This window comes from Pseudophryne corroboree, chromosome 8 (assembly GCF_028390025.1).
Source record: "Pseudophryne corroboree isolate aPseCor3 chromosome 8, aPseCor3.hap2, whole genome shotgun sequence".
Lineage (NCBI taxonomy): Eukaryota > Metazoa > Chordata > Amphibia > Anura > Myobatrachidae > Pseudophryne > Pseudophryne corroboree.
In genome coordinates this window covers 177,089,272-177,146,953 of record NC_086451.1, presented here as the reverse complement: position 1 = coordinate 177,146,953, position 57,682 = coordinate 177,089,272, and the positions used below count along the sequence as shown (strand labels likewise).

Genomic DNA, 57,682 nt, shown 5'->3' with positions numbered 1-57,682 from the left:
ATCTAAAACGTTTCCTAGAAAAACTTTAAAAAGTCAATAATCTGGAGAGTTTTTGTAAAATGTTTCTTCCATCAACCAACGAAGAAACACATTGGTACTTTCCCATGATGAGTGAGTGCTTCAGGATCTCTTGCACTTACATGTGCAGCAGAGTACAGCAATAGAAGCATGCTGGGCCCATAACCCAGCGGTAGGCAGATTGAAACTATCCTCTGCTATATTCATTTTTTTTTGTTAATTAAAGTAATCCAAAACTGGGATTGATATTTTGGCTCTTTTATTTTTACTTAAAGTACAATAACTTTTACCATTTTAATTTGTTTTAATAGTATATTGACAGTATTGTTTTCTTTCAAAAATCCACTTAATTTTCTTTACCCTATTATTAAAATGGTAATTGACAAAAACAAACTACATTGTCACCAGAAGAGCAATACAAAATGTACAAGTGATATATTAAAATCATCTTTCCAGCTTGAATTTCAATGATGCATTGGGGCAACGATTTTGTGAGAAACATCTTCACCCTTAAATAAAGATTTTCTTAATTCCTTACCTGTGTGCTAATTAGATATCACCTTGTTTTCACATTAAACAGACTTCCACATGAGAAAGCAGCAAGGATACAGTGGCGTTAATGTTTCCTGGTGTCAACCTGTATTATTTCAGTAGACATTGAATTGAGGATGCATCTTGCTGCCTTTCTAATGAAGCAAGTTTAATTTAGTAATAGGTGAAAAACCATCCCTACAAAGGTGTTAATCAGAGACTTGGCTTTGTGGACACTTTTCAAAGAACAAATTTGTTAGCATAAAAATAAAGCCAGAAAATGAAGAGCTGTTTAATCACTCAAATGGATTTTTTTTGCCAGCATATTTCTTTTTCTCTGCAACCCACTGCTAAATTGTGCTTCCTAGCTGTTTTTATAAAATCACTGAATTAAATCTAACTACATCAGAGAAGGCCAGGTACCCTACACCATAACAGGGGGTTTGAAATTTTGACTTGTCTACTTAAAGATCACCAAAATCTGATAACAAGGTCAATTACGTTCCTGGTTGGGATTGAACCACCAACCTTTTGGTTAGTAGCCAGACACACTAACCGATTGCGCCACAGAGACACTTTGCAAAAAGTACATACTGACAAAGTCTAATAAGCATACATCTAGAACGTTTCCTAGAAAAACTTTAAAAAGTCAATAATCTGGAGAGTTTTTGTAAGATGTTTCTTCCATCAACCAATGAAGAAACACATTGGTACTTTCCCATGATGAGTGAGTGCTTCAGGATCTCTTGCACTTACATGTGCAGCAGAGTACTGCAATGGAAGCATGCTGGGCCCATAACCCAGAGGTAGGCAGATTGAAACTATCCTTTGCTATATGCATTTTTTTTTTGTTAATTTAAGTAATCAAAACTGGGATTGATATTTTTGCTCTTTTATTTTTACTTAAAGTACAATAACTTTTACCATTTTAATTTGTTTTAATAGTATATTGACAGTATAGTTTTCTTTAAAAAATCCACTTAATTTTCTTTACCCTATTATTAAAAGGGTAATTGACAAAAACAAACTACATTGTCACCAGAAGAGCAATACAAAATGTACAAGTGATATATTAAAATCATCTTTCCAGCTTGAATTTCAATGATGCATTGGGGCAACGATTTTGTGAGAAACATCTTCACCCTTAAATAAAGATTTTCTTAATTCCTTACCTGTGTGCTAATTAGATATCACCTTGTTTTCACATTAAACAAACTTCCACATGAGAAAGCAGCAAGGATGCAGTGGCGTTAATGTTTCCTGGTGTCAACCTGTATTATTTCAGTAGAAATTGAAATGAGGATGCATCTTGCTGCCTTTCCAATGAAGCAAGTTTAATTTAGTAATAGGTGAAAAACCATCCCTACAAAGGTGTTAATCAGAGACTTGGCTTTGTGGACACTTTTCAGAGAACAAATTTGTTAGCATAAAAATAAAGTCAGAAAATGAAGAGCTGTTTAATCACTCAATTGGATTTTTTTTGCCAGCATATTTCTTTTTCTCTGCAACCCACTGCTAAATTGTGCTTCCTATCTGTTTTTATAAAATCACTGAATCAAATCTAACTCTGATTACATCAGAGAAGGCCAGGTACCCTACACCATAACAGGGAGTTTGAAATTTTGACTTGTCTACTTAAAGATCACCAAAATCTGATAACAAGGTCAATTACGTGCCTGGGTGGGATTGAACCACCAACCTTTTGGTTAATAGCTGTGCACACTAACTGATTGCGCCACAAAGACACTTTGCAAAAGGACATACTGACAAAGGCTAATAAGCATTCATCTAAAACGTTTCCTAGAAAAACTTTAAAAAGTCAATAATCTGGAGAGTTTTTGTAAAATGTTTCTTCCATCAACCAACGAAGAAACACATTGGTACTTTCCCATGATGAGTGAGTGCTTCAGGATCTCTTGCACTTACATGTGCAGCAGAGTACAGCAATGGAAGCATGTTGGGCCCAAAACCCAGCGGTAGGCAGATTGAAACTATCCTTTGCTATATGCATTTTTTTTTGTTCATTTAAGTAATCAAAACTGGGATTGATATTTTTGCTCTTTTATTTTTACTTAAAGTACAATAACTTTTACCATTTTAATTTGTTTTAATAGTATATTGACAGTATTGTTTTCTTTCAAAAATCCACTTAATTTTCTTTACCCTATTATTAAAATGGTAATTGACAAAAACAAACTACATTGTCACCAGAAGAGCAATACAAAATGTACAAGTGATATATTAAAATCATCTTTCCAGCTTGAATTTCAATGATGCATTGGGGCAACGATTTTGTGAGCAACATCTTCACCCTTAAATAAAGATTTTCTTAATTCCTTACCTGTGTGCTAATTAGATATCACCTTGTTTTCACATTAAACAGACTTCCACATGAGAAAGCAGCAAGGATACAGTGGCGTTAATGTTTCCTGGTGTCAACCTGTATTATTTCAGTAGACATTGAATTGAGGATGCATCTTGCTGCCTTTCCAATGAAGCAAGTTTAATTTAGTAATAGGTGAAAAACCATCCCTACAAAGGTGTTAATCAGAGACTTGGCTTTGTGGACACTTTTCAAAGAACAAATTTGTTAGCATAAAAATAAAGCCAGAAAATGAAGAGCTGTTTAATCACTCAATTGGATTTTTTTTGCCAGCATATTTCTTTTTCTCTGCAACCCACTGCTAAATTGTGCTTCCTAGCTGTTTTTATAAAATCACTGAGTCAAATCTAACTACATCAGAGAAGGCCAGGTACCCTACAGCATAACAGGGGGTTTGAAATTTTGACTTGTCTACTTAAAGATCACCAAAATCTGATAACAAGGTCAATTACGTCCCTGGTTGGGATTGAACCACCAACCTTTTGGTTAGTAGCCGGACACACTAACCGATTGCGCCACAGAGACACTTTGCAAAAAGTACATACTGACAAAGTCTAATAAGCATACATCTAGAACGTTTCCTAGAAAAACTTTAAAAAGTCAATAATCTGGAGAGTTTTTGTAAGATGTTTCTTCCATCAACCAATGAAGAAACACATTGGTACTTTCCCATGATGAGTGAGTGCTTCAGGATCTCTTGCACTTACATGTGCAGCAGAGTACTGCAATGGAAGCATGCTGGGCCCATAACCCAGAGGTAGGCAGATTGAAACTATCCTTTGCTATATGCATTTTTTTTGTTAATTTAAGTAATCAAAACTGGGATTGATATTTTTGCTCTTTTATTTTTACTTGAAGTACAATAACTTTTACCATTTTAATTTGTTTGAATAGTATATTGACAGTATAGTTTTCTTTAAAAAATCCACTTAATTTTCTTTACCCTATTATTAAAAGGGTAATTGACAAAAACAAACTACATTGTCACCAGAAGAGCAATACAAAATGTACAAGTGATATATTAAAATCATCTTTCCAGCTTGAATTTCAATGATGCATTGGGGCAACGATTTTGTGAGAAACATCTTTACCCTTAAATAAAGGTTTTCTTAATTCCTTACCTGTGTGCTAATTAGATATCACCTTGTTTTCACATTAAACAAACTTCCACATGTGAAAGCAGCAAGGATGCAGTGGCGTTAATGTTTCCTAGTGTCAACCTGTATTATTTCAGTAGAAATTGAAATGAGGATGCATCTTGCTGCCTTTCCAATGAAGCAAGTTTAATTTAGTAATAGGTGAAAAACCATCCCTACAAAGGTGTTAATCAGAGACTTGGCTTTGTGGACACTTTTCAGAGAACAAATTTGTTAGCATAAAAATAAAGCCAGAAAATGAAGAGCTGTTTAATCACTCAATTGGATTTTTTTTTCCAGCATATTTCTTTTTCTCTGCAACCCACTGCTAAATAGTGCTTCCTAGCTGTTTTTATAAAATCACTGAATCAAATCTAACTCTGATTACATCAGAGAAGGCCAGGTACCCTACACCATAACAAGGGGTTTGAAATTTTGACTTGTCTACTTAAAGATCACCAAAATCTGATAACAAGGTCAATTACGTCCCTGGGTGGGATTGAACCACCAACTTTTTGGTTAGTAGCCAAACACACTAACCGATTGCGCCACAGAGACACTTTGTAAAAAGTACATACTGACAAAGGCTAATAAGCATACATCTAGAACGTTTCCTAGAAAAACTTTAAAAAGTCAATAATCTGGAGAGTTTTTGTAAGATGTTTCTTCCATCAACCAACGAAGAAACACATTGGTACTTTCCCATGATGACTGAGTGCTTCAGGATCTCTTGCACTTACATGTGCAGCAGAGTACTGCAATGGAAGCATGCTGGGCCCATAACCCAGAGGTAGGCAGATTGAAACTATCCTTTGCTATATGCATTTTTTTTTGTTAATTTAAGTAATCAAAACTGGGATTGATATTTTTGCTCTTTTATTTTTACTTAAAGTACAATAACTTTTACCATTTTAATTTGTTTTAATAGTATATTGACAGTATAGTTTTCTTTAAAAAATCCACTTAATTTTCTTTACCCTATTATTAAAAGGGTAATTGACAAAAACAAACTACATTGTCACCAGAAGAGCAATACAAAATGTTCAAGTGATATATTAAAATCATCTTTCCAGCTTGAATTTCAATGATGCATTGGGGCAACGATTTTGTGAGAAACATCTTCACCCTTAAATAAAGATTTTCTTAATTCCTTACCTGTGTGCTAATTAGATATCACCTTGTTTTCACATTAAACAGACTTCTACATGAGAAAGCAGCAAGGATGCAGTGGCGTTAATGTTTCCTGGTGTCAACCTGTATTATTTCAGTAGACATTGAAATGAGGATGCATCTTGCTGCCTTTCCAATGAAGCAAGTTTAATTTAGTAATAGGTGAAAAACCATCCCTACAAAGGTGTTAATCAGAGACTTGGCTTTGTGGACACTTTTCAAAGAACAAATTTGTTAGCATAAAAATAAAGCCAGAAAATGAAGAGCTGTTTAATCACTCAAATGGATTTTTTTTGCCAGCATATTTCTTTTTCTCTGCAACCCACTGCTAAATTGTGCTTCCTAGCTGTTTTTATAAAATCACTGAATCAAATCTAACTACATCAGAGAAGGCCAGGTACCCTACACCATAACAGGGGGTTTGAAATTTTGACTTGTCTACTTAAAGATCACCAAAATCTGATAACAAGGTCAATTACGTTCCTGGTTGGGATTGAACCACCAACCTTTTGGTTAGTAGCCAGACACACTAACCGATTGCGCCACAGAGACACTTTGCAAAAAGTACATACTGACAAAGTCTAATAAGCATACATCTAGAACGTTTCCTAGAAAAACTTTAAAAAGTCAATAATCTGGAGAGTTTTTGTAAGATGTTTCTTCCATCAACCAATGAAGAAACACATTGGTACTTTCCCATGATGAGTGAGTGCTTCAGGATCTCTTGCACTTACATGTGCAGCAGAGTACTGCAATGGAAGCATGCTGGGCCCATAACCCAGAGGTAGGCAGATTGAAACTATCCTTTGCTATATGCATTTTTTTTTTGTTAATTTAAGTAATCAAAACTGGGATTGATAATTTTGCTCTTTTATTTTTACTTAAAGTACAATAACTTTTACCATTTTAATTTGTTTTAATAGTATATTGACAGTATAGTTTTCTTTAAAAAATCCACTTAATTTTCTTTACCCTATTATTAAAAGGGTAATTGACAAAAACAAACTACATTGTCACCAGAAGAGCAATACAAAATGTACAAGTGATATATTAAAATCATCTTTCCAGCTTGAATTTCAATGATGCATTGGGGCAACGATTTTGTGAGAAACATCTTCACCCTTAAATAAAGATTTTCTTAATTCCTTACATGTGTGCTAATTAGATATCACCTTGTTTTCACATTAAACAGACTTCTACATGAGAAAGCAGCAAGGATGCAGTGGCGTTAATGTTTCCTGGTGTCAACCTGTATTATTTCAGTAGACATTGAAATGAGGATGCATCTTGCTGCCTTTCCAATGAAGCAAGTTTAATTTAGTAATAGGTGAAAAACCATCCCTACAAAGGTGTTAATCAGAGACTTGGCTTTGTGGACACTTTTCAAAGAACAAATTTGTTAGCATAAAAATAAAGCCAGAAAATGAAGAGCTGTTTAATCACTCAATTGGATTTTTTTTGCCAGCATATTTCTTTTTCTCTGCAACCCACTGCTAAATTGTGCTTCCTAGCTGTTTTTATAAAATCACTGAGTCAAATCTAACTACATCAGAGAAGGCCAGGTACCCTACAGCATAACAGGGGGTTTGAAATTTTGACTTGTCTACTTAAAGATCACCAAAATCTGATAACAAGGTCAATTACGTCCCTGGTTGGGATTGAACCACCAACCTTTTGGTTAGTAGCCGGACACACTAACCGATTGCGCCACAGAGACACTTTGCAAAAAGTACATACTGACAAAGTCTAATAAGCATACATCTAGAACGTTTCCTAGAAAAACTTTAAAAAGTCAATAATCTGGAGAATTTTTGTAAGATGTTTCTTCCATCAACCAATGAAGAAACACATTGGTACTTTCCCATGATGAGTGAGTGCTTCAGGATCTCTTGCACTTACATGTGCAGCAGAGTACTGCAATGGAAGCATGCTGGGCCCATAACCCAGAGGTAGGCAGATTGAAACTATCCTTTGCTATATGCATTTTTTTTGTTAATTTAAGTAATCAAAACTGGGATTGATATTTTTGCTCTTTTATTTTTACTTGAAGTACAATAACTTTTACCATTTTAATTTGTTTGAATAGTATATTGACAGTATAGTTTTCTTTAAAAAATCCACTTAATTTTCTTTACCCTATTATTAAAAGGGTAATTGACAAAAACAAACTACATTGTCACCAGAAGAGCAATACAAAATGTACAAGTGATATATTAAAATCATCTTTCCAGCTTGAATTTCAATGATGCATTGGGGCAACGATTTTGTGAGAAACATCTTTACCCTTAAATAAAGGTTTTCTTAATTCCTTACCTGTGTGCTAATTAGATATCACCTTGTTTTCACATTAAACAAACTTCCACATGTGAAAGCAGCAAGGATGCAGTGGCGTTAATGTTTCCTGGTGTCAACCTGTATTATTTCAGTAGAAATTGAAATGAGGATGCATCTTGCTGCCTTTCCAATGAAGCAAGTTTAATTTAGTAATAGGTGAAAAACCATCCCTACAAAGGTGTTAATCAGAGACTTGGCTTTGTGGACACTTTTCAGAGAACAAATTTGTTAGCATAAAAATAAAGCCAGAAAATGAAGAGCTGTTTAATCACTCAATTGGATTTTTTTTGCCAGCATATTTCTTTTTCTCTGCAACCCACTGCTAAATAGTGCTTCCTAGCTGTTTTTATAAAATCACTGAATCAAATCTAACTCTGATTACATCAGAGAAGGCCAGGTACCCTACACCATAACAGGGGGTTTGAAATTTTGACTTGTCTACTTAAAGATCACCAAAATCTGATAACAAGGTCAATTACGTCCCTGGGTGGGATTGAACCACCAACTTTTTGGTTAGTAGCCAAACACACTAACCGATTGCGCCACAGAGACACTTTGTAAAAAGTACATACTGACAAAGGCTAATAAGCATACATCTAGAACGTTTCCTAGAAAAACTTTAAAAAGTCAATAATCTGGAGAGTTTTTGTAAGATGTTTCTTCCATCAACCAACGAAGAAACACATTGGTACTTTCCCATGATGACTGAGTGCTTCAGGATCTCTTGCACTTACATGTGCAGCAGAGTACTGCAATGGAAGCATGCTGGGCCCATAACCCAGAGGTAGGCAGATTGAAACTATCCTTTGCTATATGCATTTTTTTTTGTTAATTTAAGTAATCAAAACTGGGATTGATATTTTTGCTCTTTTATTTTTACTTAAAGTACAATAACTTTTACCATTTTAATTTGTTTTAATAGTATATTGACAGTATAGTTTTCTTTAAAAAATCCACTTAATTTTCTTTACCCTATTATTAAAAGGGTAATTGACAAAAACAAACTACATTGTCACCAGAAGAGCAATACAAAATGTACAAGTGATATATTAAAATCATCTTTCCAGCTTGAATTTCAATGATGCATTGGGGCAACGATTTTGTGAGAAACATCTTCACCCTTAAATAAAGATTTTCTTAATTCCTTACATGTGTGCTAATTAGATATCACCTTGTTTTCACATTAAACAGACTTCTACATGAGAAAGCAGCAAGGATGCAGTGGCGTTAATGTTTCCTGGTGTCAACCTGTATTATTTCAGTAGACATTGAAATGAGGATGCATCTTGCTGCCTTTCCAATGAAGCAAGTTTAATTTAGTAATAGGTGAAAAACCATCCCTACAAAGGTGTTAATCAGAGACTTGGCTTTGTGGACACTTTTCAAAGAACAAATTTGTTAGCATAAAAATAAAGCCAGAAAATGAAGAGCTGTTTAATCACTCAATTGGATTTTTTTTGCCAGCATATTTCTTTTTCTCTGCAACCCACTGCTAAATTGTGCTTCCTAGCTGTTTTTATAAAATCACTGAGTCAAATCTAACTACATCAGAGAAGGCCAGGTACCCTACAGCATAACAGGGGGTTTGAAATTTTGACTTGTCTACTTAAAGATCACCAAAATCTGATAACAAGGTCAATTACGTCCCTGGTTGGGATTGAACCACCAACCTTTTGGTTAGTAGCCGGACACACTAACCGATTGCGCCACAGAGACACTTTGCCAAAAGTACATACTGACAAAGTCTAATAAGCATACATCTAGAACGTTTCCTAGAAAAACTTTAAAAAGTCAATAATCTGGAGAGTTTTTGTAAGATGTTTCTTCCATCAACCAATGAAGAAACACATTGGTACTTTCCCATGATGAGTGAGTGCTTCAGGATCTCTTGCACTTACATGTGCAGCAGAGTACTGCAATGGAAGCATGCTGGGCCCATAACCCAGAGGTAGGCAGATTGAAACTATCCTTTGCTATATGCATTTTTTTTGTTAATTTAAGTAATCAAAACTGGGATTGATATTTTTGCTCTTTTATTTTTACTTGAAGTACAATAACTTTTACCATTTTAATTTGTTTGAATAGTATATTGACAGTATAGTTTTCTTTAAAAAATCCACTTAATTTTCTTTACCCTATTATTAAAAGGGTAATTGACAAAAACAAACTACATTGTCACCAGAAGAGCAATACAAAATGTACAAGTGATATATTAAAATCATCTTTCCAGCTTGAATTTCAATGATGCATTGGGGCAACGATTTTGTGAGAAACATCTTCACCCTTAAATAAAGATTTTCTTAATTCCTTACCTGTGTGCTAATTAGATATCACCTTGTTTTCACATTAAACAGACTTCTACATGAGAAAGCAGCAAGGATGCAGTGGCGTTAATGTTTCCTGGTGTCAACCTGTATTATTTCAGTAGACATTGAAATGAGGATGCATCTTGCTGCCTTTCCAATGAAGCAAGTTTAATTTAGTAATAGGTGAAAAACCATCCCTACAAAGGTGTTAATCAGAGACTTGGCTTTGTGGACACTTTTCAGAGAACAAATTTGTTAGCATAAAAATAAAGCCAGAAAATGAAGAGCTGTTTAATCACTCAATTGGATTTTTTTTGCCAGCATATTTCTTTTTCTCTGCAACCCACTGCTAAATTGTGCTTCCTAGCTGTTTTTATAAAATCACTGAATCAAATCTAACTCTTATTACATCAGAGAAGGCAAGGTACCCTACACCATAACAGGGGGTTTGAAATTTTGACTTGTCTACTTAAAGATCACCAAAATCTGATAACAAGGTCAATTACGTCCCTGGTTGGGATTAAACCACCAACCTTTTGGTTAGTAGCCGGACACACTAACCGATTGCGCCACAGAGACACTTCCCAAAAAGTACATACTGACAAAGGCTAATAAGCATACATCTAGAACGTTTCCTAGAAAAACTTTAAAAAGTCAATAATCTGGAGAGTTTTTGTAAAATGTTTCTTCCATCAACCAACGAAGAAACACATTGGTACTTTCCCATGATGAGTGAGTGCTTCAGGATCTCTTGCACTTACATGTGCAGCAGAGTACTGCAATGGAAGCATGCTGGGCCCATAACCCAGAGGTAGGCAGATTGAAACTATCCTTTGCTATATGCATTTTTTTTTGTTAATTTAAGTAATCAAAACTGGGATTGATATTTTTGCTCTTTTATTTTTACTTGAAGTACAATAACTTTTACCATTTTAATTTGTTTGAATAGTATATTGACAGTATAGTTTTCTTTAAAAAATCCACTTAATTTTCTTTACCCTATTATTAAAAGGGTAATTGACAAAAACAAACTACATTGTCACCAGAAGAGCAATACAAAATGTACAAGTGATATATTAAAATCATCTTTCCAGCTTGAATTTCAATGATGCATTGGGGCAACGATTTTGTGAGAAACATCTTTACCCTTAAATAAAGGTTTTCTTAATTCCTTACCTGTGTGCTAATTAGATATCACCTTGTTTTCACATTAAACAAACTTCCACATGTGAAAGCAGCAAGGATGCAGTGGCGTTAATGTTTCCTGGTGTCAACCTGTATTATTTCAGTAGAAATTGAAATGAGGATGCATCTTGCTGCCTTTCCAATGAAGCAAGTTTAATTTAGTAATAGGTGAAAAACCATCCCTACAAAGGTGTTAATCAGAGACTTGGCTTTGTGGACACTTTTCAGAGAACAAATTTGTTAGCATAAAAATAAAGCCAGAAAATGAAGAGCTGTTTAATCACTCAATTGGATTTTTTTTGCCAGCATATTTCTTTTTCTCTGCAACCCACTGCTAAATAGTGCTTCCTAGCTGTTTTTATAAAATCACTGAATCAAATCTAACTCTGATTACATCAGAGAAGGCCAGGTACCCTACACCATAACAGGGGGTTTGAAATTTTGACTTGTCTACTTAAAGATCACCAAAATCTGATAACAAGGTCAATTACGTCCCTGGGTGGGATTGAACCACCAACTTTTTGGTTAGTAGCCAAACACACTAACCGATTGCGCCACAGAGTCACTTTGTAAAAAGTACATACTGACAAAGGCTAATAAGCATACATCTAGAACGTTTCCTAGAAAAACTTTAAAAAGTCAATAATCTGGAGAGTTTTTGTAAGATGTTTCTTCCATCAACCAACGAAGAAACACATTGGTACTTTCCCATGATGACTGAGTGCTTCAGGATCTCTTGCACTTACATGTGCAGCAGAGTACTGCAATGGAAGCATGCTGGGCCCATAACCCAGAGGTAGGCAGATTGAAACTATCCTTTGCTATATGCATTTTTTTTTGTTAATTTAAGTAATCAAAACTGGGATTGATATTTTTGCTCTTTTATTTTTACTTAAAGTACAATAACTTTTACCATTTTAATTTGTTTTAATAGTATATTGACAGTATAGTTTTCTTTAAAAAATCCACTTAATTTTCTTTACCCTATTATTAAAAGGGTAATTGACAAAAACAAACTACATTGTCACCAGAAGAGCAATACAAAATGTTCAAGTGATATATTAAAATCATCTTTCCAGCTTGAATTTCAATGATGCATTGGGGCAACGATTTTGTGAGAAACATCTTCACCCTTAAATAAAGATTTTCTTAATTCCTTACCTGTGTGCTAATTAGATATCACCTTGTTTTCACATTAAACAGACTTCTACATGAGAAAGCAGCAAGGATGCAGTGGCGTTAATGTTTCCTGGTGTCAACCTGTATTATTTCAGTAGACATTGAAATGAGGATGCATCTTGCTGCCTTTCCAATGAAGCAAGTTTAATTTAGTAATAGGTGAAAAACCATCCCTACAAAGGTGTTAATCAGAGACTTGGCTTTGTGGACACTTTTCAGAGAACAAATTTGTTAGCATAAAAATAAAGCCAGAAAATGAAGAGCTGTTTAATCACTCAATTGGATTTTTTTGCCAGCATATTTCTTTTTCTCTGCAACCCACTGCTAAATTGTGCTTTCTAGCTGTTTTTATAAAATCAATGAATCAAATCTAATTACATCAGAGAAGGCCAGGTACCCTACACCATAACAGGGGGTTTGAAATTTTGACTTGTCTACTTAAAGATCACCAAAATCTGATAACAAGGTCAATTACGTCCCTGGTTGGGATTGAACTACCAACCTTTTGGTTAGTAGCCGGACACACTAGCTGATTGCGCTACAGAGACACTTTGCAAAAAGTCCATACTGACAAAGGCTAATAAGCATACATCTAGAACGTTTCCTAGAAAAACTTTAAAAAGTCAATAATCTGGAGAGTTTTTGTAAGATGTTTCTTCCATCAACCAACGAAGAAACACATTGGTACTTTCCCATGATGAGTGAGTGCTTCAGGATCTCTTGCACTTACATGTGCAGCAGAGTACTGCAATGGAAGCATGCTGGGCCCATAACCCAGAGGTAGGCAGATTGAAACTATCCTTTGCTATATGCATTTTTTTTTGTTAATTTAAGTAATCAAAACTGGGATTGATATTTTTGCTCTTTTATTTTTACTTAAAGTACAATAACTTTTACCATTTTAATTTGTTTTAATAGTATATTGACAGTATTGTTTTCTTTCAAAAATCCACTTAATTTTCTTTACCCTATTATTAAAATGGTAATTGACAAAAACAAACTACATTGCCACCAGAAGAGCAATACAAAATGTACAAGTGATATATTAAAATCATCTTTCCAGCTTGAATTTCAATGATGCATTGGGGCAACGATTTTGTGAGAAACATCTTCACCCTTAAATAAAGATTTTCTTAATTCCTTACCTGTGTGCTAATTAGATATCACCTTGTTTTCACATTAAACAGACTTCCACATGAGAAAGCAGCAAGGATACAGTGGCGTTAATGTTTCCTGGTGTCAACCTGTATTATTTCAGTAGACATTGAATTAAGGATGCATCTTGCTGCCTTTCCAATGAAGCAAGTTTAATTTAGTAATAGGTGAAAAACCATCCCTACAAAGGTGTTAATCAGAGACTTGGCTTTGTGGACACTTTTCAAAGAACAAATTTGTTAGCATAAAAATAAAGCCAGAAAATGAAGAGCTGTTTAATCACTCAATTGGATTTTTTTTGCCAGCATATTTCTTTTTCTCTGCAACCCACTGCTAAATTGTGCTTCCTAGCTGTTTTTATAAAATCACTGAATCAAATCTAACTCTGATTACATCAGAGAAGGCCAGGTACCCTACACCATAACAGGGGGTTTGAAATTTTGACTTGTCTACTTAAAGATCACCAAAATCTGATAACAAGGTCAATTACGTCCCTGGGTGGGATTGAACCACCAACCTTTTGGTTAGTAGCCAGACACACTAACCGATTGCGCCACAGAGTCACTTTGTAAAAAATACATACTGACAAAGGCTAATAAGCATACATCTAGAACGTTTCCTAGAAAAACTTTAAAAAGTCAATAATCTGGAGAGTTTTTGTAAGATGTTTCTTCCATCAACCAACGAAGAAACACATTGGTACTTTCCCATGATGACTGAGTGCTTCAGGATCTCTTGCACTTACATGTGCAGCAGAGTACTGCAATGGAAGCATGCTGGGCCCATAACCCAGAGGTAGGCAGATTGAAACTATCCTTTGCTATATGCATTTTTTTTTGTTAATTTAAGTAATCAAAACTGGGATTGATATTTTTGCTCTTTTATTTTTACTTGAAGTACAATAACTTTTACCATTTTAATTTGTTTGAATAGTATATTGACAGTATAGTTTTCTTTAAAAAATCCACTTAATTTTCTTTACCCTATTATTAAAAGGGTAATTGACAAAAACAAACTACATTGTCACCAGAAGAGCAATACAAAATGTACAAGTGATATATTAAAATCATCTTTCCAGCTTGAATTTCAATGATGCATTGGGGCAACGATTTTGTGAGAAACATCTTCACCCTTAAATAAAGATTTTCTTAATTCCTTACCTGTGTGCTAATTAGATATCACCTTGTTTTCACATTAAACAAACTTCCACATGAGAAAGCAGCAAGGATGCAGTGGCGTTAATGTTTCCTGGTGTCAACCTGTATTATTTCAGTAGAAATTGAAATGAGGATGCATCTTGCTGCCTTTCCAATGAAGCAAGTTTAATTTAGTAATAGGTGAAAAACCATCCCTACAAAGGTGTTAATCAGAGACTTGGCTTTGTGGACACTTTTCAGAGAACAAATTTGTTAGCATAAAAATAAAGCCAGAAAATGAAGAGCTGTTTAATCACTCAATTGGATTTTTTTTGCCAGCATATTTCTTTTTCTCTGCAACCCACTGCTAAATAGTGCTTCCTAGCTGTTTTTATAAAATCACTGAATCAAATCTAACTCTGATTACATCAGAGAAGGCCAGGTACCCTACACCATAACAGGGGGTTTGAAATTTTGACTTGTCTACTTAAAGATCACCAAAATCTGATAACAAGGTCAATTACGTGCCTGGGTGGGATTGAACCACCAACCTTTTGGTTAATAGCCGTGCACACTAACTGATTGCGCCACAAAGACACTTTGCAAAAGTACATACTGACAAAGGCTAATAAGCATTCATCTAAAACGTTTCCTAGAAAAACTTTAAAAAGTCAATAATCTGGAGAGTTTTTGTAAAATGTTTCTTCCATCAACCAACGAAGAAACACATTGGTACTTTCCCATGATGACTGAGTGCTTCAGGATCTCTTGCACTTACATGTGCAGCAGAGTACTGCAATGGAAGCATGCTGGGCCCATAACCCAGAGGTAGGCAGATTGAAACTATCCTTTGCTATATGCATTTTTTTTTGTTAATTTAAGTAATCAAAACTGGGATTGATATTTTTGCTCTTTTATTTTTACTTAAAGTACAATAACTTTTACCATTTTAATTTGTTTTAATAGTATATTGACAGTATAGTTTTCTTTAAAAAATCCACTTAATTTTCTTTACCCTATTATTAAAAGGGTAATTGACAAAAACAAACTACATTGTCACCAGAAGAGCAATACAAAATGTTCAAGTGATATATTAAAATCATCTTTCCAGCTTGAATTTCAATGATGCATTGGGGCAACGATTTTGTGAGAAACATCTTCACCCTTAAATAAAGATTTTCTTAATTCCTTACCTGTGTGCTAATTAGATATCACCTTGTTTTCACATTAAACAGACTTCTACATGAGAAAGCAGCAAGGATGCAGTGGCGTTAATGTTTCCTGGTGTCAACCTGTATTATTTCAGTAGACATTGAAATGAGGATGCATCTTGCTGCCTTTCCAATGAAGCAAGTTTAATTTAGTAATAGGTGAAAAACCATCCCTACAAAGGTGTTAATCAGAGACTTGGCTTTGTGGACACTTTTCAGAGAACAAATTTGTTAGCATAAAAATAAAGCCAGAAAATGAAGAGCTGTTTAATCACTCAATTGGATTTTTTTTGCCAGCATATTTCTTTTTCTCTACAACCCACTGCTAAATTGTGCTTCCTAGCTGTTTTTATAAAATCAGTGAATCAAATCTAACTCTGATTACATCAGAGAAGGCCAGGTACCCTACACCATAACAGGGGGTTTGAAATTTTGACTTGTCTACTTAAAGATCACCAAAATCTGATAACAAGGTCAATTACGTCCCTGGGTTGGATTGAACCACCAACCTTTTGGTTAGTAGCCGGACACACTAACCGATTGCGCCACAGAGACACTTTGCAAAAGGTACTTACTGACAAAGGCTAATAAGCATACATCTAGAACGTTTCCTAGAAAAACTTTCAAAAGTCAATAATCTGGAGAGTTTTTGTAAGATGTTTCTTCCATCAACCAACGAAGAAACACATTGGTACTTTCCCATGATGACTGAGTGCTTCAGGATCTCTTGCACTTACATGTGCAGCAGAGTACTGCAATGGAAGCATGCTGGGCCCATAACCCAGAGGTAGGCAGATTGAAACTATCCTTTGCTATATGCTTTTTTTTTTGTTAATTTAAGTAATCAAAACTGGGATTGATATTTTTGCTCTTTTATTTTTTCTTAAAGTACAATAACTTTTACCATTTTAATTTGTTTTAATAGTATATTGACAGTATAGTTTTCTTTAAAAAATCCACTTAATTTTCTTTACCCTATTATTAAAAGGGTAATTGACAAAAACAAACTACATTGTCACCAGAAGAGCAATACAAAATGTACAAGTGATATATTAAAATCATCTTTCCAGCTTGAATTTCAATGATGCATTGGGGCAACGATTTTGTGAGAAACATCTTCACCCTTAAATAAAGATTTTCTTAATTCCTTACCTGTGTGCTAATTAGATATCAACTTGTTTTCACATTAAACAGACTTCTACATGAGAAAGCAGCAAGGATGCAGTGGCGTTAATGTTTCCTGGTGTCAACCTGTATTATTTCAGTAGACATTGAAATGAGGATGCATCTTGCTGCCTTTCCAATGAAGCAAGTTTAATTTAGTAATAGGTGAAAAACCATCCCTACAAAGGTGTTAATCAGAGACTTGGCTTTGTGGACACTTTTCAGAGAACAAATTTGTTAGCATAAAAATAAAGCCAGAAATGAAGAGCTGTTTAATCACTCAATTGGATTTTTTTTGCCAGCATATTTCTTTTTCTCTGCAACCCACTGCTAAATTGTGCTTCCTAGCTGTTTTTATAAAATCAATGAATCAAATCTAACTCTGATTACATCAGAGAAGGCCAGGTACCCTACACCATAACAGGGGGTTTGAAATTTTGACTTGTCTACTTAAAGATCACCAAAATCTGATAACAAGGTCAGTTACGTCCCTGGGTGGGATTGAACCACCAACCTTTTGGTTAGTAGCCGGACACACTAACCGATTGCGCCACAGAGACACTTTGCGAAAAGTACATTCTGACAAAGGCTAATAAGCATACATCTAGAACGTTTCCTAGAAAAACTTTAAAAAGTCAATAATCTGGAGAGTTTTTGTAAGATGTTTCTTCCATCAACCAACGAAGAAACACATTGGTACTTTCCCATGATGACTGAGTGCTTCAGGATCACTTGCACTTACATGTGCAGCAGAGTACTGCAATGGAAGCATGCTGGGCCCATAACCCAGAGGTAGGCAGATTGAAACTATCCTTTGCTATATGCATTTTTTTTGTTAATTTAAGTAATCAAAACTGGGATTGATATTTTTGCTCTTTTATTTTTACTTGAAGTACAATAACTTTTACCATTTTAATTTGTTTGAATAGTATATTGACAGTATAGTTTTCTTTAAAAAATCCACTTAATTTTCTTTACCCTATTATTAAAAGGGTAATTGACAAAAACAAACTACATTGTCACCAGAAGAGCAATACAAAATGTACAAGTGATATATTAAAATCATCTTTCCAGCTTGAATTTCAATGATGCATTGGGGCAACGATTTTGTGAGAAACATCTTCACCCTTAAATAAAGATTTTCTTAATTCCTTACCTGTGTGCTAATTAGATATCACCTTGTTTTCACATTAAACAGACTTCTACATGAGAAAGCAGCAAGGATGCAGTGGCGTTAATGTTTCCTGGTGTCAACCTGTATTATTTCAGTAGACATTGAAATGAGGATGCATCTTGCTGCCTTTCCAATGAAGCAAGTTTAATTTAGTAATAGGTGAAAAACCATCCCTACAAAGGTGTTAATCAGAGACTTGGCTTTGTGGACACTTTTCAGAGAACAAATTTGTTAGCATAAAAATAAAGCCAGAAAATGAAGAGCTGTTTAATCACTCAATTGGATTTTTTTGCCAGCATATTTCTTTTTCTCTGCAACCCACTGCTAAATTGTGCTTTCTAGCTGTTTTTATAAAATCAATGAATCAAATCTAATTACATCAGAGAAGGCCAGGTACCCTACACCATAACAGGGGGTTTGAAATTTTGACTTGTCTACTTAAAGATCACCAAAATCTGATAACAAGGTCAATTACGTCCCTGGGTTGGATTGAACCACCAACCTTTTGGTTAGTAGCCGGACACACTAACCGATTGCGCCACAGAGACACTTTGCAAAAGGTACTTACTGACAAAGGCTAATAAGCATACATCTAGAACGTTTCCTAGAAAAACTTTAAAAAGTCAATAATCTGGAGAGTTTTTGTAAGATGTTTCTTCCATCAACCAACGAAGAAACACATTGGTACTTTCCCATGATGACTGAGTGCTTCAGGATCTCTTGCACTTACATGTGCAGCAGAGTACTGCAATGGAAGCATGCTGGGCCCATAACCCAGAGGTAGGCAGATTGAAACTATCCTTTGCTATATGCTTTTTTTTTTGTTAATTTAAGTAATCAAAACTGGGATTGATATTTTTGCTCTTTTATTTTTTCTTAAAGTACAATAACTTTTACCATTTTAATTTGTTTTAATAGTATATTGACAGTATTGTTTTCTTTCAAAAATCCACTTAATTTTCTTTACCCTATTATTAAAATGGTAATTGACAAAAACAAACTACATTGTCACCAGAAGAGCAATACAAAATGTACAAGTGATATATTAAAATCATCTTTCCAGCTTGAATTTCAATGATGCATTGGGGCAACGATTTTGTGAGAAACATTTTCACCCTTAAATAAAGATTTTCTTAATTCCTTACCTGTGTGCTAATTAGATATCACCTTGTTTTCACATTAAACAGACTTCTACATGAGAAAGCAGCAAGGATGCAGTGGCGTTAATGTTTCCTGGTGTCAACCTGTATTATTTCAGTAGACATTGAAATGAGGATGCATCTTGCTGCCTTTCCAATGAAGCAAGTTTAATTTAGTAATAGGTGAAAAACCATCCCTACAAAGGTGTTAATCAGAGACTTGGCTTTGTGGACACTTTTCAGAGAACAAATTTGTTAGCATAAAAATAAAGCCAGAAATGAAGAGCTGTTTAATCACTCAATTGGATTTTTTTTGCCAGCATATTTCTTTTTCTCTGCAACCCACTGCTAAATTGTGCTTCCTAGCTGTTTTTATAAAATCAATGAATCAAATCTAACTCTGATTATATCAGAGAAGGCCAGGTACCCTACACCATAACAGGGGGTTTGAAATTTTGACTTGTCTACTTAAAGATCACCAAAATCTGATAACAAGGTCAGTTACGTCCCTGGGTGGGATTGAACCACCAACCTTTTGGTTAGTAGCCAGACACACTAACCGATTGCGCCACAGAGACACTTTGCAAAAAGTACATTCTGACAAAGGCTAATAAGCATACATCTAGAACGTTTCCTAGAAAAACTTTAAAAAGTCAATAATCTGGAGAGTTTTTGTAAGATGTTTCTTCCATCAACCAACGAAGAAACACATTGGTACTTTCCCATGATGACTGAGTGCTTCAGGATCTCTTGCACTTACATGTGCAGCAGAGTACTGCAATGGAAGCATGCTGGGCCCATAACCCAGAGGTAGGCAGATTGAAACTATCCTTTGCTATATGCATTTTTTTTTGTTAATTTAAGTAATCAAAACTGGGATTGATATTTTTGCTCTTTTATTTTTACTTGAAGTACAATAACTTTTACCATTTTAATTTGTTTGAATAGTATATTGACAGTATAGTTTTCTTTAAAAAATCCACTTAATTTTCTTTACCCTATTATTAAAAGGGTAATTGACAAAAACAAACTACATTGTCACCAGAAGAGCAATACAAAATGTACAAGTGATATATTAAAATCATCTTTCCAGCTTGAATTTCAATGATGCATTGGGGCAACGATTTTGTGAGAAACATCTTCACCCTTAAATAAAGATTTTCTTAATTCCTTACCTGTGTGCTAATTAGATATCACCTTGTTTTCACATTAAACAGACTTCTACATGAGAAAGCAGCAAGGATGCAGTGGCGTTAATGTTTCCTGGTGTCAACCTGTATTATTTCAGTAGACATTGAAATGAGGATGCATCTTGCTGCCTTTCCAATGAAGCAAGTTTAATTTAGTAATAGGTGAAAAACCATCCCTACAAAGGTGTTAATCAGAGACTTGGCTTTGTGGACACTTTTCAGAGAACAAATTTGTTAGCATAAAAATAAAGCCAGAAAATGAAGAGCTGTTTAATCACTCAATTGGATTTTTTTGCCAGCATATTTCTTTTTCTCTGCAACCCACTGCTAAATTGTGCTTTCTAGCTGTTTTTATAAAATCAATGAATCAAATCTAATTACATCAGAGAAGGCCAGGTACCCTACACCATAACAGGGGGTTTGAAATTTTGACTTGTCTACTTAAAGATCACCAAAATCTGATAACAAGGTCAATTACGTCCCTGGTTGGGATTGAACCACCAACCTTTTGGTTAGTAGCCGGACACACTAGCTGATTGCGCTACAGAGACACTTTGCAAAAAGTCCCTACTGACAAAGGCTAATAAGCATACATCTAGAACGTTTCCTAGAAAAACTTTAAAAAGTCAATAATCTGGAGAGTTTTTGTAAGATGTTTCTTCCATCAACCAACGAAGAAACACATTGGTACTTTCCCATGATGAGTGAGTGCTTCAGGATCTCTTGCACTTACATGTGCAGCAGAGTACTGCAATGGAAGCATGCTGGGCCCATAACCCAGAGGTAGGCAGATTGAAACTATCCTTTGCTATATGCATTTTTTTTTGTTAATTTAAGTAATCAAAACTGGGATTGATATTTTTGCTCTTTTATTTTTACTTAAAGTACAATAACTTTTACCATTTTAATTTGTTTTAATAGTATATTGACAGTATTGTTTTCTTTCAAAAATCCACTTAATTTTCTTTACCCTATTATTAAAATGGTAATTGACAAAAACAAACTACATTGCCACCAGAAGAGCAATACAAAATGTACAAGTGATATATTAAAATCATCTTTCCAGCTTGAATTTCAATGATGCATTGGGGCAACGATTTTGTGAGAAACATCTTCACCCTTAAATAAAGATTTTCTTAATTCCTTACCTGTGTGCTAATTAGATATCACCTTGTTTTCACATTAAACAGACTTCCACATGAGAAAGCAGCAAGGATACAGTGGCGTTAATGTTTCCTGGTGTCAACCTGTATTATTTCAGTAGACATTGAATTAAGGATGCATCTTGCTGCCTTTCCAATGAAGCAAGTTTAATTTAGTAATAGGTGAAAAACCATCCCTACAAAGGTGTTAATCAGAGACTTGGCTTTGTGGACACTTTTCAAAGAACAAATTTGTTAGCATAAAAATAAAGCCAGAAAATGAAGAGCTGTTTAATCACTCAATTGGATTTTTTTTGCCAGCATATTTCTTTTTCTCTGCAACCCACTGCTAAATTGTGCTTCCTAGCTGTTTTTATAAAATCACTGAATCAAATCTAACTCTGATTACATCAGAGAAGGCCAGGTACCCTACACCATAACAGGGGGTTTGAAATTTTGACTTGTCTACTTAAAGATCACCAAAATCTGATAACAAGGTCAATTACGTCCCTGGGTGGGATTGAACCACCAACCTTTTGGTTAGTAGCCAGACACACTAACCGATTGCGCCACAGAGTCACTTTGTAAAAAGTACATACTGACAAAGGCTAATAAGCATACATCTAGAACGTTTCCTGAAAAACTTTAAAAAGTCAATAATCTGGAGAGTTTTTGTAAAATGTTTCTTCCATCAACCAACGAAGAAACACATTGGTACTTTCCCATGATGACTGAGTGCTTCAGGATCTCTTGCACTTACATGTGCAGCAGAGTACTGCAATGGAAGCATGCTGGGCCCATAACCCAGAGGTAGGCAGATTGAAACTATCCTTTGCTATATGCATTTTTTTTTTGTTAATTTAAGTAATCAAAACTGGGATTGATATTTTTGCTCTTTTATTTTTACTTGAAGTACAATAACTTTTACCATTTTAATTTGTTTGAATAGTATATTGACAGTATAGTTTTCTTTAAAAAATCCACTTAATTTTCTTTACCCTATTATTAAAAGGGTAATTGACAAAAACAAACTACATTGTCACCAGAAGAGCAATACAAAATGTACAAGTGATATATTAAAATCATCTTTCCAGCTTGAATTTCAATGATGCATTGGGGCAACGATTTTGTGAGAAACATCTTCACCCTTAAATAAAGATTTTCTTAATTCCTTACCTGTGTGCTAATTAGATATCACCTTGTTTTCACATTAAACAAACTTCCACATGAGAAAGCAGGAAAGCAGCAAGGATGCAGTGGCGTTAATGTTTCCTGGTGTCAACCTGTATTATTTCAGTAGAAATTGAAATGAGGATGCATCTTGCTGCCTTTCCAATGAAGCAAGTTTAATTTAGTAATAGGTGAAAAACCATCCCTACAAAGGTGTTAATCAGAGACTTGGCTTTGTGGACACTTTTCAGAGAACAAATTTGTTAGTATAAAAATAAAGCCAGAAAATGAAGAGCTGTTTAATCACTCAATTGGATTTTTTTTGCCAGCATATTTCTTTGTCTCTGCAACCCACTGCTAAATTGTGCTTCCTATCTGTTTTTATAAAATCACTGAATCAAATCTAACTCTGATTACATCAGAGAAGGCCAGGTACCCTACACCATAACAGGGGGTTTGAAATTTTGACTTGTCTACTTAAAGATCACCAAAATCTGATAACAAGGTCAATTACGTCCCTGGGTGGGATTGAACCACCAACCTTTTGTTAGTAGCCAGACACACTAACCGATTGCGCCACAGAGACACTTTGTAAAAAGTACTTACTGACAAAGGCTAATAAGCATACATCTAGAACGTTTCCTAGAAAAACTTTAAAAAGTCAATAATCTGGAGAGTTTTTGTAAGATGTTTCTTCCATCAACCAACGAAGAAACACATTGGTACTTTCCCATGATGACTGAGTGCTTCAGGATCTCTTGCACTTACATGTGCAGCAGAGTACTGCAATGGAAGCATGCTGGGCCCATAACCCAGAGGTAGGCAGATTGAAACTATCCTTTGCTATATGCATTTTTTTTTGTTCATTTAAGTAATCAAAACTGGGATTGATATTTTTGCTCTTTTATTTTTACTTAAAGTACAATAACTTTTACCATTTTAATTTGTTTTAATAGTATATTGACAGTATAGTTTTCTTTAAAAAATCCACTTAATTTTCTTTACCCTATTATTAAAAGGGTAATTGACAAAAACAAACTACATTGTCACCAGAAGAGCAATACAAAATGTACAAGTGATATATTAAAATCATCTTTCCAGCTTGAATTTCAATGATGCATTGGGGCAACGATTTTGTGAGAAACATCTTCACCCTTAAATAAAGATTTTCTTAATTCCTTACCTGTGTGCTAATTAGATATCACCTTGTTTTCACATTAAACAGACTTCTACATGAGAAAGCAGCAAGGATGCAGTGGCGTTAATGTTTCCTGGTGTCAACCTGTATTATTTCAGTAGACATTGAAATGAGGATGCATCTTGCTGCCTTTCCAATGAAGCAAGTTTAATTTAGTAATAGGTGAAAAACCATCCCTACAAAGGTGTTAATCAGAGACTTGGCTTTGTGGACACTTTTCAGAGAACAAATTTGTTAGCATAAAAATAAAGCCAGAAAATGAAGAGCTGTTTAATCACTCAATTGGATTTTTTTTTGCCAGCATATTTCTTTTTCTCTGCAACCCACTGCTAAATTGTGCTTCCTAGCTGTTTTTATAAAATCACTGAATCAAATCTAACTCTGATTACATCAGAGAAGGCCAGGTACCCTACACCAGAACAGGGGGATTTGAAATTTTGACTTGTCTACTTAAAGATCACCAAAATCTGATAACAAGGTCAATTACGTCCCTGGGTGGGATTGAACCACCAACCTTTTGGTTAATAGCCGTGCACACTAACTGATTGCGCCACAAAGACACTTTGCAAAAGTACATACTGACAAAGGCTAATAAGCATTCATCTAAAACGTTTCCTAGAAAAACTTTAAAAAGTCAATAATCTGGAGAGTTTTTGTAAAATGTTTCTTCCATCAACCAACGAAGAAACACATTGGTACTTTCCCATGATGAGTGAGTGCTTCAGGATCTCTTGCACTTACATGTGCAGCAGAGTACAGCAATGGAAGCATGCTGGGCCCAAAACCCAGCGGTAGGCAGATTGAAACTATCCTTTGCTATATGCATTTTTTTTTGTTCATTTAAGTAATCAAAACTGGGATTGATATTTTTGCTCTTTTATTTTTACTTAAAGTACAATAACTTTTACCATTTTAATTTGTTTTAATAGTATATTGACAGTATTGTTTTCTTTCAAAAATCCACTTAATTTTCTTTACCCTATTATTAAAATGGTAATTGACAAAAACAAACTACATTGTCACCAGAAGAGCAATACAAAATGTACAAGTGATATATTAAAATCATCTTTCCAGCTTGAATTTCAATGATGCATTGGGGCAACGATTTTGTGAGCAACATCTTCACCCTTAAATAAAGATTTTCTTAATTCCTTACCTGTGTGCTAATTAGATATCACCTTGTTTTCACATTAAACAGACTTCCACATGAGAAAGCAGCAAGGATACAGTGGCGTTAATGTTTCCTGGTGTCAACCTGTATTATTTCAGTAGACATTGAATTGAGGATGCATCTTGCTGCCTTTCCAATGAAGCAAGTTTAATTTAGTAATAGGTGAAAAACCATCCCTACAAAGGTGTTAATCAGAGACTTGGCTTTGTGGACACTTTTCAAAGAACAAATTTGTTAGCATAAAAATAAAGCCAGAAAATGAAGAGCTGTTTAATCACTCAATTGGATTTTTTTTGCCAGCATATTTCTTTTTCTCTGCAACCCACTGCTAAATTGTGCTTCCTAGCTGTTTTTATAAAATCACTGAGTCAAATCTAACTACATCAGAGAAGGCCAGGTACCCTACAGCATAACAGGGGGTTTGAAATTTTGACTTGTCTACTTAAAGATCACCAAAATCTGATAACAAGGTCAATTACGTCCCTGGTTGGGATTGAACCACCAACCTTTTGGTTAGTAGCCAGACACACTAACCGATTGCGCCACAGAGACACTTTGCAAAAAGTACATACTGACAAAGTCTAATAAGCATACATCTAGAACGTTTCCTAGAAAAACTTTAAAAAGTCAATAATCTGGAGAGTTTTTGTAAGATGTTTCTTCCATCAACCAATGAAGAAACACATTGGTACTTTCCCATGATGAGTGAGTGCTTCAGGATCTCTTGCACTTACATGTGCAGCAGAGTACTGCAATGGAAGCATGCTGGGCCCATAACCCAGAGGTAGGCAGATTGAAACTATCCTTTGCTATATGCATTTTTTTTGTTAATTTAAGTAATCAAAACTGGGATTGATATTTTTGCTCTTTTATTTTTACTTTAAGTACAATAACTTTTACCATTTTAATTTGTTTGAATAGTATATTGACAGTATAGTTTTCTTTAAAAAATCCACTTAATTTTCTTTACCCTATTATTAAAAGGGTAATTGACAAAAACAAACTACATTGTCACCAGAAGAGCAATACAAAATGTACAAGTGATATATTAAAATCATCTTTCCAGCTTGAATTTCAATGATGCATTGGGGCAACGATTTTGTGAGAAACATCTTTACCCTTAAATAAAGGTTTTCTTAATTCCTTACCTGTGTGCTAATTAGATATCACCTTGTTTTCACATTAAACAAACTTCCACATGTGAAAGCAGCAAGGATGCAGTGGCGTTAATGTTTCCTGGTGTCAACCTGTATTATTTCAGTAGAAATTGAAATGAGGATGCATCTTGCTGCCTTTCCAATGAAGCAAGTTTAATTTAGTAATAGGTGAAAAACCATCCCTACAAAGGTGTTAATCAGAGACTTGGCTTTGTGGACACTTTTCAGAGAACAAATTTGTTAGCATAAAAATAAAGCCAGAAAATGAAGAGCTGTTTAATCACTCAATTGGATTTTTTTTGCCAGCATATTTCTTTTTCTCTGCAACCCACTGCTAAATAGTGCTTCCTAGCTGTTTTTATAAAATCACTGAATCAAATCTAACTCTGATTACATCAGAGAAGGCCAGGTACCCTACACCATAACAGGGGGTTTGAAATTTTGACTTGTCTACTTAAAGATCACCAAAATCTGATAACAAGGTCAATTACGTCCCTGGGTGGGATTGAACCACCAACTTTTTGGTTAGTAGCCAAACACACTAACCGATTGCGCCACAGAGACACTTTGTAAAAAGTACATACTGACAAAGGCTAATAAGCATACATCTAGAACGTTTCCTAGAAAAACTTTAAAAAGTCAATAATCTGGAGAGTTTTTGTAAGATGTTTCTTCCATCAACCAACGAAGAAACACATTGGTACTTTCCCATGATGACTGAGTGCTTCAGGATCTCTTGCACTTACATGTGCAGCAGAGTACTGCAATGGAAGCATGCTGGGCCCATAACCCAGAGGTAGGCAGATTGAAACTATCCTTTGCTATATGCATTTTTTTTTGTTAATTTAAGTAATCAAAACTGGGATTGATATTTTTGCTCTTTTATTTTTACTTAAAGTACAATAACTTTTACCATTTTAATTTGTTTTAATAGTATATTGACAGTATAGTTTTCTTTAAAAAATCCACTTAATTTTCTTTACCCTATTATTAAAAGGGTAATTGACAAAAACAAACTACATTGTCACCAGAAGAGCAATACAAAATGTTCAAGTGATATATTAAAATCATCTTTCCAGCTTGAATTTCAATGATGCATTGGGGCAACGATTTTGTGAGAAACATCTTCACCCTTAAATAAAGATTTTCTTAATTCCTTACCTGTGTGCTAATTAGATATCACCTTGTTTTCACATTAAACAGACTTCTACATGAGAAAGCAGCAAGGATGCAGTGGCGTTAATGTTTCCTGGTGTCAACCTGTATTATTTCAGTAGACATTGAAATGAGGATGCATCTTGCTGCCTTTCCAATGAAGCAAGTTTAATTTAGTAATAGGTGAAAAACCATCCCTACAAAGGTGTTAATCAGAGACTTGGCTTTGTGGACACTTTTCAGAGAACAAATTTGTTAGCATAAAAATAAAGCCAGAAAATGAAGAGCTGTTTAATCACTCAATTGGATTTTTTTTGCCAGCATATTTCTTTTTCTCTACAACCCACTGCTAAATTGTGCTTCCTAGCTGTTTTTATAAAATCAATGAATCAAATCTAACTCTGATTACATCAGAGAAGGCCAGGTACCCTACACCATAACAGGGGGTTTGAAATTTTGACTTGTCTACTTAAAGATCACCAAAATCTGATAACAAGGTCAATTACGTCCCTGGGTTGGATTGAACCACCAACCTTTTGGTTAGTAGCCGGACACACTAACCGATTGCGCCACAGAGACACTTTGCAAAAGGTACTTACTGACAAAGGCTAATAAGCATACATCTAGAACGTTTCCTAGAAAAACTTTAAAAAGTCAATAATCTGGAGAGTTTTTGTAAGATGTTTCTTCCATCAACCAACGAAGAAACACATTGGTACTTTCCCATGATGACTGAGTGCTTCAGGATCTCTTGCACTTACATGTGCAGCAGAGTACTGCAATGGAAGCATGCTGGGCCCATAACCCAGAGGTAGGCAGATTGAAACTATCCTTTGCTATATGCTTTTTTTTTTGTTAATTTAAGTAATCAAAACTGGGATTGATATTTTTGCTCTTTTATTTTTTCTTAAAGTACAATAACTTTTACCATTTTAATTTGTTTTAATAGTATATTGACAGTATAGTTTTCTTTAAAAAATCCACTTAATTTTCTTTACCCTATTATTAAAAGGGTAATTGACAAAAACAAACTACATTGTCACCAGAAGAGCAATACAAAATGTACAAGTGATATATTAAAATCATCTTTCCAGCTTGAATTTCAATGATGCATTGGGGCAACGATTTTGTGAGAAACATCTTCACCCTTAAATAAAGATTTTCTTAATTCCTTACCTGTGTGCTAATTAGATATCACCTTGTTTTCACATTAAACAGACTTCTACATGAGAAAGCAGCAAGGATGCAGTGGCGTTAATGTTTCCTGGTGTCAACCTGTATTATTTCAGTAGACATTGAAATGAGGATGCATCTTGCTGCCTTTCCAATGAAGCAAGTTTAATTTAGTAATAGGTGAAAAACCATCCCTACAAAGGTGTTAATCAGAGACTTGGCTTTGTGGACACTTTTCAGAGAACAAATTTGTTAGCATAAAAATAAAGCCAGAAATGAAGAGCTGTTTAATCACTCAATTGGATTTTTTTTGCCAGCATATTTCTTTTTCTCTGCAACCCACTGCTAAATTGTGCTTCCTAGCTGTTTTTATAAAATCAATGAATCAAATCTAACTCTGATTACATCAGAGAAGGCCAGGTACCCTACACCATAACAGGGGGTTTGAAATTTTGACTTGTCTACTTAAAGATCACCAAAATCTGATAACAAGGTCAGTTACGTCCCTGGGTGGGATTGAACCACCAACCTTTTGGTTAGTAGCCGGACACACTAACCAATTGCGCCACAGAGACACTTTGCAAAAAGTACATTCTGACAAAGGCTAATAAGCATACATCTAGAACGTTTCCTAGAAAAACTTTAAAAAGTCAATAATCTGGAGAGTTTTTGTAAGATGTTTCTTCCATCAACCAACGAAGAAACACATTGGTACTTTCCCATGATGACTGAGTGCTTCAGGATCTCTTGCACTTACATGTGCAGCAGAGTACTGCAATGGAAGCATGCTGGGCCCATAACCCAGAGGTAGGCAGATTGAAACTATCCTTTGCTATATGCATTTTTTTTGTTAATTTAAGTAATCAAAACTGGGATTGATATTTTTGCTCTTTCATTTTTACTTAAAGTACAATAACTTTTACCATTTTAATTTGTTTTAATAGTATATTGACAGTATAGTTTTCTTTAACAAATCCACTTAATTTTCTTTACCCTATTATTAAAAGGGTAATTGACAAAAACAAACTACATTGTCACCAGAAGAGCAATACAAAATGTACAAGTGATATATTAAAATCATCTTTCCAGCTTGAATTTCAATGATGCATTGGGGCAACGATTTTGTGAGAAACATCTTCACCCTTAAATAAAGATTTTCTTAATTCCTTACCTGTGTGCTAATTAGATATCACCTTGTTTTCACATTAAACAGACTTCTACATGAGAAAGCAGCAAGGATGCAGTGGCGTTAATGTTTCCTGGTGTCAACCTGTATTATTTCAGTAGACATTGAAATGAGGATGCATCTTGCTGCCTTTCCAATGAAGCAAGTTTAATTTAGTAATAGGTGAAAAACCATCCCTACAAAGGTGTTAATCAGAGACTTGGCTTTGTGGACACTTTTCAGAGAACAAATTTGTTAGCATAAAAATAAAGCCAGAAAATGAAGAGCTGTTTAATCACTCAGTTGGATTTTTTTTGCCAGCATATTTCTTTTTCTCTGCAACCCACTGCTAAATTGTGATTCCTAGCTGTTTTTATAAAATCAATGAATCAAATCTAACTCTGATTACATCAGAGAAGGCCAGGTACCCTACACCATAACAGGGGGTTTGAAATTTTGACTTGTCTACTTAAAGATCACCAAAATCTGATAACAAGGTCAATTACGTCCCTGGGTGGGATTGAACCACCAACCTTTTGGTTAGTAGCCGGACACACTAACCGATTGCGCCACAGAGACACTTTGCAAAAAGTAAATACTGACAAAGGCTAATAAGCATACATCTAGAACGTTTCCTAGAAAAACTTTAAAAAGTCAATAATCTGGAGAGTTTTTGTAAGATGTTTCTTCCATCAACCAACGAAGAAACACATTGGTACTTTCCCATGATGAGTGAGTGCTTCAGGATCTCTTGCACTTACATGTGCAGCAGAGTACTGCAATGGAAGCATGCTGGGCCCATTACCCAGAGGTAGGCAGATTGAAACTATCCTCTGCTATATGCATTTTTTTTGTTAATTAAAGTAATCCAAAACTGGGATTGATATGTTAGCTATTTTATGTTTACTTAAAGTACAATAACTTTTACCATTTTAATTTGTTTTAATAGTATATTGACAGTATTGTTTTCTTTCAAAAATCCACTTAATTTTCTTTACCCTATTATTAAAATGGTAATTGACAAAAACAAACTACATTGTCACCAGAAGAGCAATACAAAATGTACAAGTGATATATTAAAATCATCTTTCCAGCATGAATTTCAATGATGCATTGGGGCAACGATTTTGTGAGAAACATCTTCACCCTTAAATAAAGATTTTCTTAATTTCTTACCTGTGTGCTAATTAGATATCACCTTGTTTTCACATTAAACAGACTTCCACATGAGAAAGCAGCAAGGATGCATTGGCGTTAATGTTTCCTGGTGTCAACCTGTATTATTTCAGTAGACATTGAAATGAGGATGCATCTTGCTGCCTTTCCAATGAAGCAAGTTTAATTTAGTAATAGGTGAAAAACCATCCTTACAAAGGTGTTCATCAGAGACTTGGCTTTGTGGACACTTTTCAGAGAACAAATTTGTTAGCATAAAAATAAAGCCAGAAAATGAAGAGCTTTTTAATCACTCAATTGGATTTTTTTGCCAGCATATTTCTTTTTCTCTGCAACCCACTGCTTAATTGTGCTTCCTAGCTGTTTTTATAAAATCACTGAATCAAATCTAACTCTGATTACATCAGAGAAGGCCAGGTACCCTACACCATAAGAGGGGATTTGAAATTTTGACTTGTCTACTTAAAGATCACCAAAATCTGATCACAAGTTCAATTACGTCCCTGGGTGGGATTGAACCACCAACCTTTTGGTTTATAGCTGTACACACTAACTGATTGCACCACAGAAACACTTTGCGAAAGTACATACTGACAAAGGCTAATAAGCATTCATCTAAAACGTTTCCTAGAAAAACTTTAAAAAGTCAATAATCTGGAGAGTTTTTGTAAGATGTTTCTTCCATCCACCAACGAAGAAACACATTGGTACTTTCCCATGATGACTGAGTGCTTCAGGATCTCTTGCACTTACATGTGCAGCAGAGTACTGCAATGGAAGCATGCTGGGCCCATAACCCAGAGGTAGGCAGATTAAAACTATCCTCTGCTATATGCATTTTTTTTGTTAATTAAAGTAATCCAAAACTGGGATTGATATTTTTGCTCTTTTATTTTTCATTAAAGTACAATAACTTTTACCATTTTAATTTGTTTTAATAGTATATTGAAAGTATTGTTTTCTTTTAAAAATCCACTTAATTTTCTTTACCCTATTATTAAAATGGTAATTGACAAAAACAAACTACATTGTCACCAGAAGAGCAATACAAAATGTACAAGTGATATATTAAAATCATCTTTCCAGCTTGAATTTCAATGATGCATTGGGGCAACGATTTTGTGAGAAACATTTTCACCCTTAAATAAAGATTTTCTTAATTCCTTACCTGTGTGCTAATTAGATATCACCTTGTTTTCACATTAAACAGACTTCCACATGAGAAAGCAGCAAGGATGCAGTGGCGTTAATGTTTCCTGGTGTCAACCTGTATTATTTCAGTAGACATTGAAATGAGGATGCATCTTGCTGCCTTTCCAATGAAGCAAGTTTAATTTAGTAATAGGTGAAAAACCATCCTTACAAAGGTGTTCATCAGAGACTTGGCTTTGTGGACACTTTTCAGAGAACAAATTTGTTAGCATAAAAATAAAGCCAGAAAATGAAGAGCTGTTTAATCACTCAATTGGATTTTTTTGCCTGCATATTTCTTTTTCTCTGCAACCCACTGCTAAATTGTGCTTCCTAGCTGTTTTTATAAAATCACTGAATCAAATCTAACTCTGATTACATCAGAGAAGGCCAGGTACCCTACACCATAAGAGGGGGTTTGATATTTTGACTTGTCTACTTAAAGATCACCAAAATCTGATAACAAAGTCAATTACGTCCCTGGGTGGGATTGAACCACCAACCTTTTGGTTAATAGCCATACACACTAACTGATTGCGCCACAGAGACACTTTGCAAAAGTGCATACTGACAAAGGCTAATAAGCATTCATCTAAAACGTTTCCTAGAAAAACTTTAAAAAGTCAATAATCTGGAGAGTTTTTGTAAAATGTTTCTTCCATCAACCAACGAAGAAACACATTGGTACTTTCCCATGATGAGTGAGTGCTTCAGGATCTCTTGCACTTACATGTGCAGCAGAGTACTGCAATGGAAGCATGCTGGGCCCATAACCCAGAGGTAGGCAGATTGAAACTGTCCTTTGCTATATGCATTTTTTTTGTTAATTTAAGTAATCAAAACTGGGATTGATATTTTTGCTCTTTTATTTTTACTTGAAGTACAATAACTTTTACCATTTTAATTTGTTTAAATTCACTTAATTTTCTTTACCCTATTATTAAAAGGGTAATTGACAAAAACAAACTACATTGTCACCAGAAGAGCAATACAAAATGTACAAGTGATATATTAAAATCATCTTTCCAGCTTGAATTTCAATGATGCATTGGGGCAACGATTTTGTGAGAAACATCTTCACCCTTAAATAAAGATTTTCTTAATTCCTTACCTGTGTGCTAATTAGATATCACCTTGTTTTCACATTAAACAGACTTCCACATGAGAAAGCAGCAAGGATGCAGTGGCGTTAATGTTTCCTGGTGTCAACCCGTATTATTTCAGTAGACATTGAAATGAGGATGCATCTTGCTGCCTTTCCAATGAAGCAAATTTAATTTAGTAATAGGTGAAAAACCATCCCTACAAAGGTGTTAATCAGAGAATTGGCTTTGTGGACACTTTTCAGAGAACAAATTTGTTAGCATAAAAATAAAGCCAGAAAATGAAGAGCTGTTTAATCACTCAATTGGATTTTTTTGCCAGCATATTTCTTTTTCTCTGCAACCCACTGCTAAATTGTGCTTCCTAGCTGTTTTTATAAAATCACTGAATCAAATCTAACTCTGATTACATCAGAGAAGGCCAGGTACCCTACACCATAAGAGGGGGTTTGAAATTTTGACTTGTCTACTTAAAGATCACCAAAATCTGATAACAAGGTCAATTATGTCCCTGGGTGGGATTGAACCACCAACCTTTTGGTTAGTAGCCGGACACACTAACCGATTGCGCCACAGAGACACTTCACAAAAAGTACCTACTGACAAAGGCTAATAAGCATACATCTAGAACGTTCCCTAGAAAAACTTTAAAAAGTCAATAATCTGGAGAGTTTTTGTAAAATGTTTCTTCCATCAACCAACGAAGAAACACATTCTACCCAACGGAGGATTTTTGATACTTCCAGCTTTGCCATGCAGTTTCGAGTGCCGCCTAGTTTCGAGTGCCGCCTTGATGATTTGTGTACACTACCGTGGTGGCGTTGTCAGATTGTACTTGAACAGGCCTGTTCTGTACTAGAGGCAGGGCCAGTGTCAATTAATTGAACACTGCCTGCAATTCCAGAATGTATATCAGGAGGAGAGATTCCTCCCTGGTTCACCGACCCTGGAGAAAGTGTTGCTCCAACACCGTGGCCCAGCCCAAAAGACTGGCATCCATTGTCAGGAGGACACAGTTGGAGATCCAGAAGGGATGGCCCCTGCTCAACTGTTGGTCCTGTAGCCACCAGCTCAGTGTCAGACGAACCTCCGGAGTCAAGGAGATCATTTGAGACATTATCCGATGAGGCAGGCCGTCCCACTTGGAGAGGATTAACCTCTGCAGAGGGCGGTAATGAAATTGAGCGTACTCTACCATATCGAAAGCCGACACCATGAGGTCTAGTACTTGCATCGCCGTGTGTATCAACACTCTTGGGCGAGAGAGAAAGATACTGTCCTGAATTTTCAGGACTTTCTCTGGAGACAGAAACAATTGTTGGCTGTGTGTGTCCAGCAGTGCCCCTAGGTGCACCATGTTCCGAGCAGGGACCAGCGAGGACTTTTTTCAGTTGATGAGCCACCCGTGGACTTGTAGGAATTGGACCGCCAGTTCCAGATAACTGTGGAGAACCTCTTGGGAGTTCACCAGGATCAGCAAGTCGTCCAGATTTGGCAGGATCCTGATTCTCTGATGGTGAAGGGTCGTCATCACGGCCATGACCTTGGTGAATATCCGAGGTGCCGTGGCCAAACCAGAAGGCAGGACTTGAAATCCAAAAACAAACCAGGCACAACACTGCTTAGCTTCCATCATCAGATGAGATTGGACATATCCAGTGTGATGCGGCTGTAGATGATTTTTGCTGTTTCTAACTTTAACATCAATGAATAAGTTTCAAAATAGAATGCATCAAGAGAACGGTGTTGGTAGTATAAAACTACCTACAGCACCTGGTATTCCCAGGTGGTCTCACATCCAAGAACAAACCAGGCCTAAAATCAGGTGATATTGGGCATATACAGTGTGGTGTGGCTGTAGATGAGCTTAGTGGTTTCTGTTAGAGTTCTTCTACTTCTAACTACTCGTACATAAATGAATAAGCGGACGATTTATTAAACCTGGTGAAATGATAATTTGCATGGTGATAAAGTACCAGCCAATCAGCTCCTAATTGCCATGTCACAGGCTGGGTTTGAAAAATGACAGTTAGGAGCAGACTGGCTTGTACTTTATCACCTTGCACTTTATCAGTTCACTGAACTAATCTCCTCTTGCGCTATAAATAGTATGATATGGCTCAAAGTTCAATAAAAACAAATAAATAATTTCATATATTCTATATTTTTTATTACATATAAATATATATATATATATATATACACACACTTTACAATAAACTATTAGACCGGTCAAATAAAATCACTAACAATATATTTGCATAGCTATAGGAGGTGGATCTTAGATAAACTCTGTGCACAGAGAAATTTTCAAAAATAAAAATCAGTCCATATATTGGATTAAAAAATCAATTTACCAGCTGTAATTCGCTCCCATGTAGTAGATAACATATTTATAAGTTGTTATATATTGGAATTCCTCAATATGCTGCCACTTGGCAAAGGAGATGATATTGTGCAAAATAACCGCTCCACACTGGAGCCTTACGTGTAGCTTGCACCAGTTGTTATAACACGGGAGAGTCATTGGACCCTTATACCAGCCTTATTTGCACCCCCAAAATATACCATCTAGCGGTAATATCCGTGGACTAAACGGAGATCGGGAGAACACAACCGTGACTGTGGTGTCTGCATACGGCACTTGGAGGCGTGGACTCATAGAGCTTGGAAGACGGGTAATTATTCAGCACAGCAGGCGCCAGTGAAGCGCCGTTCCCGCAGCCCGAGACCGTCTCTTCTGTCATTGGACTCTCCCGTGTTATAACAACTGGTGCAATCTATATCTATATCATGTGTGTATTACTGGTGTCTGCTGGTCTGAGGGATATCTGTGTTGAATTTGTTTGTTTCTTATTTTTTTTATTTTTATTTTTCTATTTTATTATATATATATATATATATATATATATATATATATATATATATATATTATAAGGGCACGGTCGTGCCCTTATATTAAGGCTGAATCGAACAAACGGAATTCTCCCATAGGGAACTTCTGAGATGGGGGCATGGTGTTTGAGGGGCTACACCTCAAAACTGATTGGACGTACCGAGCTGAAATTTGGCATGGACGTGTAGAATCGTCACCCGCTGGTGCCTGCCAAATTTCAGGGCAAAATAATAAAAAATGAGGAATTGAGAGTAAGCTAAAGTTCCAACTGTCAGTTTTTTTCTGCCACTCCCTCTGTGGCTTTTTGACATGGTTTTCCTATAGAGTGAATGAGGATTTTTTTGGGAAGGCATAACTCAGGATAGAGGACAAATTAAGACTTGGGGTTTGTTTTATTAGATAGAGTATGTCCCAGTGTAGTGCCTTTTGGGGTTGTGGTTTTTGAAAAAGTTATAGTTTTTTTTTAATTAAGTAAAATATGCCCCATTTTAAAGATAGGGCTTTTCAATTTGTTGCGCCTGCGCAGTGGCCGCCAGCAGGGGGTGAACATAGATGAGCTTGTCAAGTTGTGCACGAGGAGAGCGCGGGAAGCAGTGTCTCGTGCATGACGAGGACAGCTGCAGGCGGCGGGAGGACGAGAAGGAGGGAGCGTCTACAAGACCCGGAGGAGATCGCGGGACGTGATCGACGGAGGGAGCCTTACTGGGGAAGGAGAACGACGGAGCAGAAGCCGGGTCCCCTTCAGGAGTGTCAGCGGGAGGAGATAGCCGCAGCTCGGAGGAAGCCGGCAGGATGTATGCCATCCTTTCTTATTTTTCTTATACTTCTCCCGCCCGCCCTGTTGTGTCCGCCCGCCCGGCCGCCCTGCTGTGTCCGCCCGGCCGCCCTGCTGTGTCCGCCCGCCCGCCCTGCTGTGTCCGTCCCCCGCCTGCCCGCCCGCCCTGCTGTGTCCGTCGCCCGCCCGCCCTGCTGTGTCCGTCCTCCGATGCTGTGCCTGGCCGCCCGCCCTGCTGTGTCCGTCCTGCCGTGTCCGTCCTCCGCCCATCCCCCCCCCGCCCTCCCTGCTGTCTACGCCCATCCCCCCCCGCCCTCCCTGCTGTCTACGCCCATCCCGCCCTCCCTGCTGTCTACGCCCATCCCCCCCCGCCCTCCCTGCTGTCTACGCCCATCCCCCCCCGCCCTCCCTGCTGTCTACGCCCTCCCTGCTGTCTACGCCCTCCCTGCTGTCTACGCCCATCCCCCCCGCCCTCCCTGCTGTCTACGCCCATCCCCCCCGCCCTCCCTGCTGTCTACGCCCATCCCCCCCGCCCTCCCTGCTGTCTACGCCCATCCCCCCCGCCCTCCCTGCTGTCTACGCCCTCCCTGCTGTCTACGCCCTCCCTGCTGTCTACGCCCATCCCCCCCCGCCCTCCCTGCTGTCTACGCCCATCCCCCCCGCCCTCCCTGCTGTCTACGCCCATCCCCGCCCCCCCTGCTGTCTACGCCCATCCCCCCCCGCCCTCCCTGCTGTCTACGCCCATCCCCCCCGCCCTCCCTGCTGTCTACGCCCATCCCCCCCGCCCTCCCTGCTGTGTCCGCCCACCCCCCCGCCCTCCCTGCTGTGTCCGCCCATCCCCCCCCGCCCTCCCTGCTGTGTACGCCCATCCCCCCCGCCCTCCCTGCTGTGTACGCCCACCCCCCCCCGCCCTCCCTGCTGTGTCCGCCCATCCCCCCCCGCCCTCCCTGCTGTGTCTGCCCATCCCCCCCCCGCCCTCCCTGCTGTGTCCGCCCATCCCCCCCCCCCGCCCTCCCTGCTGTGTCCGCCCATCCCCCCCCCCGCCCTCCCTGCTGTGTCCGCCCATCCCCCCCCGCCCTCCCTGCTGTGTCCGCCCATCCCCCCCCGCCCTCCCTGCTGTGTCCGCCCATCCCCCCCGCCCTCCCTGCTGTGTACGCCCACCCCCCCCGCCCTCCCTGCTGTGTACGCCCACCCCCCCCCGCCCTCCCTGCTGTGTCCGCCCATCCCCCCCCGCCCTCCCTGCTGTGTCCGCCCATCCCCCCCCCGCCCTCCCTGCTGTGTCCGCCCATCCCCCCCGCCCTCCCTGCTGTGTCCGCCCATCCCCCCCCGCCCTCCCTGCTGTGTCCGCCCATCCCCCCCCCGCCCTCCCTGCTGTGTCCGCCCATCCCCCCCCGCCCTCCCTGCTGTGTACGCCCATCCCCCCCGCCCTCCCTGCTGTGTACGCCCATCCCCCCCCGCCCTCCCTGCTGTGTCCGTCCACCCCCCCCCCCGCCCTCCCTGCTGTGTCCGTCCATCCCCCCCCCCCGCCCTCCCTGCTGTGTCCGTCCATCCCCCCCGCCCTCCCTGCTGTGTCCGTCCATCCCCCCCCGCCCTCCCTGCTGTGTCCGTCCACCCCCCCCCCGCCCTCCCTGCTGTGTCCGTCCATCCCCCCCGCCCTCCCTGCTGTGTCCGTCCATATCCCTGCTGTGTCTGTCCATCCCCCCCCCGCCCTCCCTGCTGTGTCCGTCCATCCCCCCCCCGCCCTCCCTGCTGTGTCCGTCCACCCCCCCCGCCCTCCCTGCTGTGTCCGTCCATCCCCCCCGCCCTCCCTGCTGTGTCCGTCCATCCCCCCCGCCCTCCCTGCTGTGTCCGTCCATATCCCTGCTGTGTCCGTCCATATCCCTGCTGTGTCCGTCCACCCCCCCCGCCCTCCCTGCTGTGTCCGTCCATCCCCCCCGCCTTCCCTGCTGTGTCCGTCCATCCCCCCCGCCCTCCCTGCTGTGTCCGTCCATCCCCCCCCGCCCTCCCTGCTGTGTCCGTCCATCCCCCCCCCGCCCTCCCTGCTGTCTACGCCCATCCCCCCCCGCCCTCCCTGCTGTCTACGCCCATCCCCCCCGCCCTCCCTGCTGTCTACGCCCATCCCCCCCCGCCCCCCCTGCTGTCTACGCCCATCCCCCCCGCCCTCCCTGCTGTCTACGCCCATCCCCCCCGCCCTCCCTGCTGTCTACGCCCATCCCCCCCGCCCTCCCTGCTGTCTACGCCCATCCCCCCCGCCCTCCCTGCTGTGTACGCCCACCCCCCCGCCCTCCCTGCTGTGTCCGCCCATCCCCCCCCCCGCCCTCCCTGCTGTGTACGCCCATCCCCCCCGCCCTCCCTGCTGTGTACGCCCACCCCCCCCCGCCCTCCCTGCTGTGTCCGCCCATCCCCCCCCCGCCCTCCCTGCTGTGTCCGCCCACCCCCCCCCGCCCTCCCTGCTGTGTCCGCCCATCCCCCCCCCGCCCTCCCTGCTGTGTCCGCCCATCCCCCCCCGCCCTCCCTGCTGTGTCCGCCCATCCCCCCCGCCCTCCCTGCTGTGTCCGCCCATCCCCCCCGCCCTCCCTGCTGTGTACGCCCGCCCTCCCTGCTGTGTACGTCCACCCCCCCCCGCCCTCCCTGCTGTGTCCGTCCATCCCCCCCCGCCCTCCCTGCTGTGTCCGTCCATCCCCCCCCGCCCTCCCTGCTGTGTCCGTCCACCCCCCCCCGCCCTCCCTGCTGTGTCCGTCCATCCCCCCGCCCTCCCTGCTGTGTCCGTCCATATCCCTGCTGTGTCTGTCCATCCCCCCCCCGCCCTCCCTGCTGTGTCCGTCCATCCCCCCCCCGCCCTCCCTGCTGTGTCCGTCCACCCCCCCCCCCGCCCTCCCTGCTGTGTCCGTCCATCCCCCCCGCCCTCCCTGCTGTGTCCGTCCATCCCCCCCGCCTTCCCTGCTGTGTCCGTCCATATCCCTGCTGTGTCCGTCCATATCCCTGCTGTGTCCGTCCACCCCCCCCGCCCTCCCTGCTGTGTCCGTCCATCCCCCCCGCCTTCCCTGCTGTGTCCGTCCATCCCCCCCGCCCTCCCTGCTGTGTCCGTCCATCCCCCCCCGCCCTCCCTGCTGTGTCCGTCCATCCCCCCCCCGCCCTCCCTGCTGTGTCCGTCCATCCCCCCCCGCCCTCCCTGCTGTTTCCGTCCATCCCCCCCCGCCCTCCCTGCTGTGTCCGTCCATCCCCCCCGCCCTCCCTGCTGTGTCCGTCCATCCCCCCCCGCCCTCCCTGCTGTGTCCGTCCATCCCCCCCCGCCCTCCCTGCTGTGTCCGTCCATCCCCCCCCCGCCCTCCCTGCTGTGTCCGTCCATCCCCCCCCGCCCTCCCTGCTGTGTCCGTCCATCCCCCCCCCGCCCTCCCTGCTGTGTCCGTCCATCCCCCCCCGCTCTCCCTGCTGTGTCCGTCCATCCTCCCCCGCCCTCCCTGCTGTGTCCGTCCATCCCCCCCGCCCTCCCTGATGTGTCCGTCCACCCCCCCCGCCCTCCCTGCTGTGTCCGTCCATCCCCCCCCGCCCTCCCTGCTGTGTCCGCCCATCCCCCCCCCGCCCTGCTGTGTCCGTCCATCCCCCCCGCCCTCCCTGCTGTGTCCGTCCATCCCCCCCCTGCCCTCCCTGCTGTGTCCGTCCATCCCCCCCGCCCTCCCTGCTGTGTCCGTCCATCCCCCCCGGCCTCCCATCCCCCCCGCCCTCCCTGCTGTGTCCGTCCATCCCCCCCCGCCCTCCCTGCTGTGTCCGTCCATCCCCCCCCCGCCGCCCTCCCTGCTGTGTCCGTCCATCCCCCCCGCCCTCCCTGCTGTGTCCGTCCATCCCTCCCCGCCGTCCCCAGACGCAGCACCTGACACTCACACGGACCTGACACACACGCACACATTCACACGCAGCGCCTGACACACACAGTCGCGCAGCGCCTGACACACACAGACGCGCAGCGCCTGACACACACAGACGCGCAGCGCCTGACACACACAGACGCGCAGCGCCTGACACACACAGACGCGCAGCGCCTGACACACACAGACGCGCAGCGCCTGACACACACAGACGCGCAGCGCCTGACACACACACAGACGCGCAGCGCCTGACACACACAGACGCGCAGCGCCTGACACACACAGACGCGCAGCGCCTGACACATACAGACGCGCAGCGCCTGACACACACAGATGCGCAGCGCCTGACACACACAGACGCAGCACCTGACACACACACACAGCAGCACCTGACACACACAGCAGCACCTGACACACACAAGCAGCACCTGACACACACACACGCAGCACCTGACACACACACTCACGCACCTGACACATGCACTCACACGCATCACCTGACATACTCACACGCAGCACCTGACACACACACACACACACACACACATGCAGCACCTGACACACACACGCAGCACCTGACACACGCAGACATGCAGCACCTGACACACGCAGCACCTGACACACACAGACACGCAGCACCTGACACACGCAGACACGCAGCACCTGACACACACACACACACACAGCACCTGACATTCAGACATGCAGCGCCTGACACATACACACACGCAGACATGCAGCGCCTGACATGCAGCACCTGACAGACACACACACACCCACACACACAGACATGCAGCACCTGACACACACACACACACACACACACACACACAAATATGCAGCACTTGACACACCCACACACATACAGACATGCAGCACCTGACACACACACACACAGGCAGCACCTGACACACACACACAGACGCAGCACATGACACTCACACGGACCTGACACACGCACACACTCACACGCAGCACCTGACACACACACACAGACGTGCAGCGCCTGACACACACAGGCACGCAGCACCTGACACACACACACAGACGCGCAGCACCTGACACACACACACACACAGACGCGCAGCGCCTGACACACACACACAGACGCGCAGCGCCTGACACACACACACAGACGCGCAGCGCCTGACACACACACACAGACGCGCAGCGCCTGACACACACAGACGCGCAGCGCCTGACAGACACAGACACGCAGCGCCTGACACACGCAGCGCCTGACAGACACGCGCACTCACACGCAGCGCCTGACAGACACACGCACTCACACGCAGCACCTGACAGACATGCGCACACGCACTCACACGCAGCGCCTGACAGACACGCGCACTCACACGCAGCGCCTGACACACACGCGCACTCACAGGCAGCGCCTGACACACACGCGCACTCACACGCAGCGCCTAACACACTCACACGCAGCGCCTGACACGCACATACTAGTGATGAGTGGGTTCGGTTCGTCGGAATCCGGACCCCCCGAACTTCACCCCTTTTACACGAGGCAGGTTCGAACCTTCCCGCCTTGCTCGGCTAACCCAAGCGCGCCCGAACGTCATCATCCCGCTGTCGGATTCTCACGAGATTCGGATGTCTGCATTCGTGGAAAGGGGTCCCATGTGTAAACATGGGACCCCTTTCAGTCCGTCTGGTCCGGGTGTTCGGTTTGTTGTTTTGCCAAGTACGTGGATTTAATCTGGAACCTGGATCAGGTGAGTATAATTATCTTTTATTTTCAGGTACCCGTGGATTCTACTTGGAGAAGAGGACCGACTGCTTCGTGTCAACATAGGTAAGTATGTGTGTGTCGGCAGGTGTGAAATAAAGTTATACTTTCACGGTGTCTGTGTCCTGTTTTTATTTGGGTATTTTTTTTCCAGTAGAACTACAGGTACCAGCGGGCCCGTTTTTCTCCCGCATACTGGTACTTGTGGTTCTCAAAGTACCAGCTTGCGGGGGAGGCTTGCTGGGACTTGTAGTACTACTGGAAAAAACAATATTCTTTCAATTTTCTCAAGGCTATCAGCCTCCCATCCGCAGCCCTTGGATGGGGGGGACAGCCTCGGGCTTCACCCTTGGCCCTTGGGTGGCTGGGGGGGGGGACCCCTTGATTGAAGGGGTCCCCACTCCCCCAGGGTACCCCGGCCAGGGGTGACTAGTTGGATATTTAATGCCACGGCCGCAGGGCACTGTATAAAAGTGACCCCCGGCTGTAGCATTATCTGTCCAGCTAGTGGAGCCCGATGCTGGTGTAAAAAATACGGGGGTCCCCTACTCTTTTTGTCCCCCGTATTTTTTGCACCAGCACCAGGCGCAGAGCCCGGTGCTGGTTTTAAAAATACGGGGGATCCCCTGTCCGTTTTTCCCCCGGATTTTTAGAACCAGGACCGGCTCGAAGAGCCCGAGGCTGGTTATGCTTTGGAGGGGGGACCCCACGCAATTTTTTTTCCGGGTTTTTTACATTCCATTTAAAAAATAATAATAATCTTTTAAAAAATATATAAATAATACTTGTGCCTCCAAAAAAGAGAAACCAAGTACCTAATCCCTTCTAATATAGATATGCTATTACCAAAAAAACAACAACTTTTATTTATTAGATTCCGCCTGCAAAGTGTGACGGATTGAAAATGACGAATTTACTGTTTAAAAGCACTGTTGTCGAATTTACAAACTTCAATTGAATATACTTTTGTCGAATTGCTGCATTTGTACCATTGCAGAAAAGTCGAATTTGTCAAATGACGAATTTTAAAAAGTCGAATTTTGAAAGCCTGTAAGAATAGGCCCCGCCCCCTTCTTCACATCAGCCGTCCCCTTCTACCCCTGTACCTTGCTCTCTCCTGTCTGTGTTCTCTCCCGTCTGTAGGACTAGGCCCCGCCCCCTTCTTACCCTCCAGTGACTGCTCTCTCCTGACAAGTGGACCAGGCCTGCCCCCTACACGCTGCTGGTGTCTTCATTGTTACTTGGTCTGGAGCTCCGTTGGGGAGAGAACTCACGTGAGCTCATTAAGAATGAGGAACTGGGATGTGCACCTGACACACACGCAGCACCTGACACACACGCACACAAAAAGCACCTGACACACACGCAGCACCTGACACACACGCAGACACGCAGCACCTGACACACACACACACACACGCAGCACCTGACACACACACACGCAGCACCAGACACGCAGCACCTGACACACACACACACGCAGACATGCAGCGCCTGACACACACATGCAGCACCTGACAGACACGCACACACAGACACGCAGCACCTGACACACACACGCAGCATTTGACACACACACGCAGACACGCAGCACCTGACACACAGACATGCAGCGCCTGACACACGCAGACATGCAGCACCTGGCACACACATGCAGCACCTGAAAGACACACACACACACACACACACACACACACACACAGACATGCAGTACCTGACACACCCACACACACAGACATGCAGCACCTGACACACCCACACACATACAGACATGCAGCACCTGACACACACACAGGCAGCACCTGACACATATATACATGTGGCATTTAACGCACGCACGCACAGCACCTGACACACAATCATATACACACGCAGCACCTGCTACTCACACATATATACACATGCAGCACCTGCCACTCCCACATACATGAACAGCACCTAACACACATATATACATGCAGCACCTGACACACACATACACGCGCAGCACCTGACAGTCGCACACATGCAGATGCGACACCTGACACAAACACATACACTCTCAACACCTGACACCCACGTGGCAGCTGACGCATACAAATGAAGCCCCTGAGATACACACATATACACGTGCAGCACCTGAGACACACACACACACATGTATGTACACGCGCGGCTCCAGGCACACACATACGTACGTACACGCGCGGCACCTGACACACACACACACACGTACATACACGTGTGGCACCTGACACACACACACGTATGCACACGCGTGGCTCCTGACACACATACACACATGTACGTACACGCGCGGCTCCTGACACACACACATACACATATATGTACGTACACGCGCGGTTCCTGACACCCACACACATGTACATGCGCGGCTCCTGGCACACACACACGTACACGTGCGGCACCTGACACATACACGCGTGTACGTACACACATGCACAGCACCTGACATACACATGTAGGTACGCGCCACCTGACACACACACACGTACACGCACGACACCTGACACACGTACGTACACGCACGGCACCTGACACACACGTACGTGCACGCACGGCACCTGACGCACACGTACATACTAGTGATGAGTGGGTTCGGTTCGTCGGAATCCGAACCCCCCGAACTTCACCCATTTTACACGGGTCTGAGGCAGGTTCGAACCTTCCCGCCTCGCTCGGCTAACCCGAGCGCGCCCGAACGTTGTCATCCCGCTGTCGGATTCTCGCGAGATTCGGATGTCTGCATTCGTGGACATGGGACCCCTTTCAGTCCGTCTGGTCCGTGTGTTCGGTTTGTTTTGCCAAGTACGTGGATTTAATCTGGAACCTGGATCAGGTGAGTATAATTATCTTTTATTTTCAGTTACCCGTGGATTCTACTTGGAGAAGAGGACCGACTGCTTCGTGTCAACATAGGTAAGTATGTGTGTGTCGGCAGGTGTGAAATAAAGTTATACTTTCACGGTGTCCGTGTCCTGTTTTTATTTGGGTATTTTTTTCCAGTAGAACTACAGGTACCAGCGGGCCCGTTTTTCTCCAGCATGCTGGTACTTGTGGTTCTCAAAGTACCAGCTTGCGGGGGAGGCTTGCTGGGACTTGTAGTACTACTGGAAAAAACAATATTCTTTCAATTTTCTCAAGGCTATCAGCCTCCCATCCGCAGCCCTTTTATGGGGGGGACAGCCTCGGGCTTCACCCCTGGCCCTTGGGTGGCTGGGGGGGGGACCCCTTGATTGAAGGGGTCCCCACTCCCCCAGGGTACCCCGGCCAGGGGTGACTAGTTGGATATTTAATGCCACGGCCGCAGGGCACTGTATAAAAGTGACCCCCGGCTGTGGCATTATCTGTCCAGCTAGTGGAGCCCGATGCTGGTGTAAAAAATAAGGAGGACCCCTACTCTTTTTGTCCCCCGTATTTTTTGCACCAGGCGCAGAGCCTGGTGCTGGTTTTAAAAATACGTGGGATCCCCTGTCCGTTTTCCCCCCGGATTTTTAGAACCAGGACCGGCTCGAAGAGCCCGAGGCTGGTTATGCTTTAAGGGGGGACTCCACGCAATTTTTTTTACGGGTTTTTCACATTCCATTTAAAAAATAATAATAATCTTTTAAAAAATATATAAATAATACTTGTGCCTCCAAAAAAGACAAACCAAGTACCTAATCCCTTCTAATATAAATAGATATGATATTACCAAAAAAGAAAACTGCAAAAAAAACATGTTTTTACATTTTTTTATTAGATTCCGCCAGCAAAGTGTGGCGGATTGAAAATGACGAATTTACTGTTTAAAAGCACTGTTGTCGAATTTACAAACTTCAATTGAATATACTTTTGTCGAATTGCTGCATTTGTACCATTGCAGAAAAGTCGAATTTGTCAAATGACGAATTTTAAAAAGTCGAATTTTGAAAGCCTGTAAGAATAGGCCCCGCCCCCTTCTTCACATCAGCCATCCCCTTCTACCCCTGTACCTTGCTCTCTCCTGTCTGTGTTCTCTCCCGTCTGTAGGACTAGGCCCCGCCCCCTTCTTACCCTCCAGTGACTGCTCTCTCCTGACAAGTGGACCAGGCATGCCCCTACACGCTGCTGGTGTCTTCATTGTTACTTGGTCTGGAGCTCCGTTGGGAAGAGAACTCACGTGAGCTCATTAAGAATGAGGAACTGGGATGCTTTAATTTTATTGTGAGTAGTGTAGTGTGGTGATGTAGTATGTTGTATGGGGGGTATAGTGTAATTATGAAGTGCAGCATATGGGAGGGCTATAGCATAGTGATGTAGTGTGGCATATGGGGGGTGGTAGGGTAGCGCATAGGCGTGCGTACAGGGGGTGCCTGGTGCGCACAGGCACTCCCTAATGTCCAGCACCGCTGCACGCCACGCTTGCTGTAGCACAGTGATCACTGAGTGTGTGATCGGTGGAGCCTAGCCTGCAGCTCATTTCCGTACCTCCCACCACCGATGCGCCCGCCCCCCCTCTGCCTGCTGCTAATACTATGCTGAGTGCATTAGTTGGCGGCCTCACTGGGGGGACTGGCGTCACCTTGCAATGTGACTTGGTGATGTCCGCCCATGCTCTCCTCCCGCCCACCTGTGCTTTCCTCCCGCTGCGGTCTCTCAGTCCTAGTGTGCCGCGGCCGCCACACCACTGGGGACTGGGAGCCGCCGGCAGACACATTCTGCTGAGACTTACTTGTCAGTGCGGGTTCCGGACGGCAGGCGGCGGGTGGGAGGGCAGACGGGGAGCAGGTGTCACAAGGAGTGTGTGGGTAACTAATTCACAATACTTCCGCTCAACGTGGCACTGCTGGTCCTTCATCTCCCATGTCTCTTCACCAGGTGGCGGGCGGCCCGGAAATTAAGTGATGTGTTGTGCAGCAGTCAGTGTGAAGTGACTGAGAGTAACACTGGTGGTGCTGATGATGCTGCTGCAGAATCGGGAAGCAATTAATTCATAAATATAATGTACTCTATCAATGTATTATACATACATAAACATGGACATACGTGTATTTGTGTATACATGTATATACATGAGTGTGTGTGTGTGTGTGTGTGTGTGTGTGTGTGTGTGTGTGTGTGTGTGTATATATATATATATATATATGACTTGGGGTTTGTTTTATTAGATAGAGCATGTCCCAGTGAAGTGCCTTTTGGGGTTGTGGTTTTTCAGAAAGTTACAGGTTTTTTTTTAATTAAGAGAAATATGCCCCATTAGAGATCGGGCATTTCAATTTGTTGCGCCTGCACAGTGGCCGCCAGCAGGGGGTGTATTAGAGTGCCTTCACTTGAGAGCCGCAATATGGCCGCCTTCTCCCCGGTTATTCTGTAAATAGGAAAATAACCTCACAGGTTCACATAGGGCAGAGTTGCCACCACTAGTGCAGGGCTGTAACGTACAGTACTAAGGAAAAGCCATATACTAAAGCGGCACGGTGACCTCACCCCTCTCAGAGATACCAGGACGCAGCACACTGTACGGGGTACACTTGGTACACACACCTGTTAGCTCAGGGCAGCACTATAGGACCCTCCTGTAATGCTGTGCTGGAGGCGTGTAGTGATCAGGGCACTGGGAAACTGGCTGGCTGGTCTCCGTCTCTGCTGCCTATAGAACTTCCACCTCTGTTATATATCAGGGCTGCTCTCCTGTGTGTTCTCTTCCTCTCCTACTTCACACTGGAACTAGCCGCCCAGAGAACGAGAGGGCAGCGGCTGACATCAGAGAGGGTGCAGCAATCTGTGTGGGCAGAGCCCCTCACAGCAAGGTGTCCTTTTGCTGTGCCCCATGTAATCACTGTGATCCATACAGACTCTCACCCTGGTAAGCTCTCTATTTATTATTTATTTTTGTACACTGCAGCATGCTCGAGGGAAGGGAGCAGGCACCCCCCCACCCCCACCCCACCGCCACTACTCCTCCGCCAGCATCACTGCCGAGCCGGTCAGTGTTCCGGTGGCAATGAGCAGTAGGCAGCCACCAGCAACAACAGCCAGGAAGCTGTTACTCCCGGCAGCAGTAGCGTCAAGCTGCAATTCAGCCAGCGGCACGATGATCCGGGAGACAGTGGCAGCACAGGGAAGCAGTACCCCCTCCAATCGCAGCACCAACCTGGAGACTGAGGCAGCAACCCACCCCCAGCAGCAGCACCACCCTGATGATAGGTAAGATGCATTTTGGTGTCACAAGAAGGTGGCCGGAGTAGTGGCTGGCTGTGGTCACACCCCGGGCAAAAGTGATAGTGATTTCAGTGTTCCCTTGCGCGGGGATTGGATGTGTAGATGTATGGAGGCTATGTTTGTATAGATGTGAGCGGCAGTGTGCGGATGTATGAGAGCGGCAATGTACGGCTGTATGAGAGCGATGGTGTGCGGCTGTAAGAGTGCAATGGTGTGCGGCTGTAAGAGTGCAATGGTGTGCGGCTGTAAGAGTGCAATGGTGTGCGGCTGTAAGAGTGCAATGGTGTGCGGCTGTAAGAGTGCAATGGTGTGCGGCTGTAAGAGTGCAATGGTGTGCGGCTGTAAGAGTGCAATGGTGTGCGGCTGTAAGAGTGCAATGGTGTGCGGCTGTAAGAGTGCGGCAGTGTGCGGATGTATGAGAGCGGGGTTGTACGGATGTATGAGAGCGGCAGTGTATGGATGTATGAGAGCAGCAGTGTATGGATGTATGAGAGCAGCAGTGTACAGTTGTGTGAGAGCGGCAGTGTATGGATGGCAGCATCATGGGGAGGGATGTCAGAATGCTGTTATAGGGTTCCTAATACAAAATGGAATCCGTATAGTGGGCGGGGCTGCACCATGGCACCACGTTGGGCTTGATGGGCAGGTAGTGCGGCAAGCACACCCAAATTGGCGTCTGACGTCGCCCGCAGTCCACACTGTTGTGAGGAGTCAGAGTTAATTTTGACTGTGTAGTGTACTCACAGAGGACCTACCGCCCGTCCCCTCCTCGCATCTGAGCAGCAGGTCAGTCTCTTATTTTCTTTTTAATCAGGAGAGGCCGAGTGAACTCTGAGCAGGGGGGCAAAGCTACATGGGACCCAGAGGGGCTGCTGTGCTGTCAGAGAGGAAGAGAGAGATGAAGCTACTGCAGATCCCCAGCTGATTGTGAGGTGCCGGGTTGAAGGGTGATGTGATCACCCTTCTCCCTCGCTGCAGCTGGGGACCGCATCTAGGCTTCCTCCATCGAGTGCATGCGGCGCAGCAGTGGGCGGCGTGTAATGAGTTTGTCTGACTCATTATACTGCTGCCTGTTGTGGACACCTCCGTCCGTACGGACTGGTGTACATGCCCAGCACAGAGGTGACAGTGTTGGTAGAAGTGCTGCCCAGCTCTGACCCTGCAGGCCTCCCTGATCTGGCTGCGGCCGCTGCTGCTGTGGCCTGAAACCCCTGCCGGTCCCCTCCATAGACTTCCGCCTGGCCAGCGCTGAGGTACTAGGGGTAGCCCAGCTGCGGGAAGGGTATGTCTCTGGCTTTCTCTCCGGCAGGGGAAGGTGACAGCGGCGGAGGAAGTGCTGCCCACCTCAGACACTACAGGCCTCCCCGATCCAGCTGCGGCCACAGCTGATGCTGCCAGAACCCCCTGCTGGTCTCCTTTGTTGACTGCCGCATGGCCAGTGCTGAAGTACTGGGGGTAAGCCAGCTACGGGAAGAGTGTCTCTGCCTCTGGCTCTCTCTCTCTGGCAGGGGAAGGAAGGGCTGATTCTCTGGCACAACAGGGAGGGCTGGGCTGCAGGAACACAGCACTGGAAGAAACAGGAGGCCGAACTCATGACCAAAAAGTGAGCAGTGCAGTGATCAGCCCCCTAGTCTTTCCCTCTCTCTGGGTGCAGAGCTGTATTCTACAGAGAGAGCTGGGATGGGAAGAAGGGGAACGGCACTTGACATACACATACACGCGCAACCTGACACACACATACACGTGCGGCACCTGACACACACACACGTAGCATCAGACACAATAAAATAAACATGCAGCACCTGACCCACACATACACGCGCAACACCTGACACACACACATATACACGTGCGGCACCTGACACACACACGTAGCATCAGACACAATTAAATAAACATGCAGCACCTGACACATGCATATACACGCACACCATCAGACACACACATACACATGCAGCACCTTACTCACACACACATAGACACGTGTAGTACCTGACGCACACACATGTACACGCGCAGCACCTGACGCACACTCATGTACACACGCAGCACCTGACGCACACTCATGTACACGCGCAGCACCTAATGCACACTCATGTACACGCGCAGCACCTAATGCACACTCATGTACACGCGCAGCACCTGATGCACACTCATGTACACGCGCAGCACCTGACACAGACATACGTATTCATGCACAGCACCAGACCTACCCTTGTACACACGCGGAGCACCTGATACTCACACACATATACACCCGCAACACCTGACACACATACACGTGCGGCAGCTGACGCATACACACGCACCATCAGACACACTCGTATATACACGCAGCACCTGACACACATACACACACACACACAGGAGCTGATACACAGGCAGCACCTGACACACACACACACACACACACACACATATACACGCGCAGCACCTGACACCACGCACTCACACGTACAAGCAATGCATTTCACGCCTACCTCCAGCCTCAGTCACAGGCTGCTGCCGCCTACCCCCCTCCCTGCATCAGCTGCAAAGGCAGCAAAATATTTTGACCAAAGTCTAAAGGCCCATACACATTAAACGATGTCGCTCTGTGAGCGACATCATCTAATGTTTCCCCCGGCCGGCCGGCGGCCAACTGTACACGCTGAGCGATATGACCGCTCATATCGCTCAGTGACGTCACGCCCCTGCCAGCCCTGCATGAAGGTCGTGGACGACAGTCCACATCCTTCATGCATGACCTACCGACAGCGACGATTGTTGCCGACCCGCGGGGCCGCGCATCGTTCGTCGCTGGCGGCATACACACTTAACGATAAAACGAGCGACATCGCTCAAGGAGGGGGAAAATGAGCGACGTTGCTCATTAAATCGTTAAGTGTGTATGGACCTTAAACAATTCGGTTTGGTTAATAAAATAATTTTGCACAGAACAGTGATGTTATACGAACATTTTCATTAAACATTTAAAAAATCAAATGTTTATTCTTACAGTGAAATTTTACATTTCTGAATAAAAAGAATAAATTTAAAAAAAGCGATGAAATTCCATAGACAAAAAACCTTACGGTTTCACATGTCCCATTAAGGCTTCTTAGACATGATCGAAATTTCAGAAACCTGTTGTAACTCTTCCACTCAAACTCCAAAAAGCAATGAAATTCCGATCATTAAGGCTGACGCCTTAATGGACGTGTTCCTTGCGCAATACAGATATGGTATGCCATCACAGCCTGTGGGTAAGTGCAGATTCAGCACTCTCACAGAGTGATATTGCTGTCACTCACACAATGGTGGAGCTGCTAATTCACAGATTTGTGTGCTCATTGGAATACACACGCAGTCTATGCAACTGAAGGTCTGAGCGGAAGACAAAGCTGCTCAGATGAGGTAAGAGTGTTGTTGATTGGAGGGAGGAGAGCGGTGTGGATGGGGGAACAGAAGTGTGTGGATAGAGTTGAACACTAAGCAGCACTGATGGGGGGGACAAAGAAACACAGGGGGTAATTCAGACCGCAGCAGCAGCAATCGCAGTCTGAATTAGTTTGTGAGGTGCGCACGTGCAATGGCCGCACTGCGCGTGCGTACCCCAGGAGCCCAGTGAGATGCTATCAGCATCTCACTGGCTGCGATCACCCTGCCTGATTGATAGGCAGAGGTGGTTGCGGGGAAGGAGGGGGGCGTGCAAACAGCGTTAGCATGCCATTGGCAGGGCATGGTCTGCACAACGGAGGCGTTTCCAGACCACTGGGGGGTGGGCTGTAGCGGTTATCCCCCTGCCAAGAGCACATGATCCACGAAATTTACCTTCAGGATGTCAGCTACATGAATGGGGTAAGAGTGGTGTGGATAGGGGGTAGATTAAGCAGCAAGTATGGGAAGGGAGACAGAGCGGTGCAGATGGGTTGAAAACACTGGCATGGATGGGTAGAAAACTGGTGCAGATGGGAGAGAAAATAGTGTGCCATGTACTGAAGGAGGCAGAGTGACGTTGAAGAAGGAAACACTGAGCAGCACAGAGAGAAGGGAACGGTGGTACAGACAAGGCACAGGTGGGGAAAGACAGATGGTGCAGATAAGTTAGTACAGACTAGCACAGATGGGAGAACACAGCAGTAGGGATTGGGGAAGACAGGGCAGCATGGGGGTGTATAGGGGAAGTAAGTGTAGATGCATAGACCGTAGATAGGGTATTATAGTTTTAGCAATTAACCAAGATGTTTGAGGGAGCTAAATGTGTATACTATGTGAGATGGATGTATGGAGTCAGAAGGATGTTGTAACAAGGTGGGATGGTTGTGACCGAATGGGATGGTTGTGGGCACTGTGTGGGATGGGAGCACCACAAAACTGCTCAGACCTTCAGTTGCATAGACTGCATGTGTGTATTCCAATGAGCACACAAATCTGTGAATTAGCAGCTCCACCATTGTGTGAGTGACAGCAATCTCACTCTGTGAGAGTGCTGAATCTGCACTTACCCACAGGCTGTGATGGCATACCATATCTGTATTGCGCAAGGAACACGTCCATTAAGGCGTCAGCCTTAATGATCGGAATTTCATTGCTTTTTGGAGTTTGAGTGGAAGAGTTACAACAGGTTTCTGAAATTTCGATCATGTCTAAGAAGCCTTAATGGGACATGTGAAACCGTAAGGTTTTTTGTCTATGGAATATATATATATCTGTATATATCTGTATATCTGTAGCTGTCACAGTGGTGAAAATGAGCAGTAGTTTGTATGAGCTGCAGGGGTTAACACCAGTCACAGTGAATATGTGTGTGTGTTTTACCTCAGTCTCTCGCTGTCCTGCTTCCATCCATCACTGTGCTGTCGGGCTGAATGCAATGCTGTGTGGGGCCAGAAAAAGGTCAGTAGCTGACCACATTCGTAGCTCGTGCGGGCGGGCAGTATACTTTTTTGGGCTTGCCGCCGCTGCTTAGGAAGGGAAACTAGACGTTACCCTGACTTCCTAGCTCCAGCAGCCGTGGCCAGCTTTCTGCAATGCCTCATGGGATTTGTAGTCTCTATGCTACTGCATAAAGTCTAAGCAGTAGCACACATGACTACAAATCCCATTTTCTTCAATAGATTCTCTGCTGTGTCAGACCCAGCTGATCCCAGCGCCCTATCAAATCCCGCGCCCGGGTCACATGCCCCCCTAGCCCCTCCCTAGTTTCGGCTCTGCCCTCCTCCAGACACCAGTTTTAGAATTGTGCCCAGTGAGACTGGATGCACTACAGGGGAGCTCTACTGAGTTTCTCTGAAAAGACTTATGTTAGTTTTTCTTATTTTCAGGGAGGCTGCTGGCAACAGTCTCCCTGCTTCGTGGAACTTAGGGGAGAGAAGTATGACCAACTTCTAGTGAGTTAAATGGCTATGCTTCTGGCTGACAGGACACCATTAGCTCCTGAGGGTGCTGATCGCTAGGTACGCCTAGATGCCCACTCCCGTAGCCTGCCATCACCCCCTTACAGAGCCAGAAGTCAGAAGACAGGCGAGTAGCAGAAGAACAGAAAACTTCTCCAGTGACGGCATTCTGAGGTACCACGCAGCGAGCGGAATGCTGTGCGCCATGCTTCCACACAAACACAGGCACTGCAGGGTGCAGGGCATGTGGGTGGGGAAGGGGGACACCCTGGGCAGCATAAATTCCTCACAAAAGGCTGGCAAAAGTGGACATTAGTGCCTGGGCACTGTACTTACCCCGCCAGCGTAATTAATTATTTGTTTCTGAGCGGGACAGAAGCGTGCCATTACAGCGGCGGGGCTTCTTCCTCACCTCACCAGCACATCTATAGAGCGTAACAAGTCTATCACTATAGAGTTTATTATTTCCCAGACTGCGTACTTTTGGCGCTGGATTGTGAGCTGAAAAATCCTCTGTCCCTCTGACAGATTTACTGTAGGTCTATCCCCCATAAGCCGATGTGTCTGTGGGTACTTGGTACATGTGTGTCAACATGTCAGTGGCTGAATGTTTTTCCCAAGAGGAAACTATATTAGGAATGCAGACATATGATGGTGGCCCTGTTGGCACCACCAATAACTGACTGGGTGAAAGTTTCAGTAATATCAGAGTGAGGTTGGATAAATCTGTGTCCCAGACACAGACGTAGAGAAAAGATGTGATGTTCATGGCTATGCTTCTTTTCACTCAGGCCCGCAAAAATGTTACTACACATCGATACTGACTCGGATACTGATTCATATGTCGGCCATAATATTTCCTGATTAGATCCAATATTGGCAAGGAGCATTCAGTACATGATTGTGGATATTAAGGACATATTAACATCACTGAGGACCCTGCTGTTCCTGACAAAGGGGTATATATATGTATGTATATATAGATATATAATGAAAGCTGATGTAACGTTCCTCCATCTCTGTTTGAGAAAGTCTGGGCCAGCTCGACAAGATGGTTTCAAATCCCCAAAAGGTTTCCGGTTGTTTATTCATTTCCTGCTGCGGACAGAATAAAGTGGGAGTCACCCCCTCTTCTGCACGGGGCCCTGTCACAAATCCAGCGGATCGTATGCAGGAAGCTACATTATTTTTAGTTATGTAACCAAGGGTACATTACTTAGACCTGCCATTACATGCGCATGGGTGAGTAGTAGTATTCAAGAATTGGTCGAATACCTCGTCATCCGATATAGATATCTTGGAGAGATGGGATACTCCTTACGTTGGATCATATCAAGGACACTGCAGCATACTTAATACTGCAAGGGATATAGGACTCGAGTTCACGGGCAAATTTCATGGCAGTCTCGGATAGGAGGGCATTGTGGATTCACCAAGGGAATGCTGATGCTGACTCCAAGAAGAAAGGCAGTCTCTTCCCTATGAAGGTGAAGCCTTGTTTGGTGACGGCCTAATTAATTTGATCTCGGCAGCTCCCGAAGGTAAGTCAACCTTCTTGCCTTATGTTCCCTCTCAACGGATGAAGACGCATCATTGTCTAACGCAGTCATTTTGGCCCAATAGATATGCAAGAAGTTAAGATTCCCCTTTCTTTGCAGGTAGAGGAAGGAAAAGAGGGAAGAGGTCTGTAGCCTCTTCAAGATCGCAGGAGCAGAGATCGTCCTCTGCTTCTGCCAAATCCACTGCATGACGCTAGGGCTTTCTTGCAGGAGCCCGCACCAGTGGGGGCACGTCTAAAACACTTCAGTCAGTTCTGGATTAATTTAGACCTGGACTCGTGGGTTTTACAAATAGTGTCACAAGGGTACAAACTGGGTGTCATGACTAAGGTTTTGTGAACCCGGTGTTAGTGAAGTCTGTGCGGGCGACTGGAGGATTATATGAATACTACCACTGACCTGGTTTGGGACTATTGTGGACTCTGGGTTTCTTCCGGTGACTGGGAAGAGGAACCGCAGCAGAGATGGCCGAATCTAGGTTCTCCTCATGCAGGATTAGGTCGGCAGACAGGAGGCATGCTGAAGGTCTCCTGAAAGACAGAACTGGAAAGGCACTGATGAATCAGTGAAGAATACCAGGTATAATTGTGCTAAAGGGCACGGGGTGCTTGGAGACACTGAGGTGCTTGGAGACACTGAGGTGCTTGGAGACACTGAGGTGCGTGGAGACACTGAGGTGCGTGGAGACACTGAGGTGCGTGGAGACACTGGGGTGCGTAGAGACACTGGGGTGCGTAGAGACACTGGGGTGCGTAGGGGTGCTGAGGCACGGAGGTGCTGGAAGCACGGAGATGCTGAGGCACGGAGGTACTGAAGCACGGAGGTGCTGGAAGCACGGAGGTGCTGGAAGCACGGAGGTACTGAGGCACGGAGATGCTGAGGTGCTGGAAGCACGGAGGTACTGAGGCACGGAGGTACTGAGGCACGGAGGTACTGAGGCACGGAGGTACTGAGGCACGGAGGTGCTGAGGCACTGAGGCACGGAGATGCTGAGGCACTGAGGTGCTGAGGCACGGAGATGCTGAGTCACGGAGATACGGAGGTGCTGGAAGCACGGAGGTGCTGAGGCACTGAGGCACGGAGATGCTGAGGCACTGAGGTGCTGAGGCACAGAGATGCTGAGTCACGGAGATACGGAGGTGCTGAAAGCACGGAGGTGCTGAGGCACGGAGATACTGAGATGCTGAGGCACGGAGATACTGAGATGCTGAGGCACGGAGATACTGAGATGCTGAGGCACGGAGATACTGAGGTGCTGGAAGCACGGAGGTGCTGAGGCACGGAGATGCTGAGGCACGGAGATGCTGAGGCACGGAGATGCTGAGGCACGGAGATGCTGGAAGCACGGAGATGCTGAGGCACGAGGTACTGAGCCCTGGAGATCCCAACTACAACAGTAGTAAAACTGAAACACGACAGCTGTGGTTTTCAGTGGAGAACACGGAATTCAGTACTGTGCCTTTAAGACGAAACATTGCAGCTGTACCTTTACATTGAGCCTCAGGGAAATGGTGAAATCAAATGGCAACACACAAATAAACCAAACGGTAACAAGGGAACAGAGTTTCCACAGGAACTTAGGTACAAAGGTTACCTTTAGGGAGCTCAGCTTAAGACCCACACAAGGCTGTATGTGACACAAGGAACTGGCCCAGATTCCAACTCAGCCTCCTGATTTATACTTCCTGGTCCTTGATGATTGGTGGGCAGGATTAGGTGATGTAGAGAGTCTCAGGCTGGCAGAGGATTGGACAACTCTGGGTCAGGTGAAGTCACTGTCATGTGACTACTCTAGAGGAGGCTGTGAAGTGCAGCGAGGCCTAGCAGGCCGAGAGAACACTGAAGCCTGAACTTCAGATTACTGAATTCAGCCTCACACAGGAGATCACCACAGGTGGAGCTAATTAACTATTACCTCTCAGGCAGAGAACTCAGGAAAACTCAGTGCTGACAAGCTGTTTAACTCCGTGAGTGAAAAAGACACAGGATCCAGGACAGATGGCAGGGGTAAGTCACCAAATATAAAACCTACAGTCAGGATTGTGACAGTATCCCCCTCTTCAAGG

General features: G+C 42.9%; 8 non-coding genes across 8 annotated transcripts; all 8 read right to left on the bottom strand.

Annotated features, from left to right (window-relative positions):
- Window positions 1-4,552: 4,552 nt before the first annotated feature.
- On the bottom strand, window positions 4,553-4,626 carry TRNAS-ACU (transfer RNA serine (anticodon ACU)). The gene has a single exon. It is a non-coding gene; the product is annotated as a tRNA-Ser (tRNA).
- Window positions 4,627-8,050: 3,424 nt separating this feature from the next.
- TRNAS-ACU (transfer RNA serine (anticodon ACU)) lies at window positions 8,051-8,124 on the bottom strand. Its single transcript has one exon. It is a non-coding gene; the product is annotated as a tRNA-Ser (tRNA).
- A 9,270-nt stretch (window positions 8,125-17,394) lies between these two features.
- TRNAS-ACU (transfer RNA serine (anticodon ACU)) lies at window positions 17,395-17,468 on the bottom strand. The gene has a single exon. It is a non-coding gene; the product is annotated as a tRNA-Ser (tRNA).
- Window positions 17,469-19,725: 2,257 nt separating this feature from the next.
- TRNAS-ACU (transfer RNA serine (anticodon ACU)) lies at window positions 19,726-19,799 on the bottom strand. The gene has a single exon. It is a non-coding gene; the product is annotated as a tRNA-Ser (tRNA).
- Window positions 19,800-26,739: 6,940 nt separating this feature from the next.
- Window positions 26,740-26,813, bottom strand: TRNAS-ACU (transfer RNA serine (anticodon ACU)). Its single transcript has one exon. It is a non-coding gene; the product is annotated as a tRNA-Ser (tRNA).
- A 2,265-nt stretch (window positions 26,814-29,078) lies between these two features.
- TRNAS-ACU (transfer RNA serine (anticodon ACU)) lies at window positions 29,079-29,152 on the bottom strand. The gene has a single exon. It is a non-coding gene; the product is annotated as a tRNA-Ser (tRNA).
- Window positions 29,153-30,247: 1,095 nt separating this feature from the next.
- On the bottom strand, window positions 30,248-30,321 carry TRNAS-ACU (transfer RNA serine (anticodon ACU)). The gene has a single exon. It is a non-coding gene; the product is annotated as a tRNA-Ser (tRNA).
- A 3,397-nt stretch (window positions 30,322-33,718) lies between these two features.
- Window positions 33,719-33,792, bottom strand: TRNAS-ACU (transfer RNA serine (anticodon ACU)). Its single transcript has one exon. It is a non-coding gene; the product is annotated as a tRNA-Ser (tRNA).
- Between the last annotated feature and the right edge of the window lie 23,890 nt (window positions 33,793-57,682).